The 72,089-nt window shown below is 37.4% G+C and overlaps 1 protein-coding gene across 1 annotated transcript; it reads left to right on the top strand.

Moving 5' to 3' along the window:
• Positions 1-35,500: 35,500 nt before the first annotated feature.
• On the top strand, positions 35,501-39,369 carry LOC145003214 (nucleobase-ascorbate transporter 12-like). Its single transcript, XM_078962341.1, has 10 exons — positions 35,501-36,262; positions 36,382-36,479; positions 36,566-36,736; positions 37,081-37,181; positions 37,299-37,434; positions 37,521-37,571; positions 37,665-37,943; positions 38,044-38,278; positions 38,561-38,772; positions 38,914-39,369. Exons 1-10 carry the CDS (start codon positions 35,743-35,745, stop codon positions 39,130-39,132), a joined length of 2,022 nt encoding a protein of 673 aa, XP_078818467.1. The 5' UTR covers positions 35,501-35,742; the 3' UTR covers positions 39,133-39,369.
• Positions 39,370-72,089: the final 32,720 nt, after the last annotated feature.

Below are 72,089 nucleotides of genomic sequence, written 5' to 3' on the forward strand. Positions count from 1 at the left end.
ATTTTATCACCAAGTTGGCAAGGACTGCTTAGGGAGTCGATGCAATTTGGGTGATTGTGGATAGGTTGACAAAGAGTGCCCACTTCCTTGCTATCAGTGAGAGCTCATCCACAGAGAAGTTGGCAGAGATGTATGTAAGGGAAGTGGTATCAAGGCATGGAGTGTCGATCTTGATTGTCTCAGACCGAGATGTGCGTTTCACTTCCAGATTCTGGAAAAAGTTTCACGAGGAGTTGGGTACTAGGCTGCATTTTAGTACCGCATATCACCTGCAGACTGACGGTCAGAGTGAACGGACAATTCAGACGCTCGAGGACATGCTCCGGGCATGTGTGCTGGATTTCGGGGGGAGTTGGGACACGTATTTTCCCTTGGCAGAGTTTTCCTACAACAACCATCATTCGAGCATTGGTATGCCGCCCTTTGAGCTGTTGTATGGAAGGAGGTGTCGGACCCCCATTTGCTGGGGAGAGGTCGGGCAGCGTGTTATGGGTAGTACAGAGATTGTGCTGCAGACGACTTAGCAGATACAACAGGTCAGGCAGAGGTTATTGACCGCTCAGAGTCGTCAGAAGAGTTATGCGGACAGGCTCCGGTCCGAGATCAAGTTCCAGGTTGGCGACTTTGTACTCCCGAAGCTCTCTCCTTGGAAAGGAGTGATCCCATTCAGGAAGAGGAGCAAGTTGGGGTCCCGTTATATCGGTCCTTTTCGGGTGATTGCAAGGGTAGGCAGGGTAGCCTACCGGTTGGAGCTACCTGCAGAGTTAGGTCAGATCCATGACACTTTCCACGTGTCGCAATTGCGGAAGTGTATAGCCGATGAGTCGGCAGTGGTACCATTGGTGGATATTGTGACATCCCCAAAATCTCGGCCAGAAAAGACCGATTTTCATTTATGCTTTTAAATATTTTCAGAGTAAATCCTTTTGATTTGTAAGAGTTGCGGAATTTGTTCCCAAAAACAAAACATGATAAAACAATGTTTACCGAAGCATTTCATAAACGAAATGCATTTTCATTATAATCAAAACTCGGGGTGTCATGTTCCGATATAGACCAATAAGCATAAACGAATACATTACAAGTCATATAACAAATATAAACATATGCAGACTTGTAAACAAAACAACTTGATGGTTCATCCATCTCATGCGCTTGCGCCACTTCCTGTAATACAATTTAAAACTGAGAGGGTCAGGCTTGGGAGCCTGGTGAGCATATAGGGTTTTCAACCCACAATAAATATCATATTTAATTTTCACCAACCAACAATAACCGAATTACCCATTCCCGTTATTCTCACTTTAATGTCCCTAATACAACTAATCATAAGGGATCTAGTCTAAGAATATTTCATTGGGGCGACAACACATGCTTCGGGGGTATCTCAGCAATATAAGTCAAATAAGGCAACCATGAGGGGGATGGAGTGCAGCGAATGAACACCCAAGTTCATTAACACCTACATGTGGCGAACCTGCTAATGTTTCCACAAGTCTATCTAGAAAAGTATGTGGTCATCATCTAAACTCCGCTAGATGACTAGATCAAACAACAACGAGGCCTCTCATCTGTTTATTACACACCAACTATCTACTCATGTTCTACCCAACATATTAGTAGATAAAAATATACATTTTATACATAGATAAAAACCTGTATAGCATGCTTTAATCAACACATATTTCACATAACAGATGAGGCACACACACATAACACATATCTCATAGAGAATAAATCATATCTATGAGTTAGAAGAAAGTGAATACACATTCACACATATAAACAACAATATACTTAATACACTCAAACCATACTTGTATTATTATCGTGTTTATGAAAGGTAGTATACACTCACTTGATCAGAAGATGATCGGACAGCACTACGACTTGCAGAAGTAGTAATCCTCAGCAGATCTGGAAGATCTCCTCAAAAATCGAACTTCTCGCGGGCAGAGCTTCGACTCGGAAACCGCACTTCTCGGGATCTTCGGGATCTCGGGACTTGCCTCGGGGATAGAGTATGATACCGGGGCTTCGGGATATTTCTGGCACGCAAAACGATGCAAAACGGGAGAGAGAAGAGAGAAAATAAGCAAAAGACTCGGCTGCCTTCGGATCTTATTTATAGGAGGCTGGAGCCTCGGAGTACGCGGGGCGTACGCCAGTACGCGGGGCGTACTGGTCCGAATACGTCACTGCTTACGTATCCGAAGACTCGAGTGCGAGTGTCGACATCCCTCGGAGTATGCAGGGCGTACTCGCTTACGCGAAGCGTAAGTCGGATCGGACCGGTGACTCGGCTTCGGATTAGGCTTCCGAATTTCTATTTAAATATAAATACAAAATATTTAATAAACTTCAGAAATTCATATCTTCTTCATACGAACTCCGTTTTCGACGTTCTTTATATCCACGGAAAGGTGAGACTACGCTCTACAACTTTCATTTAGACTTTGTCGGCTAATTTTGAATTTATTTTTATTATTTATTTTTAATAGTCCGCGACAGACAAACTTCGTTATAAATTCATAACTTCTTCGTTTGACGTCCGTTCTCGCCTAACTTTTTATCGCTTCGATACCCACAATGAAATCTTCGATTCTCATTTAGATTGCTTCGGCTAAAAACCCCTCGATCTCAAATCGGGTAAAACAGGCTGCATACTGCTAAGCTGAAACTTCGATAAATCATAACTTCCTCATACGAAGTCAGATTTGGGCATTCTATATATATTCGGAAACCTCGTTTCAATTACTACAACATAAATCAAAGATATTAAGTTTATTTTACACTTAAATTTTGACGCTTATTTTTATTCTTAATTAATCAAACCACATAATTAAGCAATTAAGCATAAAACACATAAGACTCAAATAATACAATCTTATTATTTCAAAACGGGTTACAAAGGTTAACCTAGACTATTACATTGCTAAAAGTGGCAAGCCCGTAAACATAGGCGTTACAGATATTCAGGTGGATGCGAGCCTGAATTATGCTGAGAGACCGGTGGCAATCAGAGATCGGAAGATCAAGGTTTTGAGGAACAAGGAGGTGCCTTTGGTTTTTGTTCAGTGGCAACATCGAAAGGGGTCTGAGATGACTTGGGAGTCAGATTCGGAGATGCGAGGGCAGCATCCAGAGTTGTTCGAGGAATGAGACTTCGAGGGTGAAGTCTAGTTCTAGTGGGGAAGAATTGTAACACCCCGAGATTCAGGTATATTCCTTTCATCCTTGTTATTTATTGATTGGGCATGTTTAGTCCTTGAGTGGAGGTTTTGTAGCAAGTGAGTACGCTGGGCGTACCAGAGGGGTACGCTGCGCGTACTCACGCGCTTAATTTGGATGCGGAGTCGCCAAGGTACGCTGGGCGTACCTAGAGTTACGCCGGGGGTACCCGGCCCAGGTGCAAAAACCCTAATCGTCCTTGTGCACTATTTAAAGGGTGTTATGGCTCATTCCTTAGCCTCCATACCAGTGAGTGAAACCCTAAAAGAGAGCCCCATCGTTCTTAGAGTGTGAGAGTGTTGATTTGTGCTTGTTGGTGCTTTAGTGGCTTAGTGAAGAAGAAGGAAGGGAGTTCTTGGAGGCTAAAGATTGAGGTGCCATTTTGGGTCTGAGATCTACAGAGGAAAGAGCTGCACTTGGAGGTATAAAGTTCAAAACTTACCTCTTCTTTTGGTTGTTGTTGTATGTGTCCTTTTTAGGGCTCAAAACCCCAAAGGTGGAGACTTTATGAGTGTAAAGTGCTCCATGGTCCGAGATCTGTCCCTTTTCAGTGTTACTAGTGATTTAGAGCCATAAAGTTCCCATCTTGAATGTTACTTTGGAGTCATGCATGTGTTTTAAGCCTTCTAGAGTTGAAGGTTGGATCATTTTGGGAGTTAGTGACTTGTTCAGTCGGGCTTAGAAGGGATCAGATCTAAAATATGGACGTAGGTCTTAACTGTTAAAGACCTCAAGAGCAAAAGGGCTGAAGCAGGGGAGTACGCCGAGCATAATTCCTAGTACGCGCCGCGTACTGGGAGGCGCTCCCCGATTCTGCGGTGCAGCCGGGTACGCTCAACGTACACATCTGAGCGTAACCCGGAGAGTTAACTTTTGGTTGACTTTTAGGGTATGGTCTATTGTAGGGCCTTTGAGCTATGAGAGGGGTAAAATGGTCTTTTACCCTTCTATGAGTGTCATAAGGGAGCATAGTCTAGCCTTTGAGAGTTATATTAAATAGAGTGTTATTTTCATATGATTAGGCGGAGGCTAGGCCAGCGTTACCGAGTCAAAGATTTACCGAGGTACCCGAGGTGAGTCTTCTCACTATACTTTACCTAGTGTGGTAACAGAGTTAAGAGACAGAGTATTATAGAGTTATATGCCAGTGTGATTGCATGTTAATATGTGTTGTGATTTATTGTGATATGTGATATGCATGATTCAGAGTTACAAAGTTGGGACTTTCGGGTCCCTAGAGTTAGGGCCAGAGGGCCCACAGAGAGTTGGGGCTGGAGGGCCCCACTGAGACACATTGACCAGAGGGTCAACAGAGTTACAGCCTTGAGTGGCTATTATGTGATTATTGTGGTATATTGGGGAACTCACTAAGCTTATGCTTACAGTGTTCAGTGTTATGTGTTTCAGGTACCAGTGATGACCGCGGGAAGGCGCCGGCTTGTAAGGGTGTTTAAGGTCCTAGAACACTAGTGTGTGTTCTTGGTGAAATGAAGAACACTTGAAAATCTATAAAATTGAAGAGATTTCATGGATGAAATCATGTACAATTACTAGATAAAGAGACGTAACAACAAATCAAAGGAAATAATTCATACATTTTTAGAAGATCAAGATGAAGATCTTATGATACTTGAGAGAGAAATCGGGTTTCTAGTCTTGAAAGGGAAGAGAAATGAGGAAAATGATGAAAAATCATGTATTTAACATGAGTTCATGGCCAAAACATGAGTTTACGGCCCAAACATGAAAGTTTGGCCGTAAACTCCTCATAATGGGTTTAAAGCTTGATTAAGGTACAATGGATTCAAGCAGATACTTCCTAACACCCGATTCTTGAATATACAAGGCTTAGAACACTCAAACAAACTATAAACAATGCTAAAAGATAGCAGAAACAAGTTTGACTTTGATTGAATTGGTTGAATGTACAAGATTGAAACTTCGGGTTGTCACATCTGCCACTGTGTGGTAGCGGATTTAGATCGAGACTAGATTGAGTGGCCACAACGTGGCTATGGGTTGGCCACGACGTGGGTGTTAACTGGATTCAATTTGACCGTTGACTTTTTGACAAGTTTGACTTTTGGTCAAACTTGAGTAGAATTAACATTTGGCTAAGGATTGATTCGGTTTGGCTTTAGGAAGCTTGGGTTGGCTGTTTTTTACTGAGCTGGCGATTGAGCTTCTGATGAGTCGTTCAGGTGCATTTGCTTAATAGACTGTAGGATACTAGAGTTATATGTGCTTGTGGTCTTTGTGACTCCTGTTGTATGTGTTGTATGACTGTGTGCATGTTATATATATATATATATATATATATATATATATATATATATATATATATATATATATATATATATATATATATATATTTGTGGTGTGAAATAGGCCCAAGGGCGAAATAGACCCGGTACAGCCTTGTTCTGACATATGAGTTGAAATAGACTCGGGGGTGAAATAGATCCGGTATAGCCTTGTGCTGACATATGAATTAAGATAGATTCGGGGATGAAATAGACCCAGTACAGCTTTGGGCTGATGTATATGTATGGCGTGCGGTATTTTGGAGAACTCACTAAGCTTTGTACATGTTTTACTCGGTATTTTTGGGACGTTACAATGATGTACATGTTCCAATCTTTACAAACTATGTTCTAGTGAAGGCTTCCATGACTTGTAGATAAATTATTATAACATCCTGAAACTCCAAGTTTCATGACGTTAAAATATTAAGAGGAATAATTTAAAATTTATGAAATTTCAAGGTTCTTATAAAAGATGAAATAGAAGTGCTATAAACTTAGCGTATAAGAATGGAAAATGAGTCTTTGTAAAATCCTTAATCTTAAGTACTTAGAATGTTAGAATATGTTATATATAATTATCATATTAAATTACAAGTCTTGAATATATGTAAGGAAGACTTTGATGAATATTTACGAAAATTGGTGAGATATATGTTACATACTAAACAAGTAGTTTAAAATGTACATACTATTTCCTGGAAGCATATGTAAGAAATAAGTGATTTTGGAAATTTTGAATTCCAAAAATGAAATACGACCTATTCTGGATCCATAAAAGCTAAGACCTAAATGTATGATGATTGCGATTTAAATACTTCAACATAAACTTGGGACACCAAAGATTACAATGCAAAAAAGAATCGAGCCAATCATAGTTCATATGAGAAAATTATGATTGTTTAAAGATGACGAAAAATAATTTCAAAGCATATTTTTACTCGACCTTCGATGACACATGGAGGCATATTAGAGCATGTGGTGGCACATATGAGGCGTGTGGGAAGGTTTCTAGGTCGGACCTTGGGTCAAATAAGGGGCCGTACGAGTTTTAGCATACCTTTTCTTGTTTGGAGTCATTTTTATCACAATTTCCAGTTATATTCTCTTATTTTTAATGCATAGAGCACCTAGAAACTAATGAAAGCTTTTTATATGTGTATTTTTGCTGACAATGGTGTGTGAAAACACAATTCAAGGATATTCAAGTGGAATATTAAATGGATTTTACAATCCAAACAATGATTAAAGGTAAGAATCAAATATATTTCTTTTACATATTTAATTTAAGGTTTATGGAGGATTTCATTAACCCTAGCTTTTGAAGGTTTGATTGCATGATTAAATTAACGCTATATAATCATGAAGAAAGTTGAGTAAACATTTTACTCACTAGAAATAACATGTATTGGACAAGTCTGGATGATTAAATACTCATGAATTGGATTGGAAACATGGTAGCTTAGATTAACGTATCGTAAGATGGTTTTTGTTATGGGTAGTGTTTTCGACTTTACTTTATTATGCCTAACATTTTGAACTTATATTAATACCTTGAATGACCCAAGATCTTAACTAGCAAACATCTTGGGACTTGATGTGTGTAAAACCAACTAGTTTTAATCCTACTAACTTAGACACAAAATAAACACATGAAAGGCAGTGTACCTATCGATTAGTAATATAGTTCAAGAAAGTAGGGTATCGAACACAGGGAACGGTAAACAATTAAAATAAATGCTAATATTATCTAAATAAAACAAATAACAAAAAGGGGGTTTTCTCTAGTTTTACAAGACTAGAAACTTAATTAGAATAACCAACACACAAATTAACTAACTAGCAACTAAAACAACTAATTACCAACTAAATTCAATACTAAAGAGGACTTCTGTTTAGGTACGACTCATTTGTTCCCATGGATGATTTTAATGTATCGGATTAATTCTTCATTGGCTACCGATTAAGATAATTAGGTTCACGTTCGTTATTCCTAATTCTTAGAAAACAAATTAACTCAAGCAATGACCAGTTGTCTAAATTAACGGGTTTCTTAGATTATTGATTCGGGTTAAGTAAGACTTGTAATGGTTAATTAAATTGACCCTTCAATTAACCTATTGCTGATGTTCATCAAACAATCTCACACATTAACTTACCTATCTTCTAGTTAATTCTAGTTTCACATTCGTTATTCCTAGACATACAACTATGTGGTCACAATAAATCATATGAAATTAATAACTAAGAGATGTTCATACAACTTAATTACTAATTTATTAACAAAAGAATAGTTATTGTCAACACATAAGGTTCTTTAACAAGCTTAACTAAACATAATTACCAGTTAAAATTAATCCTACTCAAATAATCAATCCATGTTCACAAAATTGTCTACCCTAACAGAAGAACAAGTTTTTAGCTCATGATTGCAGTAAACATAAACTCAAAAATGAAATCAAAGTATGTAAACATGATTCAAATCAAAAAGTTACTAAGAATAAACCAAAATTGTCTTGATTCTCTTCACAATTGAATGTAGGGTTGATTCTTTAGTCCCTCACGACCTAGCAGCATTTCCAATCGTTTCTCAGCCTCCTAGGGTTTCTCTCCATGCTATGATATCGATCTGAAAGTCCCTTTATATAGATTTTCAAAAAATAGAGACTACTCGGCGAGACCAGTGACCTACTCGGCGAGTCCGTCACTAAAAACCCGTGTACGGCAAGTCAGCGCGTCCAGAATCGCGAAAGTTCGATACAAATCGACGAGTAATCGACCCTACGCGCCGAGTACGTTTCGAATCAGCATTTTCTCAAAACACGAAAGTCGTCCAAAATTGTGTCTACTTTTCAGAACATTTTGAATCTCATCAATCGGAGTTACAGTTCATGAGATATGTCCAAAACACTGACGAGGGGTCAAGCTGTCCAGCAACGTCCTTCTTTCTTCAAAATCCAAGATCCAAGCGTCCAATCGCCAATTCCGCTTCATTTTCCACCCGAGCATGTCTTTGTTATAAAATGAAATATTTAAGCTAATTAAGCACCTTTGGTTCATTAAATGAGACAAAAACAACATAAAGTATTAAGATAATGCATGAATTATATGACTAAATATGCTCATATCACAATACCCCACACTTGACTTTTGCTTGCCCCCAAGCAAAACTGAATTTTAGCACACTAATATCACATAAAAGAATCCCAATTGAACCCAACCATTATTCCAAGACCGCAACGCATGCATTTGTGGCTAAAATTTTCCTAAGGAACCCCCATACTCTAAATACTCACAATACTCATAAAGATTCGCCCACTTTTTCCGAACAATGCTCATTATATGCATCCCTCCGAATCCGTCCTCAGAAAACCTTTTAACCTCAAGGTATTTTTGGTTGAGCAACCCAAGAATACATAATCTAGACAATTACAATTTATGATACCACATTGGAGCTTTTTTTTTTGAATTCTTCATTTCCTTGACATTTGATCTTTGATTTCTTTGAATTCACCACCTTTGTTGATTTGATTTCTGGTATCTTCAACTTTTTGGATTTCTTCAGAATTTTGATCTTTTGATCTTCACTTTATTTGCTCCAAAAGTCTTCAAACTTTACTTGTAATTCTCTCTCTCTCTCTCTCTCTCTCTCTCTCTCTCTCTCTTTTTTTACATGTACCTATTTTTTTTTCACTCAAAACCTACATGCTTAAGCAGAGGCGCTCAACCTCAACCTTTATTGGTTAATGATAGTAATTTTCCTGGATACATTTTAGGTTTAGGCTGCTAAACATATTGCATCCCTCAAACCAAGCGGGGTTGTGCTTTTGTTCCATGATTTCACTAAAATAAGGGAGGCCACAAATGCACTATAACGTATATTGGCTCAACTAAACATTTGAGTTCTCATCGGATCATTTCATACAATATTAGCAAAATTTAAATTATCACTAGATTTTTCTAAATTAAGCTATTATTTCAAGTTTTTAAAATTTTAAATTTCCTAAATCTAGCAATTTCCTAACTATTATTTTATTTTTTCTTATAATTTTAATTTACTTTTACCGACCCCCTACCCCACACTTATTTTATACAATGCCCTCATTGTATGCTAAAACGAATTAAGAACATAAAAAGGGAGAAAAAGGAACAGACACCCCTGGGTATGTAACATCCCGAAATAGCAAGAGTAGAGTTGAAGGACTAAAAGTGTTATTTGGGAAGAGTGACTCGGCGAGTCCATGGATGGACTCGGCGAGTAGAGTCGCGACTTGGTCGCGTGTTAAGTAGCCGAATCGGTGAGTCGATGAGATGGACTCGACGAGTAGGCGCTGGGTGGAGAAAACCCTAATTCTCGGGGTTGAGCCCTATATAAAGAACATAACAGCCCACTCTCAGACTCTTTATTCATCTCCAAGTCCAGAAACCCTTAGCCTTTGTGTGTGAGTGATCCTATCTCAATTGGGAGCTTGAAGGAGATGATTATTGAAGGAATTTTGGGAGATTGAAGGCTTGGAGCAAGGGGCTTTGCTTGGATTCGATTTCATTGTAGTTGGGGCGTCCATTGGAGGTATTATCTCGTTCTTGGTCTGTTGATATGTTGTTTCTTCATTTTGGGGTTTGTGGGTACTTGTCTATGGATGTAATTGGAAGTCTAGAGGTTAGATATGAGGTTTCTACCTCAGATCTGGAATGAAGAAGAATCAGAGAGCATGAAAGTCCCTGTGTTGGAGTGTTTAGTGAAGCTTGCATGTCCCAAACCCTAAACTAAAGTGAATAAGGCCTAGATCTCTTTGGATTCACGTAAAGTTTGCCACTTTACGTGATGGATGAGTTGTAGGAGGCTAGATCTATGTTTTGGATCAATTGCATGGTCTGGAATGCTTCTGTATGGATTCAGATTGGTGGTACTCGGCGAGTCACATGGGTGAACTCGACGAGTTGTTTGAAGATGAGCTGGGACTCGGCGAGTTGGAAGAACAACTCGGCGAGTTTGATGAAGATGGCCTTGGACTCGACGAGTTGTATGAACAACTCGGCGAGTAGGTTGAAGATAGCCATTGACTCGGCGAGTCTGTTCTTGGACTCGGCGAGTCTTGTCGAAGAGTTCCGATATTCTCTGGTTGAGTCGAGAATTGGTGAGTCAAGGGATGACTCGGTGAGTTGTGTGCGAGAGGTCTCAGAAGTTGTGGGACTCGGTGAGTCTCGGGGTGACTCGGCGAGTTAGGTCGCGAATTGAGTGAGCTCTGAGTATGGGAACTCGGCGAGTCATCGGGTTGACTCGGCGAGTAGGGTCAGTCAGGGGTTGACTTTGACCTTATCTTTGACCAAGGGTTGACCAGTGGTTTCCAGGGGTATTTTGGTAATTGTTGTTTATGGTTTTGAGTTCAGTGCATTGGTGGCTGTCCAACGGTGGAGATCGTATCAGTGATCGGAGCAGCTTGAGTTATCTGTTCTGTCGGCAGTTTCGAGGTGAGTTATCCTCACTATATCGACAGGGTCTACGACACCAAGGCCGACCCTTTATCGGATGGAAATCCGGGTAGTGTCTGTTGTTATGATATTGCGGAATATAGGCTGGAAGGTATTATATGTTGTGGGCCGGAAGGCATTACATGTTGTGGGCCGGAAGGCATTGCGATGTGGACCGGAAGGTCATGGCCTAGAAAGGTGTATGTGTGTAATTAGTATGTTGACTGATTTGTAGGGTGATGTTATGCTAGTGACCGGTTAGGCCGGTATCTTGGTTAGAGTAATGATATGTTATGTGATCTGTTGATCGATTTGCTGACTGTGATCTGTTATATGATTATATGTTATGTGCACGGTTGCTTGGTCTAGGGTTTGACCCGATATGTATGGCTGTTCTATGATCTGTTATGATAGGTGGGCATTTTATGCTATGGGCCGGAAGGCGATATGTTATGGGCTGGAAGGCAATATGTTATGGGCCGGAAGGCAACATGTTATGGGTCGGAAGGCGATATGTTTTGGACCGGAAGGTCGTGGCCTGGAAGGGCGTATATATGGTTGGTATATTGGGGGTATCTCACTAAGCTTTCGAGCTTACAGTTGTGGTTTTATGTTTTCAGGTTCTCAGGAGTCTATGGCAAGGCAAAGGCGTGATCGTACCGTTCCTTGCGTTGGTGTTTTATGATATGAACCTGGGAAAATACTCTGTTAAATAATGTATTGAAAAGATTTTGTAAAGATTTTATGGAATCGAGATGTTTTTGAAAAATTTAAAATTAGTTGTATTTTTCGGTCGTTACAAGTTGGTATCAGAGCCTTGGTTTGAGTGAATTGGAGGAACATTCGTGTGACTCCAGTCTCAAATCGAGGAGAGTTTTCAAAAGAGTAATTAAAAATGGTTTTCAAAAAAATGAGTAAGGGAGGACGCGGAGGTACGATCAACCGGAGCCAGTAAGTAACCCCCCAAAATACCATGCATGCTATTTGTTTTGAGCTTTGATAGAGCAGCATGCTAGTGATAGGCTAGGGATCTTCAGGAATTCATGATAATGTTGCCTGATTTGTGATGCCTGTAGCCTAGGGTCCCTTATGGGAGATTCTCAGTGTTCCTCTAGGGGTAAGGGTTGATCGTTGTTATGCATGTTCTCTAGGGTATTGTGGTAGTACTTCATACAAATATGGGTAGGTGTGTATGGTAGTATGGGCCCGTACTACTGAAAGCACAGGACCCATACGCGTATCAGGGAAACCATGATCTCTAGGGTTGGGTTGAGAGAGTTGGATCCCAGGCTTGTGGGAAGTGTCCGAGATTTGGTATGGTGTTTTTCAGTATGGTGATCCCGAGGCATGCTGGGAGTGGATCCGGGTCAGGATCGGGAGTAGGAGAAGGGGTTCAGGGCGGTTCTGTGCCGCCCGAGGTTATTGGTCAGATGAGCTCGTGCGAGTTGGATGCGATGATTCGCGAGATCCTGCATGATGAGGTTGCTGCTTTGTTCCAGGCTGAGTTGCCAGAACTATTTGGGTCGATCAAGACCGCCATGGTTGAGTGTTTGGATGAGCTCTATGCGGCTCTCGCGGAGACGGCTGCCGCAGCGGCTACAGTGGCTGTAGCAACGGCAGGGGGAGGAGCTGATAGGGATTTTCAGTATCAGGACTTCGATAATGCGGAGCCTCCCACCTTTGATGGAGTTCAGGACCCGATTGTTGCTATGAGATGGTTATCGGACGTGGAGGGGTGTTTCTTCACGTGGTCATGCCCTGCTGATTAGAGGGTGAGGTATGCTCTGAGCCTGTTGAGACACGGGGTGAAGGAGTGGTGGAGATTGACCACGAGGTCATACTCGGATGCGCAGAGGGCTGCGGTTTCATGGGATCAGTTCAGAGAGATGTTTAGCACTCGATATGATCCGCAAGTTGCGAGGGAGAGATTGGCTCAGGAGTTCCTTGAGCCGAAGCAGGATTCGGAGTCGGTGATTGAGATCGCCAGGATGTTCTTTGTGAGGGCGATGTTTTGCCCTGAGTTCGCTTTGAAGCAGGCTCAGATGTCCCGATATCTGAGTATGCTCAAAGGGGGGGGGGATATCAGACAGTTCGTGTTTGCGCAGAGGTGTGAGACTTTGTTGGAGTTCCAGGAGGCCGCTAGGAGGCGTGAGTTAGAGGTTGAGTTACAGTTGCGTGAGCTGAGGCAGGCTCCGATGCAGTCGCAACCGGCACCAAAACGGTCCAGGACCATTGATGTTAGAGTGGGGAATCTGAGCGGCCACACTTGTGGGAAGTGTGGGAGGGGTCATACCGGAATTTGTTGGTCCGGTGGTGCATGCCGCAAGTGCGGAAGGGAGGAGCACTATGCGCGGGATTCTCGGCAGTCAGTGCCGGTTCGGGATTTGAGGATTTGTTATCATTGTTGTCAGGTTGGACATTTGAGGGTCAACTGTCCACAACTTTCTGCAGGACCGGTGTAGGCTCCAGCACCGGCCACTTTGAGGATTCCAGGAGGAGGTCACAGCAGTGCCGGAGGCAGCTGCAGGTATGTTTCTTTCTTCATGTTTTGTTATCTTGCGATTATGGTGGTGTATTGTTTGTGCTGGTATCTTTGTGTGGATTTCGATGCGGTATTCGTCGTTGTGCGGGTTGAGGTTTGGCATGGTTATGGATTTATGTTTCGGGTTTTCATCTTGGTATCCGTTGTTCCTTGAGGGTTTGGCATGGTTTTGGATTTGTGTTTCGGGTTGGTATCCGTTGTTCCCTGAGGGTTTGGTATGAACATAGTTTGGTGTTTTGTGCTATCGTTGGCTATCGTTCGTGAGGGTTGTTAGTGGAGATGCGGCATTGGGTTGAATGTCGGGAAGCATCCACATTCGTGGAAGGGATAATTGGAGATCGAATTCTTTCGAGCGAATTGATCAGTGAGGAGATGTGTTTTGCTGAGGGTTGCTTATGCTTGTGGGAAGTAGTGAGTGTGTAAGTGTTCTCTTTGTGCGGGGTTGTTCTGGGAGGTCGTTAATGGCGACCGGTGGTTGTTAGTTAGTTCTTAAAGTGGGGGAGAATTGGGGAATTCTCCGGGAGATCGATGAGTATTTGAGGGTGCTTAGCTGTTGGGATTCAGCAGTGTTCTGTCAGCCTAGAGTATAGGCTGATAGGAGCGAGTTTCGGGCATGCGGGGCGAGATACAGACCTAGGGCATTTGATTGTGGACGCCTGGGAACAGGCCGGGATCAAGTTTGAGTAGGTAACCGGGGTTATGTGATCAGAGTCTTTATATGCTTTATGTATTTTATGTGTTGTACTGCATTATTTCTATGTGATTTATGATGTGCATGTTTACAGAGTTGGAACCGGAGGGTCCTAGAGTTAGAACTGGAAGGTTCACAGAGTTAGAACCGGAAGGTTCATAGAGTTAGAACTGGAAGGTTCGCAGAATTAGAACCTGAGGGTTCACGGAGTTTGGGTGTACGGACCCACAGAGTTATAGCCTCGAGTGGCTAATATGTGCTATGTGAGTTGGTCCAGTATGCTGGACACTCTGTTGGTATTGTCGGATCAGTTTGAGATTGCGGATTGTGTATGTTGCAGTGGGATTGCATTGGAAGGTCTGGCCCCGGGTAGTGATCTTGTTTAGTTGAGGTAGTGCAGGGGCTTGAGAGTCCCTGCGAGGAGAGTCAGAGTAAGTGTGTGGGATGGATAGCAGAGACGCTAAAGGGTGGTGTAGCGTTAGACGTGCACCGTGGCATTTGTCGGAGTGACATTGTGGCCGAGTGGATTCCTTGGTAAAGGAAGAGAAAGAGAGAGAGGTAAGAGGTGTGTAACTCCGAGAGGGAGTGCAAGTTCACAGAAGTGACAGCGGCAGAGCAGAGTTATGATTAGAGTAATTCGAGTATGGTTACTGAGCAACGTGTTTGCGGCAGTGGAGTAGAAGCTCATCCGGTTTGGAATGTCTGCTGAGGTCGCGGAGGGAAATCCGCAGGTGTAGAGCTAAGAGGCTCGGAAGGGATGCAGGGAGAGAGAGTCTTGGACTCTCAGTGTGATTCTGATCAGGGTATGGGGTGTATATTAGTGGTTCACCCTGGGGGATGTTCGAGGATATTATCAGTGTATCAGGTTTTCCCAACCTGAGGGTGTTAGAGCTGGATCAGCTTGTGTGTGCGGTTGCAAGGGGAGAACTCGTGAGAGTTGCTCTGAGATTGAGAATGGGTCTCTCAGTCGTCCCGGAATGGATAGAGTGGGATTCGGATCGGGGATCCGATGGTTCATGGTTTTCTAACCCTTATAGGTCAAGGGATTATTGAGATTTGGGGCAGTGATGCATCTTGGGTAATTCTTGGTTATTGAGAGTGATGATCAGGGGGTACAGTTGGTGCCCGGTTCGAGACGGTGGTCAGGACACCATGAAGGAAGGGAAAGTGTGTTCGAGTTTCGATAAGTATGCCTTGAGGGACCTGGCCTGGTTAAGGCCAGGTGGCGCGTTGCGGGAGTATCTTTGGAGTTGAGCTGCTGTAGGCTTCGAGGACGAAGCCTAATCTAAGTGGGGGAGAATTGTAACATCCCGAAATAGCAAGAGTAGAGTTGAAGGACTAAAAGTGTTATTTGGGAAGAGTGACTCGGCGAGTCCATGGATGGACTCGGCGAGTAGAGTCGCGACTTGGTCGCGTGTTAAGTAGCCGACTCAGCGAGTCGATGAGATGGACTCGGCGAGTAGGCGCTGGGTGGAGAAAACCCTAATTCTCGAGGTTGAGCCCTATATAAAGAACATAACAGTCCACTCTCAGCCTCTTTATTCATCTCCAAGTCCAGAAACCCTTAGCCTTCGTGTGTGAGTGATCCTATCTCAATTGGGAGCTTGAAGGAGATGATTATTGAAGGAATTTTGGGAGATTGAAGGCTTGGAGCAAGGGGCTTTGCTTGGATTCGAATTTCATTGTAGTTGGGGCGTCCATTGGAGGTATTATCTCATTCTTGGTCTGTTGATATGTTGTTTCTTCATTTTGGGGTTTGTGGGTACTTGTCTATGGATGTAATTGGAAGTCTAGAGGTTAGATCTGAGGTTGCTACCTCAGATCTGGAATGAAGAAGAATCAGAGAGCATGAAAGTCCCTGTGTTGGAGTGTTTAGTGAAGCTTGCATGTCCCAAACCCTAAACTAAAGTGAATAAGGCCTAGATCTCTTTGGATTCACGTAAAGTTTGCCACTTTACGTGATGGATGAGTTGTAGGAGGCTAGATCTATGTTTTGGATCAATTGCATGGTCTGGAATGCTTCTGTATCGATTCAGATCGGTGGTACTCGGCGAGTCACATGGGTGAACTCGACGAGTTGTTTGAAGATGAGCTGGGACTCGGCGAGTTGGAAGAACAACTCGGCGAGTCTGATGAAGATGGCCTTGGACTCGACGAGTTGTATGAACAACTCGGCGAGTAGGTTGAAGATAGCCATTGACTCGGCGAGTCTGTTCTTGGACTCGGCGAGTCTTGTCGAAGAGTTCCGATATTCTCTGGTTGAGTTGAGAATCGGTGAGTCAAGGGATGACTCGGTGAGTTGTGTGCGAGAGGTCTCAGAAGTTGTGGGACTTGGCGAGTCTCGGGGTGACTCGGCGAGTTAGGTCGCGAATTGAGTGACCTCTGAGTATGGGAACTCGGCGAGTCATCGGGTTGACTCGGCGAGTAGGGTCAATCAGGGGTTGACTTTGACCTTGTCTTTGACCAAGGGTTGACCAGTGGTTTCCAGGGGTATTTTGGAAATTGTTGTTTATGGTTTTGAGTTCAGTGCATTGGTGGCTGTCCAGCGGTGGAGATCGTATTAGTGATCGGAGCAGCTTGAGTTATCTGTTCTGTCGGCAGTTTCGAGGTGAGTTATCCTCACTATATTGACAGGGTCTACGGCACCAAGGCCGACCCTTTATCGGATGGAAATCCGGGTAGTGTCTGTTGTTATGATATTGCGGAATATGGGCCGGAAGGCATTATATGTTGTGGGCCGGAAGGCATTATATGTTGTGGGCCGGAAGGCATTATATGTTGTGGGCCGAAAGGCATTGCGATGTGGACCGGAAGGTCATGGCCTAGAAAGGCGTATGTGTGTAATTAGTATGTTGACTGATTCGTAGGGTGATGTTATGCTAGTGACCAGTTAGGCCGGTATCTTGGTTAGAGTAATGATATGTTATGTGATCTGTTGATCGATTTGCTGACTGTGATCTGTTATATGATTATATGTTATGTGCACGGTTGCTTGGTCTGGGGTTTGACCCGATATGTATGGCTATTCTATGATCTGTTATGATAGGTGGGCATTTTATGCTATGGGCCGGAAGGCGATATGTTATGGGCCGGAAGGCAATATGTTATGGGCCGGAAGGCAACATGTTATGGGCTGGAAGGCGATATGTTTTGGATCGGAAGGTCGTGGCCTGGAAGGGCGTATATGTGGTTGGTATATTGGGGGTATCTCACTAAGCTTTCGGGCTTACAGTTGTGGTTTTATGTTTTCAGGTTCTCAGGAGTCTGTGGCAAGGCAAAGGCGTGATCGTACCGTTCCTCGCATTGGTGTTTTATGATATGAACCTGGGAAAATACTCTGTTAAATAATGTATTGAAAACCTTTTGTATAGATTTTATGGAATCGAGATGTTTTTGAAAAATTTTAAATTGGTTGTATTTTTCGGTCGTTACAGGGTAGTTGTGGCGAGATCGAATGGGGCTGCTACAAGCTGCTCTGAAAATTGCTGGAAGACTGGAAACTGGAACTGCTGCATCTGAATGTGCCGGAAAATACAAAAGAACATTGACTTCTGAAATGTGGTGCAAACGATTGCAAGCTAAAGTAATATATAGCAACCATGACGTGGGAAAGTGTCAACCACGTCGTGTCGTCGAGTGAGGAAAAATCCATATCGTGAATAATAGCATGGCCACGACATAGTAAGTGGTGGTCACGTCGTGGTATGTAGAATAGCAGCCTCCTCTCGTGATGAAAAACTCCCCCATGACATAGGAAAGTGTCAACCATGTCATGGCAGCCGGGATGATACTTCTACATTGCGTCAAAATAAAACTCCATGGTGTGGGAACAGCTCATCCATGCCATGGGAATGTATAGTTAGAAACGCCACTCTTCGAAATAATAATCCCTCCAAATACCGACGCGCACCCAACACTTATTGAAATTCATGGCTCTCAAGTGTCAACTTCAAACTCTCACATGGTTTTTTCTCTCGTGACAAATCAACATTCGACCTTAATTATTGAAATTTCTGAAAGCATCTGAAGGGTAAAAGTTTTGCAAAGATCTGAAACATCAAGTGCATCAACATGGAAAACAAAATTTAAACAAACTAAAAATAAAAATAAAAACTCACTAAAATAACTAAAAAAACAAAATAACTAAAAAGGATATCACAATCACTCGTCTTCGTCGAAATCAAGCTACAATTGTTGATTAAATCCCTTGCATGCAAGAGGTGGTTTGTGAAAACAAAAACTTTCGGGACCTGTCAGACTATTTCCTTTGTTTTCTTTGCACCATTAACCAAAAAGTAGAACAAAAGTCGACCCAACTAGTCAAGAGTAGCAAGAGTTCGGTCTTCCACTTAACCACCTCGATACGCCTTGCTATACTACACCTCTTGGATTGAGTTGGACAAATCACCCAAAGTAGTAAACTAAACAAGTCAAGAATTCCCTAATCGCTTGCAATCTCGAAACCCATGCAAAAAGTAAAACCAAACAATGTGTATGATCACGAATTCCTGCACATAGCAACAAAAACCTTCCCGACAAGTGAAATGATATCAACGAAAATAAAACTAAAAAAAATAAAATAAAAAACTAACTAAAAACAAATAACCAATAATCAAATAAACTAAATTAATTGAAAGTCGTTCCCCAGCAACGGCGCCAAAAACTTGATGTGTGTAAAACCAACTAGTTTTAATCCTACTAACTTAGACACAAAATAAACACACGAAAGGCAGTGTACCTATCGATTAGTAATATAGTTCAAGAAAGTAGGGTATCGAACACAGGGAACGATAAACAATTAAAATAAATGCTAATATTATCTAAATAAAACAAATAACAAAAGGGGGTTTTCTCTAGTTTTAAAAGACTAGAAACTTAATTAGAATAACCAACACACAAGTTAACTAACTAGCAACTAAAACAATTAATTACCAACTAAATTCAATAGTAAAGAGGACTTCTGTTTGGGTACGACTCATTTGTTCCCATGGATGATTTTAATGTATCGGATTAATTCTTCATTGGCTACCGATTAAGATAATTAGGTTCACGTTCGTTATTCCTAATTCTTAGAAAACAAATTAACTCAAGCAATGGCCAGTTGTCCAAATTAACGGGTTTCCTAGATTATTGATTCGGGTTAAGTAAGACTTGTAATGGTTAATTAAATTGACCCTTCAATTAACCTATTGCTGATGTTCATCAAACAATCTCACACATTAACTTACCTATCTTCTAGTTAATTCTAGTTTCACATTCGTTATTCCTAGACATACAACTATGTGGTCACAATAAATCATATGAAATTAATAACTAAGAGATGTTCATACAACTTAATTACTAATTTATTAACAAAAGAATAGTTATTGTCAACACATAAGGTTCTTTAACAAGCTTAACTAAACATAATTCCCAATTAAAATTAATCCTACTCAAATAATCAATCCATGTTCACAAAATTGTCTACCCTAATAGAAGAATAAGTTTTTAGCTCATGATTGCAGTAAACATAAACTCAAAAACGAAATCAAAGTATGTAAACATGATTCAAATCAAAAAGTTACTAAGAATAAACCAAAATTGTCTTGATTCTCTTCACAATTGAATGTAGGGTTGATTCTTCAGTCCCTCACGACCTAGCAGCACTTCCAATCGTTTCTCAGCCTCCTAGGGTTTCTCTCCATGCTATGATATTGATCTGAAAGTCCCTTTATATAGATTTTCACAAAATAGAGGCTACTCGGCGAGTCCAGTGACCTACTCGGCGAGTCCGTCACTTAAAACCCGTGTACGGCAAGTCAGCGCGTCCAGAATCGCGAAAGTTCGATACAACTCGACGAGTAATCGACCCTACGCGCCGAGTACGTTTCGAATCAGCATTTTCTCAAAACACGAAAGTCGTCCAAAATTGTGTCTACTTTTCAGAACATTTTGAATCTCGTCAATCGGAGTTACGGTTCATGAGATATGGCCAAAACACTGACGAGGGGTCAAGCTGTCCAGCAACGTCCTTCTTTCTTCAAAATCCAAGATCCAAGCGTCCAATCGCCAATTCCGCTTCATTTTCCACCCGAGCATGTCTTTGTTACTGAAAATGAAATATTTAAGCTAATTAAGCACCTTTGGTTCATTAAATGAGACAAAAACAACATAAAGTATTAAGATAATGCATGAATTATATGACTAAATATGCTCATATCAAAATTGCCATCAAATTTCTTGTATTTTTCTATGTATGGTCAAAGACTTTTTAAAAAGGGCGTGGACTAAGTAAAAAAACACAAGGTCAATAAAGAAAGACGTTGAGTCCTTCCAAAAAAACCGAGTCAATCAAGAATCATGTAACATCCCAAAAATTAAGACCAAAAATTCCATTTTTAAATAAGTATTAAAGAAACCATTAGTGTTAAAAACATTCATCGTATCGTCTCATAACAAAACCAAATGTCAATAAACAAAACGTGTCACCAGAAAACATCATCAGAGTATATCTCCCAAGAATCTCATGTGTGGAATAATAGTGTGATCACTGCAATCATGCCGACTCCTTTCCCTTCGAAGAAGAGGTACCTTAAACCAAAACTGAAAACTGTAAGCGCAAAGCTTAGTGAGTTCCCCCATCATACAACATATTTAGGTATCTGACCTACCCTGTCAAGCATATCTGGGTGCTCGACCTATTCTGTCAGGCATATTTAGGTGCCCGACCTACCCTTCAGTTTATTTCAACCGGTTACGAGGACTATTTTACCCCTACCACTACCACATAGTAACATAGAAATAAGCACATAAATCATAATAGGCATTGGCATACCATACAATTATCACTGAGACAATCGTCTCTACCATAAACAACTACTAGTGGGTCGACATTGGTGCCTTCGACCCACTCTTACTGGAGGGTAACACACCTCGTGAAGCTGAATGTAGAATCTCATGGTAATAAATCTCTAGCGGTAGTTTCGACGACTCCTCGAGCTATCATTACCACAATAATACTTAATAAAAACTAATAATCCTTCTTAGGGTAAAATGACCATTTACCCCTTATCTAATTGGGCCAATGCCTAGGGCCCAACACCATAACATAAAGGCCCCAAATCTAAATAGTCATCCCAACCCTTAAGTGGCCTACCAATGGCCTAATTTTCTGAATTGGGCCCAACTCCTCAAATGGGCCTTATCAAAAGCCCAGTAAATCCTTAGCCTAAAATAACTAATTTCGAGTGGCCCATTATGGCCCAGGAGGCCCAATACTTTAAATATCAATCCTAGGCCCAGAGACTCTACTCCACAGTGAGCCATGAGGCTCAAACTTCTAAGGCCCAAAAACCCATGTTCATCACTCTGCATGCGTACGCGCGGCGTACCTGGCACGTACGCCCATCATACGTTGGCCTTTACCAAAAGTAGGAAGTTGACCCAGTGCGCGTAGCGTACCAAGGTGTACGCTCGGTGTACTGGCCAGCTTCATTGGGACTCCATTTGTGACTTAATCCATTAAGTCCCTACATCCAGAACATAGATCCAAGTCCTTTAAGACATCCTAATCCATAAAGTCACAAGCTTTATGTCTTTTTATGCATGGATGGGGGGTCAAAACATGATTTTAGTCCTTAAACAAACTTTATGACCATCAAACACTTGCATGGTTGTGGATTAACCATCAAGGTCCGATTTTTATGACTCTAAATGCTTCCAAGAGCTCAAAAGGATAGTTCTTATGGTCTGGAACTATCAAGATACAAGAAATCTCAACAATGGAGTCAAAATAACCCATAAAACACCCCAACACTACAACTAAGCATGTAATAGTCAAGTTTCAAGCTTGATACCTCAAATAAGTCAGAAATGGTGCTAATCCTATGGATCTATAAGCTATCTTCAAGTCCTTGCTCCTTCTTCAAACTTCTTTCTCTTCCAAAATATCAAAACAACACCAAAATGCTCTCAAATGGATACCAAATCACAAGAACACACAAATATGGGTTTGGGTTTTCGTGGGAGCTACCTAAAGGTGAAAGGGGGGCTGGAGTAAGGGCATAAAGTTCTTTATATGGGGATCAAGCCCTAAATTTTAGGGTTTTAGAGTCTGCATGTGTAAGTCCCTAATTTGCCTGTGTATCAATCAGATCCGTTTGATGGTGCAGAATCCCGATCAAATGGATGATGTCAGATCAAATAGAAGAGAAGTAGAAGAAGAAGATGATGAATCTTGTATTATTTGATGATTAGAATGTAGATCCAAATACAAGATTCACACACACTCGTTTTTCTCTCTCTAGGCCATAAACTCTCTACTGTTCATCAATCTCTACTCCTCACCCTAACACCTATATATATACAAGGGAAACATGGGCCGGAGAACATGGGCCGTAAATGGGTTTTCGGTCGTAAACCCGTTTACGGCCGTAAACACTGACCGTAAACACCCCACCTGGACGTAAAGTAGACTGTAAGCTCATAAAATATTACATAAAAATATAATTGCCCAGAAAAGCAAAGTATAAACCATATTTTGACCCAACAATCTCCCCCTTGGTTTATAACTTTCTTTTCTTAATTGACCCAACAAGCTCCCCCTAAAACGTAGCTGGATTTTCTTGTCAATCTTCATCGAGAGCTTGGCTTCAACATTTATCTTCAATGAATTACTTCATCTTGAGCACTTGGACAATTCTTCAAGATTTGGAATTGAACGCACATTGGGTGAGGATGCTTGATGTACTGATTCTTGAAAGATGACACTTTCAGCTTGAGAATCTTCAGAGAGAACAAATCTTCTAGATCGCTTTAGCAGGTACAACGATAGCAACAGACTGATTGAGGAGGCTTCAATGCAATCCGTCACATAACCTTCAATTTCTTCTTCACCTTGCTTCTGGGGTTGAAGGATTGAATGTTGGAAGAATAATCTTCATTTCTTGCTCCTTCGAATGAGAATTCTTCGATGCTCGCGGATGAAGCCTTGGCTCAGAAATCTTCAACACAAACTCCATGAGTCTTATCTATACCTGAAATCACTTTTCAAGACAAAACAAAACTAAACGAAAAGTTAAAACAGAAACAAAACAGAAATAACAGTATTTTTGGATTTTTAATTTTCAAAAAATTTTCTTTGATTTTTGAATTTTTCTGATTTTTTTATTTTTTTCTGATTTTTTTTAATTCTCCCCCTAATATTTAAATTAGAAGAAACTATGAACAAATTTAACAAAAACAAAAATAATAGCTAACTTTAAGAGTGATTTGGGATCAAAGTTGTTGGACAGTCTTATTCCACTTGTCGGTACCCTTATCTTCACATCTTCGTCTGATCGATCGCCAGTATTGTGGTCCACTTAAACACGAAAAATTTGTGACAATATTTTGGACAATTTACCAATGACATGATACACATACATATAGATGATTATAATTTTATTATCATGATTGGCCCTAATTCTTAAATAAAATTTTCTTATGACCATTTAACTGACTACGACCAAGGATATTGTTGTCCACCTAAATTGAGCAGTGAGATCTATAGACAACCTATATGTGTTCAAATTTAATTGTACTAGAACGTGTTTCCCGCTTCCTGATATGCTCCAGCCATCAAGGACTTCCAGAATACTCCTTACACCGGGTGAGCAGACAATTATTAAGAGAAAAGATAGAGTTAGAATGCATATGTTGTACATCCAGGTCGGATCTCTTCCAATCATGCAAAGGATGAAACATATGACTAACTGGAGTTATAGAGGGATTGAGAAGAGAATGGTGCATATACTGTGTACCAAGTCGGATTTTGAGTCACGCAGAGGAGACAGTATATGGCCAACAGATAGAAAGAATTGCATAGATAGAAGATGCAGAGAAATAGAGTTGCATATGTTACAGTCCAGGTCAGATCTCCCGATCACGCGGAGGAGGCAACATATGACTAACAGACAGAAAGAAAGAAAATAACCTTCTACATACCTAGTTTATCGGAATTCCCCAGTCACCCCCATCCAACCGGAATTAAGGACAGAATCCGCACATCGAGGAAAAGTGAATCCACAGTTCTAGATACGGGTTCATTAGTGTGACCGGTAGATTCTCATGTATATCTCCCTGCTCAACCTATCCGAGTGTCGTATTGTCAGGCTAAACGGATCTAACTAGGTCAATGTTTGTCAAGTCCTTGAATTTCTTAAGTTTTAACTCCTCCTATCCATTTAAAATCTTTCATGCCTACCAGCGCATCGAACACAGAGCCTAGAAAATTCAGATTCAATCCCTTACACAGATTCAGATTGCCTGTTATCACATGATTATATCACTTCCCAAAACATCTCCTGCAAGCACATTTCATTAACACCATATTTTGATTTTCTGATTTTCTAGTGGTTTTGGATTTTTTTAAAAATTTTCTAATTTTGTTTTGTTTTTATTTCTCCCCCTAGATTTGTGCATAGGAGAGAAACGAAAATAAATGCGCAAATTTAAACTATCATAAAACAAAAATTAGTCTTTAAAGCGAATCAGCTTAAGAAAAACCTAGGAGTATAGAGAAGAAAACACAAACCATAATTCACCGACTGAATCTGCATTCATAAGGTCTGAGAACAGCAAGCATAATCTTAGAACATATCCGAAAATTCTTCACATCGTTAAGTACTAACCCCATTTGTGATCTCTTCCTTTCTTCCTTTCCTGCAAAAGGACACATCCTCTCAAACAAAGTTCTGAATGGTGTACAGTAGAGAGATGCCTCCTATCATGTGCCTAGAACATCCACTACCAACAAACCGAAGTCTGATGATATGCCTCCATAGCTGCTCCAACACAGAGCGGGATCAATTGGTCTTTGGAACCCAGTCTATTTTGAAACTAGGTTGACCGTTGTCGTCTACGCAAGATACTTTCTCCCATGACATATCCTGTTTATCACAAACAGAAGATGATGAAATATTAGAGTCATTAGAAGATTTGGGAGTTTTCACCTTTGGTACCCATTTGTAGTAAGGTTTAACCCATTTCATGTTGGATCGGATGGGTGCCTCGGCACTTGCTTTTGATCTGGATGTCGGCTGCCGAGATGACTGTGACCTAACCGGTCTTGGCTTCACAGGAGCATCTCCTGGATTTGTCTTCTTGGCCGGCATTCCCTTCTTGCCCTTGGGATTCAGATTCTTTGCCTTGTGGGTTTGATTCTTGGCCTTCTGCGTGTTCCAGTCACCATTATCTGAACGTGAACTGGAAGGATTTCTTTTGAAGTATCTCCTACTTGGCGCGTTTTACCATCCTTGTGTGCAATAGGGAACGTATGCGTGATTTGGATAGTTTCGGGCAATGTGTCCAAGTGTTCCACAGTGAAAACATGTCTTTTTCTTCACTGTGAAGTTGTTTCTTCCTGCCCCTAGTGGCGTATCCTTGCCTCGTTTCTTGTTGTTCCCACATGCACACTTGCAACAAGCACTCTGTTGCGCTGGAATTGGAGGCCTATATTTCTCAACGGCAGGTTCGTTAGGAGTAACAAAATTCGAAGCAACAGATTCCGAGTTCAAAGAGTCATTGGTTTGTTCAGTAGTGCTCTCCTTGTTCTCATCTTCTGCTACTTTACCTGCACATGAAGTAGAAACATTAGTATATTCACCATGAATACATCCTGACACAAATCCAACTGGTTTGCCATATTGAAGATGTGCCTCCCTGTCAATTTCTTCATGTGTCATAGGGATGGATGTGTACTTATGATTGAAAGGTGGAGGAACACTATCATACCCTAGACTCTTGTTTTGATTATCTTTGAATTTTAATTGGGTTTCAAATAATGACTTGACTGTCTGACTTGATGCAGTATAATTTTTAAAACTAACGTCTGTTTTTCCACACTTAATTTTCAAAGTGTCAAGCTCTTCAGTTAAAGCAACAAGTTGTCTCATAATATAGTCATAATTTTCACACTTGTTGCTATACTCTTCCTGAAGTTTCCTAAAGTCCTTGGTTTTTGCTTCTAATTCAGCCTTCACGGGTTTCTGTCATTTCCTAAGTTGATATCCTTCATATCTCAGGTCCTCAACTTCTCTTTTTAATAAATCAATTTGTTCCCAAAGAAATTTAATCATATCTTCACTAGATAGCGTACATGAAACTTCACATGATTGAGAACATGAAACTTCATTGACCGGAAGGTTTACAGAACTCATTATATTTCCACACTTCAAAGCATCAAGTTCTTCAATTACATTAGCAAGACTAAGATGATTGAGATCTTTTGTCTTCTTGATGATAGCCACGTTCATATCCTACGATTTCGGAAGTGAATTTAGTAGCTTTTTGTTTATCTCAAACTTAGACAAGAAGATCCCAGTTATATTCATCTCAGTAGTAAGTGTAATAAATCGCTGCAACCGAGTTTCGAGGGTTTCTCTAGGAATATAATCGAAAATGTTGAAATTTTGTCTTAACATATCCTCATGACTCTCTTTCATGTTTTCAACTCCCTCGTAAACCTTAAAAGCCATTAAAAAGCACAACTAGAAGCCAAAATCAAACTTAAAAATCAAACCCTTTGACTACAAACCTCGAAAGTCAACCTTAGAAGTCAAATTTAAAAAGTCAAACTCAAAAGTCAAACTTGAAAAGTCAAACCGAAAAGCTAAATTTGAAATTTTAAAAGTCAAACGATAAAGTCAAAGTCAATTTTTGAAGACAAAAGTCGAAAATAAAAGTCAAAAATTAAAAACTATTTTTTTAGTATTATTATTATTATTATTATTATTTTATTATTATTATTTATTTTTTTTTAGATGAAAAAGTAATTTAAAAATAAAAGAAATTTAATTTTTGGGCTAAAAATGACAATTTTGCGAAACTTGGAACCGAAAAGGAGTGTTTTTGTAGAAATAATGCGGACGAAAGGAACAAAGGTGATACTAGAGGGGTTGGTTAAGGCACTGGTCGATGAATTAGACGTCTCGAGTTCGATTCTCGGCAGCCTCCATACTTGTTTCCTACTTTTTATATATGTGAAGCCAGGCGACGAAGCAGCTACGAAGCGAAGACGATGAACTAGCTGCTGCGAGGACCTTGTGCGAGGTGCGAGGCCGAGGCCGCAAACCTCGGTCCATGAACTCCGAAACCATAGCCGTCGGCCGCAAACTCCGCCACACCCTTGCAGGTTTCGACCAAAAACACCGATTTTTCGACTTTGAAGCTCCAAAACTCGATCAAAAACCTTTTTTTATGAAAAACACGAAGAACAAACCCCCCTTATTTTTCAGAGATCTTTAAAAAAACGCAAATATCTTTCGAAAATAAGATCAAATAATGTTTCAAATCTGACAAAATTGACTGATACAACCAAGTTCTGATAACAATTGTAAGTCCCTAATTTGCCTATGTATCAATCAGATCTATTTAATGGTGATGAATCCCGATCAAACGGATGATGTCAGATCAAATAGAAGAGAAGGAGAAGAAGAAGATGATGAATCTTGTATTATTTGATGATTAGAATGTAGATCCAAATACAAGATTCACACACACTCGTTTTTCTCTCTCTAGGCCGTAAACTCTCTACTAATCATCAATCTCTACTCCTCACCCTAACACCTATATATATACAAGGGAAACTTGGGCAGGAGAAGATGGACCGTAAATGGGTTTACGGTCATAAACCCGTTTACGGGCGTAAACACTGACCGTAAACACCCCACCTGGCCGTAAAGTAGATTGTAAGCTCATAAAATATTACATAAAAATATAATTGCCAAGAAAAGCAAAGTATAAACCATATTTTGACTCAACAGCATGTATACGCTGCGCGTACCCTTTGGTACGCTGGGCGTACGTGCATGTCATCCGCGCCTTCATCTCATGATTACGCTGAACGTGCATGGCATAGTATGCCCTGTGTACGACACTTCTCAGCCCAATCACAAGGATCCAATGGTCCAAGCCCAAACCAATTCAATTCATTAATCTTATAATAATATAATTAATACCTTATAAATCCCGGAAGTTACAAATCGAGCAAGATCTCAAGATTATAAGAGAGTTTGTTGTATCATTTTTTATAAAAAAGACAAGCTGATCACTACACATTCACATTCACTCTATCATTCTTACCTACTCTTTAGAAACTCGTAAGCATAAAATTACTCTATACTCGATCGACTTGCACTTTAACATTACTTTTATTAATTTATAATCACTAAGGCAGCATGACATTGTCACCTCCTAAGGTTTTATGTCGTATATCCTAAAAGATTAAGGGTTTTAGTCGTATATTACCGTGTGATTGCATTCATTTTTATTTATTATTTATGTCTTGATCCATTTCTATGCGTACAAACCTTTTTTTAAAAGTTTATTCAACTGCAATCATTTATTTGTTTAATTAGAGTCCCAAGATACTCTTTGGTATCTTAACATTTTTTTTTGAATATCTTAAGAGTTATTGCTATACTCAGCGAATTCACAACTTAAACATTATTTTTATCCCATCTCAAATCATATATGTACTTATATGTCATATCTTGTTTAAAATCAACATTCTAAACTTTCTTTAGTTTATTTTCTTTGTAACTAATCTTAACATTATTGTCTTATTCTCAAGATTTTCGGCCTATTCCAAGATCTTCAACAATTTACAATTTACGTTCTTAAAATCTTTACCTAAAACATCATACCACACGTACTAATTTCATTATAAAATTACTTAAGCAATTTTTGACAAGAACACTTTTATTATTCATCAACAAGAGGATTAATAAAAATTACTTGAACACACTTTATAAGTATTAGAATTTGATGTATATTTTGAGTTATTACATTGTTTAAGGGTTGTTATTTTGGTTGAGAAGAATCTAATAACCAATTTAAATATAAAGGAATCATATCTCTAACAGAAACATTGACTAGTTTATTAATCATTTAATGAGATATTTCTATAGGTTTTGAAAAAGTGGGAACAAGAACAAATGTAAAGCTCAAGGACAACAATTCATAGTTAGATGACCCAACTACCAATGTGAGTACATAGAAAATTTTACCATTTTGGGGTAAATGTTGTAACATCAAATTTTTTGGATGTTACAATCAACTTGTAACACGCCATTTTCGCAAATCTTTTTATGCTATGGTTTTAAATCATTTCATGGCATATACTAATGTTTTGCAAAAAATACGGTCTAATAAAAACCATTTGTTAAAATATTTACATCCCGAGTGTTAACATATTCATATCAAGCATAAACCATAACATCCATGTAAGATTTACAAAAGATCATACTAAGGAGTTAAATCAAACTCCACTTAAACTATGTTCCAAGTACTTCTAGCATATCAACAAACATCTTCTGATTTCTTGAGTACAATCCCGAGATACATGACATAATCAAAAATACATATGACAAAAATGTCTTGCGAGTTAATGAGTTTAGACACAAAATACTTTAAAAGCTTTTATAAATATATTGTCTTTACTTTCTAAAGTTTTTTTATAAGTCCTACCTTTACTTTCAGAAGCTTTTATATAACTATTTGCTTTACTTTCATTTTTTTATATAACTCTTTACTTTACTTTCAAAATCTTTACTTTACATTTTATTGCTTTTAATATTTATTTACTTTATTCTCAAAAATCATGTAAAGATTTGCTTGGACTTGGTTGATATTTGTTGGTTTTAAGTCCCTACGTGGAAATATGATAGGGTGCGAGAATAAGTTTTTGGTTTCTAGAGGAGTTCAGAGAATACTCAAGTCAAGGTGGAGATTGTTAAATGTGACTTGAGAATTTGGATTATTCTCAATGGAGCCCTTAGAAGAAAGTGTGAGCACCAAGTATTAATGGAGCACTTGGAAGTAAGTGTGAGCATCATGGTATAATGGATTACTTGGAAGAAAGTATGGACATCAAGGATCAATGGAGCACTTAGAAGCACATGTGAGCATCATGGATCATACTGGAGCATTTGGAGTTAGACTGAAGCATCTTGGTGTAATTTTAAGGAGGAAGATGCACTATTAGAAGGATAATGCGCCACCTTTAGGAAAAGGTGTGCCACCCTGTTGCAAGGTGCACCACTCTTGAGTGTCATGATGTGCTCCGAAGTAATGATGTTTTACTGAAGCAAGGATGCACCCTTAATGAGCATGATATGCTACTTGAGCATCATAATGCGCCATTTAGGGGCATGATGTGCCACACATGATCATGATTCACTATTGTGGCTCATGATGCACCAATCAAGTTACAAGGTACGTTAAAATGCTCAAGGTAGTCCAAGGATGCTCAGAAGTTAAAGATGCTCATACTGGATGCCCCAAATGACATGATGCGATATCATGATGGAGGATGTGCCATGATGGCTCATGATGCTCCATCACATGTGTAGCTGATGTTCATGCAATTTCTCTCAAGGGTGAAGGCTTAGAAGCAATTCCATGGAAAATTGTGATCGCTTGAAAACTTTTATGGGCCAACAGATTGATGGTCTTAACACATTAGGGTTTTAGGTATTATCCATAGTCTATAAATAAGGATGTTGCTAGTCATTTTTATAAGGTCTTGAATTTTAGTGAGTAGGCGAAAATTTATGAAATTATACTTGTAATCTCTGTTTTAGAATTCGCGAATAATAATACTGTCCTCCTACTTGTAGACGTGAACCACCTTGACCGAACCACATAAAAACTATGTGTTTGTGTGTGTGGTTTCATGCATTACCCGCTTTACTATCTAACAAGTGCTATTAGAGCTTGACAAGTGGCATCAGATCTATTATGATTCTTGACAAGTGACATACAATTTCTTAACAAATTGTTTATATAAACTAAAAACTAGTCCAACACACTGCCAAATGTAACTCTGCAACCATAACTATCTACCAAATTTTCATCTCTAAACCATAACTATAAACCTTTAAATGGTGTAATCATGGGGTTAAGAATCGAAAAGAAATACCATAAAAGAAGATGCATCAACAAAGAGCCATGACAATAACAAAGTCTAAATCATAACTATAAACCTTTAAATGATGCAATAATGAGGCTGAGAACCGAAAAAAGTACCATTGAAGAAAATGCATTGAAAAAGAATCGTGGCGATAACAAAGAAAAATACTCGATGAGACATGTCAGACATAAAACTTGAACAACAAAACAATGATATGATAAAGATTCAAGAAAATGAAGCGATGAAATATAGAGATCTAAGAAGATGTATAATAGAGAGGAATAAATTTTGTGTGGTACTGTACATGGAGAAAAATAAAGAAATATTTTAGTAAATGAGTAAAAAGGTAAAATAGAGATGTTCAAATGTACTAATGCACATTTCTTTTAACTCACACTATTAAGACTTATCGTATATATGAAGTTCGAAAGAAATGTTATGATATATGTTTTGAATAAGTTTTGTGTGAATTAAACCATTAAATGAAAAACTAGGCACTAATTATAAGGTATCAAAATAAAGGGACTAAAATATCATTAAAGGAATTTATAGGTACTAATGGTACATTATGTAACGCCCGTGTTTCTAGACTTGCCATTTTTAGCAATGTAATAGTCTAGGTTAAACTTTGTAACTAAATTTGAAATAATAAAAATGTATTATTTGTGAATTAATTGAATTATGTGATTTATGTGTGTGTTTTCTTAATTTTTATAATTTAATGAATTAAGAATAAAATAAGCGTCAAAATTAAAGTGTGAGATAAGCCCGATATCTTTGCATAAAGTTGTAGTGGTTGAAACAAGGATTCCGGAGATATAAGGAATGCCAAAATCCGAGTTATAACGAAGAAGCTATGACATGTCGAAGTTTCGAGACAGAACCGGCACGACGCCGAGTGACGTAAAATATGAATTTAAGATAGAGCGATATTTAGCCTTAGCGATCTAAACGAAAGTCGTAGATTTCGTTAAACCGAGAGCGTGCATAAAAGGAACGCCCAAATCTGACTTCGTATGAGGAAGTTATGATTTTTCTAAGTTTCGACTTAGCAGTATGCAGCCCGAATACTCGATTTGAGATTGAGCGGTTTTTAGCCGAAACAATCTAAATGATAATCGAAGATCTTGTTGTTAGTAGCGAAACAATGAAAAGTTAGGCGAAAACGGACGTCAGACGAAGAAGTTATGAATTTATAACGAAGTTTTTCTGTCCCGGCCTTCTAAAAATGAATAATAAAAATAAAAGTCAAAATTAACCGACGGAGTCTAAATGAAAGTTGTATAGTATGGTCTGACCTTCGCGTGGATATAAAGAACGTCGAAAACGGAGCTCGTATGTGAAAGTTACGCAATTTAGAAGTTCAACGAGTCAATTACGCCCAGCGTAATTTGAGTACGCCCAGCGTACTCAGTCGGATGCAACTTGTCTGACCAATACTCGAGTGCCACCAGTCGACGCACGCAGTGACGTCAAAGTACGCCCCGCGTAACGCGAGTACGCCCCGCGTACTGAGTACGCCCTGCGTAATCCCAGACCCAACAGCCTATAAATAGAACTCGAATTCAACCATTTTCTCTTGTTCAAACTCTTCCCTCTCTCTAAGTTTTGCCTCGTTTTGCGTGCCGTTTATACCCCAAAGCCCCGGTATCATTCCCGAGCCCCGAAGCAAGATCCGAAGCCCCGAGGATCCCGAAGAGCATTATTCCCGAGCCGAAACGCTGCCCGCGAGGAGCCCGGTTTTGTGAAGATCTTCCAGATCGACGGAGAAACACCTCTTCTGCAAGACGTAGTGCTGCCCGATCATCTTCTGATCAAGTGAGTGTGTAGTTATTTTCATTCCAACGCAATATTATGAAATATTTCATATAAAATACGTGTTATGTGTATATATTTGGTTGTTATACGTGTGAGTGTATATTCACTCTCTTCTATCTTATAGATCTGATGTATTCTCTATGAAATACGTGTTATGTGTGTATGCCTCATCTGTTATGTGGAATATGTATTGCTTAAAGCATGTTATACAGGTTTTTAAACAATGTATAAAAATGTATATTTTTATCTACTAATATGTTGGGTAGAACATCGGTAGGTAATTGGTGTGTAATAAACAGATGAGAGGCCTCGGTGTTATTGGTGTTATTCTAGTCATTCAGCATAGTATGGATGACGACCACAGACTATTCTACACTGTCATGTGGAACACTAGCAGGCTCATTACCTGTAGGTGTTGTGAACGACGTGTTCACCGGTGTACTCTATCCCCCACATGGTTGCCTTTAGGACACTTAATGTTGAGGAAGCCCCTCTGCAGTAATGTCCGTCCCGATGAAAAATCCTGAAATAGGTTCCTTATAATAGACGTTATTTTTAGGAACGTAAGGTGAGGATAACGGGAATGGGTAATCGGGTTTATTGTTGATTGTTGAAATTAAATATAATTATTGTGGGTTGAAAACCCTATATGCTCACCAGGCTCCCAAGCCTGACCCACTCAGTTGATTTATTTTACAGGAAGTGGCGCAAGAGCTTAAGATGGGCGAACATCAAGTTGTTTTGTTTACAAGTCTGTATATGTATATATTTGTTGAATGACTTGTAATGCTATCGTTTATGCTTTATGATCTGTATCGGAACATGACATCCCGACTTTTGATTATGAAATGAAATCATATTTCTTTATGAAATGTTTTGATAAATATCTATTTCATCATGTTTTGTTTTTGGGAACAAATTCCGCATCTCTTTTAAAATTAAAAGGATTTACTCTGAAAATTATTTTAAAAAGCATAAATGAAATCGGTCTTTTCTGGCCGAGATTTTGGGGATGTCACACATTATACCAAAAAAAGTGAGACCAAGTCACCAAACGCCGTTTTTCCTTCCCTTAATGAGCATGATATGCTACTTGAGCATCATAATGCGCCATTTAGGGGCATGATGTGCCACACAGGATCATGATTCACTATTGTGGCTCATGATGCACCAATCAAGTTACAAGGTACGTTAAAATGCTCAAGGTAGTCCAAGGATGCTCAGAAGTTGAAGATGCTCATACTGGATGCCCCAAATGACATGATGCGATATCATGATGGAGGATGTGTCATGATGGCTCATGATGCTCCATCACATGTGTAGCTGATGTTCATGCAATTTCTCTCAAGGGTGAAGGCTTAGAAGCAGTTGCATGGAAAATTGTGATCGGTTGAAAACTTTTATGGGCCAACAGATTGATGGTCTTAACACATTAGGGTTTTAGGTATTATCCATAGTCTATATAATAAGGATGCTGCTAGTCATTTTTATAAGGTCTTGAATTTTAGTAAGTAGGCGAAAATTTATGAAATTATACTTGTAATCTCTGTTCTAGAATTCGCGAATAAAAATATTGTCCTCCTGCCTGTAGACGTAAACCACCTTGACCGAACCACATAAAAACTATGTGTTTGTGTGTGTGGTTTCGTGCATTACCCGCTTTACTGTGCTATTAGAGCTTTACAAGTGGCATCAGATCTATTCTGATTCTTGACAAGTGACATACAATTTCTTAACAAATTGTTTATATAAACTCAAAACTAGTCCAACACACTGCCAAATGTAACTCTGCAACCATAACTCTCTACCAAATTTTCATCTCTAAACCATAACTATAAACCTTTAAATGGTGTAATCATGGGGTTAAGAATCGAAAAGAAGTACCATCAAAGAAGATGCATCAACAAAGAACCATGACAATAACAAAGTCTAAATCACAACTATAAACCTTTAAATGATGCAATAATGAGGCTGAGAACCGAAAAAAGTACCATCGAAGAAAATGCATTGAAAAAGAATCGTGGCGATAACAAAGAAAAATACTCGATGAGACATGTCAGACATAAAACTTGAACAACAAAACAATGAGATGATAAAGATTCAAGAAGATGAAGCGATGAAATATAGAGATCTAAGAAGATGTATAATAGAGAGGAATAAATGTTGTGTGGTACGGTGCATGGAGAAAAATAAAGAAATATTTTAGTAAATGAGTAAAAAGGTAAAATAGAGATGTTTAAATGTACTAATGCACATTTCTTTTAACTCACACTATTAAGACTTATCGTATATATGAAGTTCGAAAGAAATGTTATGATATATGTTTTGAATAAGTTTTGTGTGAATTAAACCATTAAATGAAAAACTAGGCACTAATTATAAGGTATCAAAATAAAGGGACTAAAATATCATTAAAGGAATTTATAGGTACTAATGGTACATTATACCAAAAAAAGTGAGACCAAGTCACCAAACGCCGTTTTTCCTTCCCTCCTTACTAGTTACTACACAACACTCCATTAACTGTATGTCTCTCTCCCCCTTCACCCAAAAACACACACTACTTCACACTTTTGCTCACACACATCACACGTCTCACTTTCTCTCTCTAGAGCTATGTGATCTTCAACTTCAACAACCATGGCAGCAATATCTCATACTGTTCATTAATGGGCTCCATTCCTACACCGTAGATCCTTTCCCCGTTTCTTAAAACCCTAACCCCTGATACATGCATTAAAGACGGAAGCAGAACATGGCACAGAACTCCGACCCCAAATCACCAGCTATAGGTTCTGATGCTGACTCCTCACCTGTAATGCATCCTTCCTCTTGGGCCAAACACACCGGCTTCCGCCCTAGGTTTTCCGGCGAGAGCAATGCAAGCGACTCTGGTCAGTCTACCAGGCCCAATAATCCCTCTCCTCCTGCTTCGCTTGATCTTGAAACTAGTCGTGTACGCCCAATTCCGACTGTGAACGCCACGGCGCCAGCGCCGCAGCCGGCTAATGCTCAGGCGCACCCGCAATCGGATAATGATCAGTCGGCAACGAAAAGGAGAGACGCGCAGGGTGGTTCTGCACCGTTGCCGCCGAAGCGAGGTGCTAATGGACACGCTAGAATTGCTGCTGCGGTTGAGACGCCAACGTCGACGCCTCCTCAGCCGAGTCGGAGGGCAGCGAGGAACGGCGACATCGAAAGTACATTGCCACAGGTTTTTGATGATTCTCGTCGTTCACATATGAAGTATGAGCTTAGAGACACTCCTGGTCTTGGTAAATATCTCTACATTCCTAATTGTCGCCATTTTCGTTCAAAATGTTGTGGTTTTCAATTAAAATCCCGATTCCATGAACACAATTTCATATCCCCTATTTCTATGGATTGTTTTCAGTTCCTATTGGGTTGTATGGATTCCAACACTATCTTTCAATGTTGGGTTCACTAGTTCTGGTTCCGCTTGTGATTGTTACAGCCATGGGTGGCGACCATGTAAGCACTTGCAAATTGCAATAGATTTCATGTTAAATTCATCTGAAGTTTTCTATAATTAGTCTCATGGACATTAGTGTGTGTAGGAGGATATGTCAATGGTGGTTTCGACTGTGCTATTTGTGTCAGGAATCACGACACTTTTACAATCTAACTTTGGATCAAGATTGCCCCTTATACAAGGTCCATCTTTTGTCTTTCTTGCTCCTGCTCTTGCAATCATAAAATCCCCTCAGTTCTTGGGTCTCCATGAAAATGTAAGCTCTATCTCCATTTTGTTTCATGAAGATTTCATTCTTTCTTTATCACACTAGTTAACAACTTAACATTGTGTTTATTCTCCCTCAAACTCTTTGAAGGATTTAAGCACAAAGCAATATTGTTAAAGTAACTAATCGTATTAAATTCAATGATCATTAGGACACACAAAACATCCAACAAATCTTTGGTTTCTAAGAAGTGAAAAGACAAGATTTTTATAGGAGGGAACTTGTTTTGGACCTTAGTAACTAATTTATTGAGTGTTTCTCCATGCATTCTTCGTTAAAAAAAAGTTATTTTTTAAAATTCTAAAAGATTTGTTAATAATTTTTTGTACTAGAGTTTCAAGCATATAATGAAGGAGCTACAAGGAGCCATTATTATTGCATCAGCTTTTCAAGCATTACTTGGATACACTGGCCTCATGACTCTACTCTTGAGGTCAACCACTTCACTTCATCTTCACCTTCACCTTTTCCATAAACTTTATATAATAATATATAATATTATACTCCATAAATTTAATAAAAAGACAATTTTAACCTCAACCCTTTTCAGATTGATCAATCCAGTGGTTGTTTCCCCAACTATTGCAGCTGTTGGACTCTCTTTCTACACTTATGGTTTCCCACACCTTGGTGAATGTCTCGAAATTGGCATTTTACAGATCTTAATCGTTATTATATTTTTTCTCGTAAGTTTATTTATTTATTTATTTTTCATATTTCATTTTCAAAATTACACAAAGTTAATAAATATTCCTTCTTTCTTCTCTTTCAGTACCTTCGTAAGGTTTCCTTATTCGGGCATCGTGTATTCCTAATATACGCTGTAAGCGAACAACTTTGCGTCATTCTCTTTAAATTTCACATCTTGAAATCATCAATTTTGAATTTTTTTTATTATATATTTTTTATTTAAAAGGTACCATTGGGAATGGCTATAACATGGGGAATCACATACATTCTGACAGAAACAGGGGCATACAAATATAAAGATTGTGATGTCAATATAATATCTGATCACTGCAAAAAACATATTTCCAGGATGAAAAGTTGTCGGGCAGGGGCAAATACGTCAATTGCATTAAAATCTTCACCATGGTTTAGATTCCCTTACCCTTTACAATTTGGTACCCCTGTTTTCAACTGGAAGTTGGCAATTGTTATGTCTGTGGTGTCCATTATTTCTTCGGTGGATTCAGTAAGCCTAATCATTAATCCCCTTGTTTTGATTTTTGTTCTACATACAAGGGTATTTTGGTAATTTTGTCAATTTTTTTTTTTTTTTTTTTTTTGAATAGGTTGGGTCGTATCATGCATCGTCATTGTTGGTGGCATCTAAGCCACCTACACCGGGTGTTGTGAGCCGTGGGATTTGTGTTGAGGGTATTTCTGGCATTTTGGCTGGTTTATGGGGGACAGGAATAGGGTCAACTACTTTGACCGAAAATGTGCATACAATCGCTGTTACAAAAATGGGTAGCAGAAGAACAGTTGAGTTAGGGGCGTGTGTTTTGATCATATTATCCCTCGTGGGTAAGTAAATTTTACATTTTTGGTCCCAAGAACTTTTCTCTTTCAATTTTGGTCCTTATTTGAGGTTTTTGTAATGTTTTTGGTCCCTATTCAAGTAAAATGTTAATTTTGCAAATTTTGTTCCAAAATTTACTCATTTTACATGGAACATAGACAAAATTTGTGACAAAAACCTCAAATAATGACTAAAATTGCAAAAGAAAACATTTTGATAAAAAAAAAAAGCTATAGCAATTATCATTTATATAATATAATTTTTATTAAGCGAATCTTTTGTGTCAGGTAAAGTAGGAGGGTTAATAGCGTCAACTCCACAAGTTATGGTTGCGGGCTTGCTATGCATAATGTGGGCCATGCTTACAGCATTCGGGTTATCCAATTTACGTTACAGTGAGTCCGGAAGCTCCCGGAACATCATAATCATCGGACTTTCTTTATTTTTTTCCCTTTCTACCCCTGCCTATTTTCACCAATACAATTCCAACCACAAAGGGGTAAGTAATTAAGTAAAGCATATTTATTATTATTTAAACAATTCTTGATATATATATATATATATATATATATATATATATATATATATATATATATATATATATATATATATATATATATTCATGTTAAATTATTTACAGCTAAATTATGTGATGAACACGTTGTTGTCACTTCACATGGTGATAGCTTTCCTAGTAGCGATGGTTTTGGACAATACTGTCCCTGGAAGTAAGCAAGAACGAGGGGTATACGTGTGGGCCCCACCAGAGGCTGTACGTGAACCCGCTTTTATTAAAGACTACGGGCTTCCATTTAGACTTGGGAAATTTTTTAGATGGGTCAGATGGGTTGGGCTTTAGGTAGGAGAATTGAATTAGTGTACATGAGCATTTTGCCACGTGGGCCATGTTGATGGGCCTGACCCGATCCGTTTTTGATGTTTGGGGTTTTGGTAGCTATTTTATTTATTTGAGGATTTTGTTTTGTTTGCTATGGGAATTATTAGTGGAGACTGTAAAGTGGTATGAATAAATATTTTTTTGAGATGTAAATTTTAGGTTTGTGAAAATGAGAGGTTAACTAAAGCATATTTCATATATTTTGATCAAATACAAACAAACGCTTACAACATATATATATATATACACATATATAGCATACCATAAGGTCCATAACCATGACATTTGGCAATACATTAACCATAATCATGGTAAATAGCAATACATTAACCATAACCATGCATTGTTAATTTTAATTGCATAACCATTGTCAACTTAATTTATATATTAAAAAGGCATTAATAAGGGATATTATTGAACTAACCACTATGAACAAGGTTGTTAACCAAAATGACTCATTGGTTAGGTTGGATTGTTAATGAGAATAGTCTAACCAAAACAAAATATAATATAACCGAAACATTCCTTAAAGCTAAAACGTAATACTTGGTATACATGTATTTGATTACTTGTTGCCAAAATAGTGGGAATGATATGCTTTTTGCAGAAGATGTCTGGATTGATTAATATGCAACTTTGATAAACGTATTAGGCGCCTAAAACCAAGTTTAAAGATAGAAAAAATTGTATTTTGTAAGAGACCTTAAAGTCGATTACGTATTGTTCTTCCTTGGCACACTTGGTGCCTTCATAATATACTAGGAATAAAAAGCTACCTTTGATATGGTAAGTTCTTTAGCTTTCTTCTGGTTAATCAATGATTTTTTTTAGATATTCATATCTTATTTTAACACAAAAAACAATCATATTATGTTAATTTTGTGTATGATACTAAAAAAAATGCTTAATAAACAAAACACGCAGTCTGGTCCAAAATACAATGAATCGGTTTGAAATACGACAAACTCTTCTTAAACGGTGTTTGTGATGTTTTGGTTCGAGCTTATATAGACAAAACTCAAAAATTTACCAATAATAAAGTAAATTATGATATAAGACCATTATACACTATATGAATAGACAATGAATCCACACATATCTAACGTAGAATTGATAAAAATTTTGTGAAAGGGGATTGTGTTGATTAAAATAAAACCGATATGAAATAAATTATGAATGAATTGTTCCGGAGTAACTTTATGTCAACTCAGGTACTTTATGTTATGTCTCAAAAGTCCAAAACAACCAGAAATAAATCTAATTTTTGGTATGTTAGATTCCAGATTACCTTTATATTAAATCTCTGAAAGTCTAGAACATACATTATTATTTTTGATTGTACATTCTTTTTTGGCAATAATACAGGTTAAATTGTATACAAACACATATATCTAATAAAATATGTCACCTTAGTTACTTACCTCCTTCAGGGCCGACCTTATGTTTAATTGTGTAAAGGTAGGGCTTAGGGCCCCAAATTTTAAGGGGCCCCATTTAGTTTCAATCCATCCATGTCCGATACTCAATACCCCCATTCACCCAAAAAAATTACGCTGCGATTCATTCAATCTTTCTACTACAATCACGCCACAAACATCGAACGATTAAACTTCCTTTCTTATCTCCAATTCTCCATAGTCGGACTCGATTATGCCATTCTTCAATTCTTCTCTGATCGTTTCTTCCATCTGATCCACAGTCTCGCATTCTCGGCTTCTCATCTCTCGTTGTCTCGCGTTCTTGGCTTCTCATCCTATTGTCTTTGAGCCTGTGACTAATTAACAATTTGAAGGTACAATCTATCTCTTGTTTGCTAATCTAGTCTATCGTTTATTTGGGTTGCTGATTTAATATACTCAACCATATCAATATATCACTAGTAAAATACATGTACATACAAACAAGGTTTTTATTTAATATCCTATTTTAAAAAACAGAGCAATGAATCTCCGACAATTGTACAATTGTGCTCAAGAAGAATATTGAGTGGGGTTGAAAAGATTTTGATTTTTAAGTTATGGAAAGGTTACATTGATAGAAAAAATCAGTGTTGATTGGCCCAACGCTTTGTCCCAGTGCTTTAATTTAAATTGTTTGGTGAAGCATTCCTAAAAAATGTTGCTTTTTGGCTTTTGGTTCGGTTGATTGACCCTAAACTCCCTCAAAACCAAATTATGATGGAATTTACCCATATTTAAGAATGATAGAATAATTTTTTTGTTAATCTTTTCAGCTTTTTGAATTATGATTTGTAATGGCCCAATTTTCACGACTAATTTTAAACATAACTTATTATCAGAGTAAAACATCCTAGGCTAACTGATTATGGTGTGTGCACTGCAACCTCTCCGAGCTCCTCTTTTGAAAACTGAGTACCTGAAACCAAAAACTGAAACCGTAAGCACGAAGCTTTGTGAGCTCCACTAAACTACCACATACCATAAAATCATATAACATACAACACAATCATATAATATACCATACTCGTCAGGCATTTCTGGGGTGCCCGACCTACCCGGTACGGCCATTCTGGGGTGCCGACCTACCCGTGTGGCCATTCTGGGGTGTCGTCCTACCCGTACGGCCATTCTGGGGTGCCGACCACCCTTCGGTCCTAACAACCGAACCTCAGGGACTATTTCACCCCTACCACTACTACTATCACATATCATAACATAACATACTATCAAACATATCTAGGGTATCTGACTACCCTTCGATCCTAACAACCGAACTCGGGGACTATTCCCCTCCTACTACCCCTAACACATATCTCAGATCATGCTAGCATATAATCATGATTCATGACATCACCTACTGTCAGACGTATCTGGGGTGTCTGACTACCCTTCGGTCCTAACAACCGAACTCTACTACTATAACACATCAAGCTAGCATATAACATATCAGGTAGTAGCAAACCTAGATGATATCACAAAGACAATTATCTAACACATAACTCCTACTGGTGGGCCAACATTATGGTCGTAGACCCACCGCTACTGGAAGATAACTCACCTGCACTGCTGGAGTTTTTGCTGATACCCTTTTGACTGCTATCAGACACTCTCGAATTGCTGCTCCAAAAACTCCCTGATCTACGAATACCAAATATAACACTTAGTCTGACAGTCCTCCAAAAGCCAACTAAGTCAACTCCTGTCAAAGTCAAAAACTGGTCAAAGTCAACCTTCCAGGTTGACCCTACTCGCCGAGTCAGCCTACTGACTCGCCGAGTTCATAAGCTCAGAAACCCCTTTCATTCGCGACTCGACTCGCTGAGTCAGATCATGACTCGCCAAGTCTACTGATTTTTGAGTCCTAACTTGTCCAACTCACTGATCCGAGTCTTAACTCGAAAGGTTTAGGGTTTCGCAACTTGACCCGCTGAGTCCAAGGCAATCTTCAACAGACTTGCCGAGTTGTTCTTCCAACTCGTCGAGTTCTTGCCCATCTTCATACAACTCGCCGAGTTACTATGCGACTCAAGTCTGATATCTAGCCCGACTCACCGAGTCATCTCCTAGACTCGCTGAGTCCATACGTGCATTCCTATAATCTCTAGTTACAGAGCTACTCCTTTGCTCCAAACCATAGATCTGGGTTTCTAGAGTCCATTAGCAACATACAGTTGCTACCTTTACGTGCTTATTGTCCCCTAATGCCAAAAACCAAGATAGAAAGGAACTTAACTCATGGGGAATGGCTTTTGCATAGCAACTAACAGGGCTTTCTGCATCTTGGATCCAAATAGAGCTCTGATATGGAGTTTCAACTCCAGATCTAACTTGTGCACCAATTTCTCATCACATACTCTTCAAAGAAACCCTAAAACTCCATGAAAGATGGATCTAGAAAGGGGAAAGCCAAGGATAACAATTCATTACCTCCAAAACGTCCTCCTACTGAAAAAGGAATCCGAATCTCCACGAACCTCCTTGATCCAAGCTTCTTGATCTTCAAGTTTTCTTCACAAAACACTTAACAATGCCCCAATTTACTTCAAATGGCTTTCACTCACGATTCTAGGGCTTCTGGATCTCAAAGAGGAGTAAAGAGGTTAGGGAATGGGTGTAATGTTCCTTAAATAGGGTGCAAACCCCTGAATTAGGGTTTTATTTCTTGTTCAAACCAGACTCGCCGAGTCGGTCACTTATTTTACACCCAGATCCCGCTCTGACTCGTCGAGTTCCTCTGTGGACTCGACGAGTTGACCCTTTGACTTAGGGTTTTCTTTCCTTTCTTGGCCTTTCTGATTTTGAGTGTTACATGATTATTGTTTGACATCTAGTTATATAATCTTTTAAACACAATGTTTTATTATTAAATTATGTAATTATGTAATTTGTATTATAGTTATTGTTAATCTTTTCAATTTTTTGATTTTTGATTTTAGATTTGCAGATTCCATTGTTTTTGAGCATTCCATTATCTTAGGGGCGGTATAATCCTTATCCATATCTTTTATACTTACACTTATTATTAGCAAATTGTGACAACCATCAAATATTGGTCAAGTCAAAGTCAAAAAAGTCAACAAGTCAAACTGGTCAACTCAGTAACCCTTGTATACTAGGATTTACGCTATGTAATTACTATACAACTCATTATTCTAATGAGAAATCATCAATTGAAAAGTTCGTATATCTAGATTTCCTTAACCTAAAACTGTGGTAAGTAACGAACCAAACCGATAAAACCATGTTGCATACTCATCGGGAGTGTGTAGGACCCTTAAACATGGCTTAACGGGGTTTACGGACCTTGCGTTGCGAAGCCGGACACTAAAAAATGTAACAAACAAAACCTCTCTCTCAATCGTTTTCACTCTATCTCTCTCTATTTTAAATCTCTCCCAAATCTCTCTCAAAAGTTCCCGTAACTTTTTATAATCATTTGGGTCATCCTGACCTTTAACTGGGTCAAAAACAGCTCAAAAACGAAAGTCTACGCGAAAAACATCCTTAAGGAGCCGAAACCCCTCTTAGGAGCCGAACCCTAGGAGGACCGAACCTTCCTCTGAACCGAGGACCGAACCTCGCCTTCAGCTGAGGACCGAACCTTGCCTCCATCTGAGACCGAGCCTCGCCTCCTGCTCCTTTCCCTCCCCTCTCACCTTCGGTCCTCCCTTCTCTACTCTCGGTTCTCACTCCCTTAGGGCACAACCTTGCAGGTTCGGTCCAGATTTCTGGTTTTTGACCCAAACTTCGTTTTAAGCTCGTTTATTTAATGTGGGATTTTCACCCAAAACTTTATTTTAACAGATCAGGTCCCATATTTATTAATTAATCACGTTTTTGGTGATAAACCTTATCCAAGAGGAGTGGGTGAAGTACAAAGGGTGGAGTGTTGACTTTCCTTTAGCTTATGACACAAGCAACCACCCACACCCACTCCATGACCAGCCACACTCCTTCCTCCATGCCTACGTCATGTCAATGTACTTTCTCATCATTTCCAGCCATTTCCCACGTTCTTAGAGCTTGAACATCCATCCTCTCTCCTCACACTTCATTCATTCTCTCATTTTCCACCAAGAATCACACTCCGAACTCTCTCATCTTTCTCCCTCAATTTCGAGCACTTCAAGGCATACTCTAGGCTTTTCTCCTTCATTTGGTAAGTATCATCATCTTTCCTATGATTATTACACATCCTCCTACTTAAAAATCATAGATTGCTTACACAAATTCCATCATATTTGTGTTAGATTCTTGAATCTTCCAGACAATCTTCTAAGTGTTCTTGAGTTGAACACTCCTTTTCCTTAACATCCAACCACTAAAATCACACAAGGTGAGTTCATACCCTAAAATTATCATGTTTTCTTAAGTTTTAAAAGAGGGGGAGGGGGTGGATACAAGTTAAAACACCAAGAACATAACTAAATTTATCCAACAACTTTCATCAGAAAAGTTTAACTCCATTCACGAACTGTTTTGGTCAACTTAAACATTTTAGTTTTCAAAACTGTATAATATGCAAATAGTTCAGGTTTATACCTTTAAAATGACTACTTGTACATGTTCATACGATTTTTCTACAATTTTTGGCCATTTTTACAAAACTGCCTATCACTGTAGCTACGAATCCGGACCAGTCTGTGAATATGGAAATTTTCACACAAGTTAGAGACTTCTAAAATCATGATAAAATTTTATGAACAAACTAGACAAAATTTATAAACTCTTAGAGTTTACAGATTCAGTTTTCGACGCCGTACGAATTTTCTATGATTTTCTCCAAAACAGCGCATAATTGTTAAAAACAAGTTGACAGCTTACAACTTTCATCACACTTTGTAACATGTTGAGCAAAGTGTTAATCTTTGATGGTTTCATATTTTACCTATGTTTTCTGTTGTGGAATATTTATATAAAAGGAAATACTCACTGATTTGTAAGAGTCCTTTGTCATTACAATTTATACAAGATAAGGCGTGATAGACATAGTTATGTTTTGTTATACATTCAACTCACATAAAATGGGGGCATTACAAATGTTATGGATGAACTATAATAAGTATGGTTTATGTTTCAAATACGTTACAAACAGTTATGATAAACTATAATAGATATAGTTTATGTTACGTTTACATAACAAACCCACTACTAAAGAGTATATTTTTACAAAAAGGGGTTTTCATTTTGTTACATGTAAATTCGTTAATTAATTTTGTGAGACATTCGCTTCACTTTACAAATAAGTCTTGTATTGTAACCAGAGTCTCCTAGAAGGAGAGTGTGATAGTTGTATATAGATCTATATTGGGTCTGACAAACCCACACCTTAGCTGCATGCAACAGCCAGACCGACAGGTCTGGGGTGACAAATGTCATAACATTTCCGACGCCTGAAGAACGTCGTTTCAGGCCATCTAGATCATAGCATGGTTATAATAACTCACATTAAGAATTAACAAACATAGGATTTACGGGGATTTCATTGAAATCAAATGAGTTTATGTCAATTTCAACTTGCATTAATTATTATAAGTAAGGAACGTTACCTATATATTTTGGTCTTGGGTTTTAAGACTACATTTTTACGTATTAAGGAAAATATTGGATTTTCTCGAATGAACACTACTTTTACAAGAAAAGGTTTTCATAACTAGACACTAATGCTTATGAACTCAACAACCTTTGTGTTGACACTTTTTCAAACAACTTGTATTCTCAGGAAATCACTAAATAGGTAACCAGGTGCTTTTGAGGATGGGACGTTAAGGCGTCAAAACATTTCATTTTGTCAACATAATGTAATTGATTTGGAAACATGTAAATTCATACAATGATGTAACTCTTTCAAATATATTTATGTTGGTTGTGTTTACTTTAATCACTATTGCAAATGTTGTTATGATACTATACATGAAGTCCTCCACCCCCGAACGTTTCTGCCATCCTAGGTTTGGGGGTGTGACACAAATAATTATTAAAAATGTCAAAAAGAAAATATGAAGGGATAATGACTTGATAGGGTAAGATACTTTTTGAAATGTACACATTTAGTCCTTATTCTTTTTTTCTTGTAAAATAAACCCTTATACTTTATTAATATGTACACATTAGGTCCTTTTCACCGGATTCTATAGGTTTTTCTGACATGGAAGGGTTTATTTTATAAAAAAAAAAAATAAGGACTAAATGTGTACATTTCAAAAAGTATATTACCCTATCAAGTCATTTTCCCTTTCTTTTATTTAGTTGAAATGAAATACCTAGGTGGCATCTACATATCCACAACGAGATTTTTCCAACTTTTATTCATCATGAAAAAGAGGGAGAACCCTGATCTCCAGCGACTCCTTGTGTGTTCCTACACATCACTGGTAGAAAGGAGGAATGATGGCAAAAACAACAAGGTCGAAGGGGGAGGCAGGAGGAAGTAGAAACGGTAGTTGGCTGCGAGGAGCTGCTCTGGTAGCCCCCTCGTCGATTCTTTCTTCTTTTTCTGGTAACATATCTCACAGATGGAGGCAAAGAGAGACAGATCTGAGAAACACAACAGGTAAAGGGTGTTTGGCTATTGTTGTTCGACCGGAAGGAAGAGAGACGAGAAAGAGAAAGGTCGTCACCCTTTTCTTGTTGCTGGAGGATCACCCACCTCCAGTGACTAAGCTAATTAATTGCTATTTAGTGCCACTTGTGCTTCCACATCAGCAAAACCTGTAGAATCCGATGAAAATGACCTAATGTGTACATATTAATAAAGTATAAGTGTTTATTTTACAAAAAAAAAAAAGAATAAGGACTAAATGTGTACATTTCAAAAAGTATCTTACCCTATCAAGTCATTTTCCCTAAAAGAAATTTTGTATATGATCGGTATACCGGGTATAGCCGGTCACAAGGACTGCATTGTTACAAAAAATAAAGTATAAGGGTTTATTTTACAAAAAAAAAAAAGAATAAGGACTAAATATGTATATTTCAAAAAATATCTTACCCTATCAAGTCATTATCCCAAATATGAATCAGGTGCTTCAAAAAGGAAATGAAAAATACAAGAAGAAGCTTTTATAGATAAATAAAAAGGGTCATTTTTAAAATATTTAACTACAAACAAAAATGTTGATAATGAACAAGAACAAATTAATGTTGATAATGAACCATAACAAGCAAATGTGGATAATAATATTGAACATACTAATATTGAAATTGATAATGAACAAACGAATAGTGAAAATGATAACAAACAAACTAATATTGGAATTGATAACGAACAAACTAATATTGAAAATGATAACGAACAAATTAATAGTGAAATTGATAACGAACATACTAATAATGAAAATAATAACACGCCTTTAAACATATATGATCCAAGTAGATGGAATAATATTAGTACTAGTTTAAGAGATTTAATTGTAGAAAAAGATCCTATTAAAATTTATGATTTTAAATTTCCAAAAGATCAACATTTAAGAAGCTTTATTACATCTCTTTATATATAAAAAATACCAAATGGAGAAAAATATGAACGAACATGGTTGGTTTATTCCACAGATGTAAATAAAGTTTTTGTTTTTGTTGTAAATTATTTAATGTGAATACATCTACATGTTCATTAGCACATAAAGGTAACAATGATTGAAATAATATTTCTAGTATACTAAAAAGACATGAAGCAAGTAACGGACACATTCTTAATATGAGGTCATGGATTGACTTAGAAACTAGATTAGCAAATAATAAAACAATTGACAAGCAAATCCAAGAACAAATAAATAAAGAAAAAGAACATTGGAAAAATGTGTTAATACGAATCATTGTTGTAGTAAAAACTTTAAGAAAAAATAATTTAGCATTTCATGGAACAAATGAAAAAATTTATGAAGAAAATAATGATAATTTTTTAACTATAATTGAAATGATTGCGGAATTTGATCTTATTATGAAAGAATATATTAGGAGAATTAATGACAAAGAAATTCATAATCATTATCTTGAACATAATATGCAAAACGAACCTATTAGTTTATCAGGAGAAGAAGTTAAAACTAAAATTATTAAAAAAGTAAAAGATGCTAAATACTTTTCAATAATACTTGATTGTACTCCTGATACAAGTCATAAGGAACAAATGTCAATTATCTTACGATGTTACATCTTTCAACAACTCCAACAGAAGTTAAGAAGTACTTTCTAGGATTTTTAATTGTAGATAATACAACCGGTAAAGGCTTATATGATGCTATAGTTGATGAAATTAAAAATATAGGACTAGATATAAATGATGTTAGGGGTCAAGGTTACGATAATGGTTCAAATATGAAAGGAAAACATCAAGGTGTACAAAAATGATTATTAGATATTAATCCTAGAGCATTCTACACTCATTGTGGTTGTTATAGTTTAAATTTAGTAATTTGTGATACGGCTAATTCGTGTGATAAAGCTAGTGAATTTTTTGGAGTTATACAACATATATATTCGATATTTGCTTCATCAACTCAAAGGTGGAAAATATTACAAGATAATATATCAAGCCTTACACTTAAATCATTATCGCAAACTCGTTGGGAAAGTAGGGTAGAAAGTGTGAAAGCAGTTAGATTTCAAGCACCACAATTAAGAAAAACACTTTTAGAATTATCCAAAAACTGTGGAGATCCAAAAATTAAAAGTGAGGCTAAATGTTTAGCTACATATGAACTTGAAAACTATAAATTTTTATTAGGAATTATTATTTGGTATGATGTTTTGTTTGTTATTAACACTGTTAGTAAAAGCTTGCAATCAAATGATATGTGTATCAATGATGCTATAGATCAACTAAATGGACTTTTGTGTTTCTTTGAAGAATATGGAGAAAACGGATTTGAAAAAGCTTTAGATTATGCAAAAGAATTGGCTTTAGAAATGAACGTAAAATCTGAATTTCGTGAAAAAACGTATTATTCAAAGCAATAGACGATATGATGAAAATGTTGCTAATGAAACTATTAAAACTCCTTTTCAGTTATTTAAAATTGATTACTTTTTATAAATAGTAGATAAATCCATTACTTCACTTAAAAGTAGATTTGAACAATTTAACAAGTTCAAAAATATTTTTGGTTTTCTATTTAGTATAGAAAAATTAAAATCATTTGATGAAAATACTTTAAAAAAACATTGTTTAAATCTTGAAAAATCTTTAAAGCATGATGATAGCTTAGATATTGATGGTTTAGATTTATTTCATGAATTAAAACTTTTAAGACATATTATACATTTAGAACGTGATACAATTATTAATATACTTAACTACATTAAAAAATTTAGTTCTTTTCCAAATGCATATGTTGCCTATAGGATTATGTTAATTATTTCTGTAACCGCTGCCTCTGTAGAAATGAGTTTTTCTAAATTAAATATGTTAAAAAATTATTTTAGATCTACAATGTTACACAAAAGATTAAATGAATTAGTTATTTTGTCAATTGAAAACACTTGGTAAAAAAAATGATTATGAAAATTTCATTAAATAATTTGCATCTAAAAAAGCTAGAAAATAACTTTATGTCATAAAATATATTCACAACAAACATACACACACACACACACACACACACACATATATATATATATATATATATATATATATATATATATATATATATATATATTTAACTCCGCCATTTATAAATTTTTAAGTTTATTATTACCGGTCCCAAGCCCGGATAAAGAAGGAGATTTTATAATATTAAATATAGTTAAAGTTAATGTCAAAGAGCCCCAAATTTTTAATTCGCTTAGAACCCCAAACTTGTTGAACCCCTGACCTCCTTTATCATGGTTTAATAAAGTACAATATTCATCCTTTCTCAACTTTCCTTACGTCTTCATTCCTTTCAAAATCACGTCATCAACAAAATTATCAAACTCAATACCATAAGTACTAATGCCTTCACGACTAAAATAATTGTAGAGAGTAATAGCTTCGGAGTTGTGACATGCTTAAGGAACCTCTAATCAATTACACACTTAGAAAAAGGTATTCAATCATATAATGTGTAATTACGTCGATATTTCCTAGGGCTAAAAGGCCAAAGTCTGAACATCCATGGGGAATCAAGAAGTGAAAGTAAATATGGGTACTTTTATCATGATTTGAAGGTCACACATTGAAAAGTCATCAATGTCGATGGAATCAAAATAATTTACATGATTGTTAATAAAACATAATGAGCATCTCACCATGATGCATCTTTATGTTGAAGATGTTATCATATCCTCTTTTAAAAACCAAAAATAAATATACAAAAAGTTGTGTGCAAACAAAGATTAGTGGTTAGAGGAAAGAATATAAATCATAAAAACCATCGACATCTATGGAATTTACTATGCAAAGGAAAACGAGAAAACATGATTTACTTATGTCTATGTGATGTAATATGTCTACTAAAAGCTTCAAACATATCTAGCTAAAATTAACAAAAGAGAAGTGTTTTAGAGAAATCTACACAAAAGTCCCAATATTTTGATCAAGTTTATGAAAAAGTCTCAAATTTATTTTGTTAACAAAAAAGTCCTAATTATCGGATAAAATATTCATATTAGCCATTTTTACTCGATTATCTCCGAAAAATCTCATTATTTTGGCCTAGTGTATGAAAAAGTCTCATTTATTTTTACTTCAACTATTTTATTATTTTACTAAAATTTTGAAATTTTTTTAGTTCAAATTATGAATAAAAATAAATATCATTAAGCTCCATAAAATTAAGAAATAAATCCTTTTATAACCAATTATTTACCACAAAACAATGATGTTAGCAATATTTTAAAATCATCATCGTCCATATATTTCAGTCAAATTTATATTACAAGTATTATAAGATATTCAAATTATGTGTTCAACTCCTTATTACTATCCAACTAAAAATAGGTTAAAGAAAAATCAACTATTATGCTCATATATAACATATATGAATAATTCCTTCATGGATCATTTACTTCACATATCAATCAATTTAAATTTTGGAGCTACAAAACACAACATACCATAAGAAACATAGTGTTTTCTCTTCTCTATATTTACTTTTATGATCACTTTTGGTTTGAAACATAAATGTTTAAATGAAGCTATATTTTAGATGACATACCAATTTATAAAATTGTGATTTTATACTATGCCAAGTGATGCATTGATGGACTTGCTTTAGAACTAGATAACATAAAAATATATAACATTGTAATTTTATACTATGCCAAGTGACGCTTTCGTAAACTAGGTCGGAAGCAAGTCCATCATTGCATTAATTAACATAATATAAAATCACAAGGTTATATATTGGTATGCCATCTAAAACATAACTTCATTTTAAACATTCATGTGTCAAACCAAAAATGACCCTAAAAGTAAATCCAAAGTAGAACAAACATCACGGTTTTACGGTCTTGATATTTTAGAGCTCCGGAATTTAAATTTATTGACATATGAAGTAATTGATCTATGAAGGATTTGTTCATATATGCTAAAGATTTAGGGATAAAACTCATGCTCTTCTTTATAATCCGTATAACCACACCAAACATACTATTGTATTGATTAATTTGTTATCAGTCAATGATTTTTTATATGAACATAACAATTGGTTTTTCTTTATTGTATTAAGGTGTTCAATACATAATTTGAATATCTTATAATATTTGTACATAAATTTGTGTGGGGAATGGATTATATTGAAGATGATCCGTTCAAAATGATGATAACATCATTGTTTTGTGGCAAATAATTGGTTATAAATGACTTTGATAATTGGTTTTATATATAGAGCTTAATGACGTTTATTCTTATTCGAATAAAAAAATTTCTAGATTTTTAACGAAAGAGTAAACAAGTTGAAGTAAAATAAATTATGGGCATTTTTATAAACTGAACCAAAATAATGAGATTTTTCTGAAGATAACCACATAAAAAAGGTTGTTTTGAATTTTTTTTATCTAGTAATCAAATTTTTTTTGTTAAAAAAAAATTGGAAACATTTTTATAAGTTAGAACAAAATATTAAGACTTTTTTAGAAATTTCTTTTTTTCTTATGCCAATTTCGTTAGAAATATTTCTTTTTATCCTATTATCATTTATAGGCATAAGTAATAAGTAATGGTAATAAACCTTACAAAGTGGTAATTGTTAATTAATTAATTATTATATAAATAGAAAATTGTCTAAAAGAAATAAATGATGCCTTAAACTTTCTAAAAGTAAAGATACATTAAACATTAATAATAATTTTTGAGAAATTAAATGTTTTTATATCTTTTTCTCGTATCTTTTCTTTATATTTATATTTCTATATATATGAAATGGTGATAAATGTTATACTTTAATAAGAAATTAAATTATCTTCTATCTTTTATGTTTATAATTATTTCTACCTACTAAATTATAACACATGACCACTCAATTTAATTTTATTTGATATATTCTTAATATAACCTTAATGAGTTAGTTAAAAAAAATATAAAATGATAACACATGTCATAATTTTATTGGGTATGAACATTTATATGTATGAAAAGTAGAAAACAATTTAATTTTTCTATTTTATATGAATATTAAGTAGAAAGACAAATCAAGAGAAAAATAAAAGAATATTTAATTTCTTTTTTATATTTGCGTATCTCTACATATAATTTAATGAAAAATTAAATATCCTCCTTCTTATATCCTTGTCACTATAAATTTGTTTGTTTAGACGAAATTAGAAGGATACTTGTCTGCCTATCTAACTTAGCGTCATTTGGTTAACCACGTCAATTGGTTTTCGTCTGCTAGCTATTTTATGACTTGTACATGAACTTTTATTATTTTAGATCTTTCAAAAAGAAAAACTTTTCTAGGTTGTGATGAGCACGACACTTACCTTTTCACTTGGGATTCGTTTATCTTTACGAGATATTCATGGATTTGAGTATTTTTACTAATTCTCGGCTAAAATTAGCAATATTCTTTTTTAATAGAGTATAAAAAGTAACTTCACGAATTTATAAGTCTTTTTATTAGCAATTTTGATGGTTGTTTTGTGATAATAAAAGAAAACAGTTATATATTTAGATATTGACAAATATATAATCATTTTAGTAAAATAACTCCTAAGAATAGCATATAACTTAATTTAGCGAAATAACTCCTAACTTAATGTAACTTAAACTTTTATATAGATTGAAATCATGTCGATTAATCACATCCTTTGCATTTGGATTTCTTTATGCATAATGGAATGGATAGGAAAACATGTCATTTACAAGATGTGGAAAATTGGGGAACTGTAAGATCCAGATGAAATTTCACCAAAAAGAATTCTTTGTCGGATTGTAAACAGGACACGTATATACTCGTTTCGAATATAATATTAACACCTCATCATTTCCCACAAACTTAAATACAAGGTGTCAGGACACGTAAATAAGAAACAAGGGATATTACTGTAATTCACACCAGGAAAAGCAACAACAAAATAGATAAAATGATTATAGATATAATTAAAAATGATTATTTATTGTTTGAAATTAATTTCATTCGACTTAAATTAAGTAATTAGCATTACAATATTTTGGTGGTTCTCCTTTAGCCCCGTGAAGGAGGCCTTGCTCACCTAACTAGTGTCCGCGCTCAATCTTCACTTCATGGATTATGGTGCGGGTTTTGTACAAATGATCATATTTGTTTCATTTTTTAAAAGTTTTAAAAAATTATTTATTATGTAAAGACATATAAAACTTAATAACTTTTATTGTCGATAATTAACTGTCAATAACGTTATATAGTTTTTAGACAAAAAAAAAAAAGGAAAAAGAAAAAAGATTCAAATTCCAGTACGAAATTGTTATCATTCAATCAATTAAGAATATATATATATATATATATATATATATATATATATATATATATATATATATATATATATATATATAAAAAGGCTTAGGTTATCGTGTTCTAACTAATTATTGTATGGATATAGGAATGATTGTGAGTTAATCATTTTAATTATTTTAAAAAAATGATTAATACATATTATTAAATTAAAAATAATTGAAAAATATCATTTAATTTCATTATAAGGATAGTTTAATCAATTGAGATAAATTTAAAAAAAAAATCCATATTTTTAGGGATAACTAATTCTCTTGATTTAAAAATTCTGATTTTTTAAATTAATTCTATTTTAATTCTAACGTAATTTTTAGTTATATATCCGATTTTATTCTGTCAGAATGATATTATGTTAAAATGATATTCTACAACAATGTCAGAATACATATTTTTGACAAAATACATATTTTGATTAAATTAACTTCTTGAAGAAAAACAACATTTTTGAACAATTATATGAAAAATAACAATATCTTAATATATTCATGGGCAGCCGAATGAAGATTTATACACATTCTTACATAATACTAGTCTTATACATTTTAATATAATTATATATATTTTAACAAAATGTCAGAAAAATGAAATAAATTCTCAAAAAACATAACATGCTTGAATATACAATTCTTGAATAAATGTACTTGATCTATTTAATGTTCGATTCAAAGTCTTTCTCTTGTATGTGTTTACATGGGAAGAATATCATCATTCTTTATTCTAAAAGAATATTGGTCTTCTTCATTCTAAAAGAATATGCTAAAAATTCAATTCTAAAAGAATATTGACCATATTTGATCTACATGTGCTCCTTTAGAAAGCTTGCTTCATACCTCCTTTCATGTTAATTTTGTACACCTAAATATTACATCAAATGATAAAAATATCAAAGTAACACAAGAAAACAACAGAGAAAGAAAGGGAAAAAGGAACTGAGATTAACATGGTGTGACAACCGTCAAATTCTGGTCAAGTCAAAGTCAAACAAAGTCAACAAGTCAAATCGGTCAACTAAGTTAACCCTTGTATAGTAGGGTTTATGTTACGTAATTACTGTACAACTCGCTATTTTAAAGATAAATCATCAATTGAAAAGTTCATGTATCTAGATTTCCTTAGCCTAAAACTATGGTAAGTAATGAACCAAACCGATAAAACAATATTGCACACTCATCGGGAGGGTGTAGGACCCTTAAACATGGCTTAACGGGGCTTACGGACCTTGCGTTGTGGAGCCAAGCACTCAAAAAGGTCACAAAAGAAGCCTCTCCCAATCTCTTTCACTCTATCTCTCTCTATTAAAAATCTCTCCCAAATCTCTCTCAAAAGTTCCTATAACTTTTTGAAATCATTTGTGTCATCCCGACCCTTAACCGGGTCAAAAATCGCTTAAAACGGGGTAAAAACGGGTAAAACAGCCTAAAGGAACCGAAACCACCCCTTAGGGAGCGAACCCTCTTAGGGCCGAAGGTCCGCTATAGGGACCGAACTGCTGAAGAACCGAGACCCAAGGACCAAACCGAACTTGCTGTGAACCGAAACTACCAAGACCTGAACCTCACACGGACCGAACCCGAAGGTCCTCTCGGACCCGAACCTCGCACGGAACTTTGCTTCTTACCCTTTCGCTTCTAAGTCCTTTCGGACCATTTCGCCTTCGGTCCATGACCAGAAGGGACCAAACCTCGGCCCAGGACCGAGAGGTCTCGCAGGAAGCCCAATTTCACCCGGTTTTCGACTACGACTTCGTTTTAGGCCCGTTTTTAATTATTTTAACGCGATATTTTCACCCAAAACTTTATTTTAACATATAAGGCCCTATATTTATTAATTAATCACGTTTTTGGGGATAAATCTTATCCAAGAAGAGTGGGTGAAGTACAAGAGGTGGAGTGTTGACTTTTCTTTAGTTTATGACACAAGCAACCACCCATACCCATTCCATAACCAACCCACACCCCTCCCCACCATCCCTAGTCACTTCATAGTCCTTTCCTACTCATTTCCCAGCCATACTCACGTTCTAAGAGATGGAAAACTCACCCTCTCTCCTCACTTCACTCATTTTCCCTCATTTCCACCAAAGATCAAACACATCTTTTCTCTCAACTTCTCTCTTTCAATTCCGATTTTTACAAGGATTTTTCCAAGACTTTTCTTCTTTATTTGGTAAGTATCATCATATTTCATATGATTATTACACTTCCTTTTAACTCAAATCATAGATTCCTTACACAAACTCCATCATATTTGTGTTAGATTCTCAAATCTTCAAGACATCCTCCTAAGTGTTCTTGGGTAGAACACTCCTTTTCTTCAACATCCATCCACTAAGAACACATAAGGTGAGTTCATACCCCTACATTTTCATGTTTTCTTAACTTTTAAGGGGGGGGGGGGGGGGATACAAGTTAAAACACCAAGAACATAACTAAACTTACCCAACAACTTTCATCAGAAACGTTTAACTCCATTCACGGACTGTTTTGGTTAACTTAAACATTTTAGTTTTCAAAACTGTATTAGATTCAAATAGTTCAAGTTTATACCTTTAAAATGACTACTTACACATGTTCATATGATTTTTCTACAATTTATGGCGATTTTTACAAAACTACCTATCATTGTAGCTACAAATCCGGACCAGTCTGTGAATATGGACATTTTCACACAAGTTAGAGACATCTAAAAATCATGATAAAATTTATGAATAAACTAGACACGTTTTTTAAACCCCCAGATTTTACGGATTCTGTTTTTGACTTCGTATGATTTTTCTGTGATTTTTCCAAAACAGTGCAGAAATGTTAAAAACAAGTTGACAGCTTACAACTTTCATTACACTTTGTAACATGTTGAGCAAAGTGTTAATCTTTGATGGTTTCATATTTTCTCTATGTTTTCCGTTGTGGTATAATTATATAAAGGAAAATACACGCTGATTTGTAAGAGTCCATTGTCGTTAGAAATAATACAAGATAAGACATGATAAACATAGTTATGTTTTTGCTATACATTCGACTCACATAAAATGAAGTTCACCTGCATTACAAACGTATTGGATAAACTATAATAGGTATAGTTTATGTTTCATATACATTAAAAACAGTCATGATAAACTATAATAGGTATAGTTTATGTTTCAAGTACATTTCAAACTCATTACCCAAGATTTTCGGATAAACTATAATAAGTATGGGTTTATACACAAAGGGGTTTTCAGTTCATATAAATGGGGTACAAATACAAAATACCGGGTTTATACAAAAAGGGGTTTTCAATTCAGTTCACGTAAATTTGTTAATGAATAAATTTGTGAGACATTTCGCTTCGCGTTACCTCCAATGTAACAAAGTCAAAAGTCCTGTAAATTATAACCAGAGTCTCATATAGGGAGAACGTGATAGTTGTGTATAGATCTATATTGGGTCTAACAAACCCGCACCTGAGCTGCATGCAACAGCTAGACCGGCAGCTCTGTGGTGACAAGCGTCATTTAACTGGCGACGCCTGAAGAACGTCGTATTACGAGGCCGACAGGTCATAGTATGGTTATAACAACTCACATGGGGTATTAACAAAATATAATATTTACGGGTTCTTACTTTTAAATTTAATGAGTTCAGGTCGATTTAAATTTATATAAAAGTTATTTAAGTATGGGAAAAATACTTGCACATTTCGATCTTGAATTTTAAGACTACAATACATTTTATAAGGGAAATATTAGATTTTTCTTGAACAAACATCATTTTTACAAAGAAAAGGATTTTAGCATAACAGTTAAAAGCTTATGAACTCACCAACTTATTTGTTGACACTTTTCTTTCAAACATACTTGTATTCTCAGGAAATCAACGAAATCAAGTAACCACAAGCTTTTGAGGATGGAACTTTACGGCGTTGAACAACTATTATATTATCATGTAACACTTGCAACCATATAATATCTTTTTCAATTATATTTATGATTGGTTGTATTGCTTTGATCACTATTATACCTGTTGTTATGATACTATACATGAAGTCCGCCACACCGGACATTTCCGTCATCCTTGGTTTGGGGGTGTGACACATGGTATAAAAAATATAAGGTTGTTGCCCATATGATTATATGCTCTGTAACATCTCGGAATCGCAAGAGTAGAGTTGAAGGGCTAAAAGTGTAAGTTTTAGAGGGTGTCTCGGCGAGTCCATGGATAGACTCGGCGATTCAGGTCGCGACTATCGTCGCGTATCAAGTAGCCTACTCAGCGAGTCCAAAGATGAACTCGGCGAGTAGGTGCTGTATGGAGAAAACCCTAATTTTCGGGGTTGAGCCCTATATAAAGAGCATTACACCCCTCCATAGCCTCCCTTATTCCCCCCTTGAGTTCCAGAAACCCTAAATTCGTGGAGAGTCCATTTGTGGAGCAAATTAGAGCTTGGAGAGGTGTTGATTGAAGAAATCTTGAAAGAGAAGTGGCTTCGATCAAAGGGCTTTGCTTGGATTCGAGTTTGGTTGCTATTGAGGCATCTTTTGGAGGTAATACTTTCGTTCTTGGGCTGTATCTTCCTAGTTTCTCATTTTGGGGTTGTGTGGGGTGCTTGGTTGTGTGACATTTTGATGTTGGAGGATGGATCTGAGGTTGCTACCTCAGATCTGGAGTGGAGAAGACCTTAAGAGCATTAAAGCCCCTGTTCTTGTGTTGTTAATGAAGCTACCATGTCCCAAACCTTGGTTTTAAGGTGAATATGGCTTAGATCTCGTTAGATTCACGTAAAGTTTGCCACTTTACGTGATGGATGGATTTTAGGAGGTTGGATCTATGTTTTGGATCAATTGCATGGCCTGAGATGCTTCTGTATGGATTCAGACCGGTGGTACTCGACGAGTCACATGGGTGGACTCGACGAGTTGCTTGAAGATGGCCTGGAACTCAACGAGTTGGAAGAACAACTCGGTGAGTAGGTTGAAGATAGCCTTGGACCCGACGCGTCCATTTGGACTCGGCGAGTCTTGTCGAGGAAGTCCCAATATTTCTGGTTGAGTCGATGAATCGGTGAGTCAAGGGATGACTCGGTGAGTTGGGTGCGAGTGGACTCAGAGTTGTTGGACTCGACGAGTCTTGGGGTGACTCGGCGAGTTGGGTCGTTGATTGAAGGAAGTTCTGAGCATATGGACTCGGCGAGTCATCGGGTTGACTCGGCGAGTAGGGTCAGTCAGGGGTTGACTTTGACTTGTCCAAGGTTGACCAGTTGTCTTCCAGGGGTATTTTGGTAATTAAGGGTATTTATTGAGTTGTATGTTTTGATGTTCAGTGGAGGAGTTCGTGTCAGAGTTCGGAGCAGCGGGATCTTATCCTTTCAGCCGACAGTTTCGAGGTGAGTTATCCTCACTATATCAACAGGGTCTAAGGCACCAATGCCGACCCTTTATTAGATTGAGATTCAGATATGGTTATTATGTTATTGTTTGATGTGTCTGCATCCTGGTAGTTAGGATGGTACATGCTAGGAGACCTTGTTTAGGTCAGTTTCCCGGTATACAGAGTGATGCTATGCTAGTGACCAGTTAGGTCGGTAACCCGATTAGGGTAATGATATGCTATGTGATCTGCTTGCTCAGTTTTGTTGACTATGTCTGTTATGTGAATGTATGTTTTGTGCACATGGTTGTTGGACTGGAGATGGGTTGAGGCGGGTCCTGCTTTGAGCTGTAGGCCAAGATACCCAGGGCGGACCGGTTGTTCCGAAGGCCCAACGAGAGGTCCGGATAGGCTGTAGGCCCCACGACGGCAGACCAGATGTGCCGAGGCTCGGAGAGTGGACCAGGCCGACTGAAGGCCCGATGCGGGCGGACCAGTCACACTGTAGACTCGGAGAGTGGACCAGGTGGGTTGAAGGCCCGATGCGGGCGGACCAACCCCACTGCAGACTCGAAGGACATGACTAGACCTGGAGGATGGATCCGATGGACTAAAGGCCCGATACGGCGGACCAGTCACACAGCAGACCTGATATGCATGGCTGTTCTATGTTCTGTTATGTTATGTATGTTTTATATGTTTTGGACCGGAAGGTCGCAGCCTGGAAGGGCGTATACGTGGTTGGTATTTTGGGGGTATCTCACTAAGCTTTCGGGCTTACAGTTGTGGTTTAATGTTTTTCAGGTTCTTCAGGAGACTGTGGCAAGGCGAAGGCGCGATCGTACCGCTCCTCATGATTTTGTAGCAATGTGATTCTGGGAATACTCTAATGATTTGTATTGAAAACCTTTTATAAACATTTTAATGAAAATCGGGTTGTTTTAAAAAATTTAAATTGGTTGTATTTTTCGGATGTTACAAGTGGGTATCAGAGCCTTGGTTTGAGTGAATTGGAGGAACACTTGTGTGACTCCAGTCTCAAATCGAGGAGGGTTTTTAAAAAGAGAATTTAAAATGGTTTTCAAAATAAGTAAAGGAGGACGCAGAGGTACGATCAGTCGGAGCCAGTAAGTAACCCCAAAATACCATACATGACAATTGTTTTATTGAGCTTTGATAGAACAGCATGCTAGAGTTAGGCTAGGGATCTTCAGGATTCATTGATGAGTTGCCTGATTTATGATGCCTGCTAGCCTAGGGTTCCTTGTGAGAGATTTCTAGTGTTCCTCTAGTTGTGAGGATAGAGCGTTGTTATGTATGTCGCTAGGGTGTTGTGGGAGTACTTCATACAAATATGGGTAGGTGTGGAAGGTAGTATGGGCCCGTACTACTGAAAGCACGGACTCATACGCGTATCAGGGAAACCATGACCTCTAGGGTTGGGATGAGAGCTGGTTCCCGGGATAGTGGAATATGTCTGAGATTTGGTGTTTTATTTTCAGTATGGAGATTTCAGGGCACGCTGGGAGTGGATCTGGGTCAGGATCAGGAGCAGGAGAGGGAGTTCCGGGTGGGTCTGTACAACTAGAGGTTGTCAGTCAGATGAGTACGCACGAGTTGGATGCGAGGATTCGTGAGATCCTGCATGATGAGGTTGCTGCATTGTTTCGAGCTGAGCTGTCGGAGTTGTTTGGGTCGATCAAGACCGCCATGGTGGAGTATTTTGATGAGCGCTATGCGGCTCTCACGGAGACGGCTGCCGCCGCGGCTATAGCAGCTGTAGCAGCGGCAGGGGGAGGAGCTAGTAGAGGTTTTCAGTATCGGGACTTCGATAATACGAAGCCTCCCACTTTTGATGGAGTTCAGGATCCGATCGTTGCTATGAGATGGTTATCAGATGTGGAGGGATGTTTCTTCACGTGTTCATGCCCTGCTGATCAGAGGGTGAGGTGTGCTCTGAACCTGTTAAGGCTCGGGGCAAAGGATTGGTGGAGATTGACCACGGGGTCGTACTCGGATGCGCAGAGAGCTGCGATTTCATGGGATCGGTTCAGAGAGATGTTCAACACTCGTTATGTTCCGCAGGTCGAGAGGGAGAGGTTGGCTCAGGAGTTCTTGGAGATGAAACAGGATTCGGAGTCGGTGACGGAAATCACCAGGATGTTTACTGAGCGGGCGATGTTTTGCCCTGAGTTCGCTTCAGAGCAGGCTCAGATGTCCCGATATCTGAGTATGCTAAAGAGAGACATCAAACAGTTTGTGTCTGCGCAGAGGTGCGAGACATTGTTGGAGTTGCAGGAGGCCGCCAAGCGGCGTGAGTTAGAGATTGAGTTGCAGATGCGTGAGCTGAGGCAAGCTCCGGTTCAGTCGCAGCCGGCGACGAAACGGTCTAAGACCGTTGATTCCAGGATGGGAGATCAGGGTAGCCACATCTGTGGAAACTGTGGAAAGGGTCACGCCAGGGTTTGTCGGTCCGGTGGAGCATGCCGCAAGTGCGGAAAGGAGGGACACTATGCGAGGGATTGTCGGCAGTCAGTGCCGGTTCGAGATTTGAGGATATGCTATCATTGTCATCAGGTTGTACATTTGAAGGTCAACTGTCCACGGCTTGCTGCAGGACCGGTGCAGGCTCCAGCACTGGCTACGTTGAGGATCACAGGTGGAGGTCAGGGTGGAGCGGAGCCCCCAAGGGCTTAGGGTCGTGTTTTACAGCTTGCTGCTACGGGTATGTTCTTTCTGCTGTTTTTGATTATTTATGATTGTTGTGGAGTATTGTTATCTGTTGGTTTCGTTGGTTGGTTATGGAATTGCGTATCGGGTTTTCGTGTGGTATCCGTTGTTCCCTGAGGGTTTGGCAAGTTGCGATCGAGATTTCATTTTGGTATCCTTTGTTCCCTGAAGGATCGATATGGTTATGGATTAGTACGTGGAGCTATCGTTGATTATCTTTGTGAGGGTTGGTGGCGGATGCGGCGTTGGTTTGAAGGCCGGGTAGAATCTGCAGTCGGAGGAATGGATAGTTGAAGATTGGGTTCCTTTCGAGCGGGTTGTGCAGCATGGAAACATGATTTGTATGAAAGTTGTTAGTGCTGGTGAGAAACATTTTGCGTGTAAGTGTTGATTTTCTGCAAGGTCGCTTTGGGAGATCGGTGATGGCGACCGGTGACTAATTGTCAGTGTCTTAAGTGGGGGAGAATTGGAAATTCTCTGGATGATCGTTGGGCCTGAGAAGTTGTTTAGCTGCTTGGGGAATTCAGCGGTATTTCTATCAGTTGAGAGCAGGCTCGTATGGGTGAGTATCAGGCGTGTGGGGCGGAATACAGACCTAGAGCAGTTGATTGTGGAAGGCATGGGAGTAGGCCGGGATCGAGTATGTATGATGGAGATAGAGTTCGGAATCCCTAGAGGGCTAGAACGGTATGCGCGGGAGGATTTCCCGAAGGGATAGTTCGGAATGATGAATGTTAGTTGAGCAGTCTGGATAGACTGAAGGCCGGTAGGCGTACCAGTCAGGCCAAAGGCTTGGAGGACGGTCCAGTCAGATTGGCTGAAGGTTCTGAGAGTGGTCCAGATTGGCTGAAGGCATGGGGAGGCGGTCCAGTCATGCTGAAGACTCTGCGAGTATTGTTGGATCGGTTCGAGGTTACAGGTTGCGTATGTTGCAGTGGGATTACATTGGGAGGTCTGGCCCCGGGTAACAATTTTGAGCAGTGAAGGTAGTGCATGGGCTTGAAAGTCCCTGCGATGAGAGTCAGCGTAGTGGTGATGCATGGATGTCGGGTACGCTTAAAAGAGGTAGTGTAGCGTGGGATGAGCACCTTAGTGCCTGTCATGGTGATTGGGCGGACGAGTGGTTTCCTTGGTAAGGGAAGAGGGAGGAATGAAATTCCAAAAGGGAGTGCGAATTCACGGAAGTGAAAGCAGCAGTGTAGAGTTATGATTGGAGTGGTCCGTCGATGGTCTTTGAGTAGTGTGTTGCAGCGGTAGAATAAAAGCTCATTCGACTTGATATGTTGCTCAGGGCGCGGAGGGAATACCGCGGCGTAGAGCCAGGGAGAGGGGTTCGGAAGGGATACAGAGAAAGAGTCTTTGACTCTCAGTGAGATTCTGATCAGGATCTTGGGTATGTATCAGCGGTTCATCCTGGAAGGATGTTTAAGGATATCATCAGTGTATCAGGTTATCTAGACCTGGGGGTACTAGAGCCAGATCAGCATGTGTGTGTGATTGCGAGAGGAGAACTCGAGGGAGTTGCTCCGAAATGGATGAATGGGTCTTTCGGTCGACATGGGATGGATAGAGTGGAATTCGGATCGGGGATCCGATGGTTCGTGGCTTTATAGCCATATGAGTCAAGTGAAAGATGAGAATTGGAGCAGTAAGGCATCGTGGGTAATTCTCGGTTGTTGAGTGTGGTTATCGGAGGGTACAACTGGTGCCGGTTTGAGTAGGTGGTGGGGACACCGTATGGAAGGAGAAAGTGAGCTTCTGGTTTCTATGATTGTACCTTGAGGGACTTGGTTCGGTCAAGGTCAGGTGGCGCGTCGTGGGAAGTAATTTGAAGATGAGATGTCGTAGGCTTCGAGGATGAAGCCTAATCTAAGTGGGGAAGAATTGTAACATCCCGGAATCGCAAGAGTAGAGTTGAAGGGCTAAAAGTGTAAGTTTTAGAGGGTGACTCGGCGAGTCCATGGATAGACTCGGTGAGTCAGGTCGCGACTATGGTCGCGTATCAAGTGGCCTACTCGGCGAGTCCAAAGATGGACTCGGCGAGTAGGTGTTGTATGGAGAAAACCCTAATTTTTGGGGTTGAGCCCTATATAAAGAGAATTACACCCCTCCACAACCTCCCTTATTCCCCCCTTGAGTTCCAGAAACCCTAAATTCGTGGAGAGTCCATTTGTGGAGCAAATTAGAGCTTGGAGAGGTGTTGATTGAAGAAATCTTGAAGGAGAAGTGGCTTGGATCAAAGGGCTTTGCTTGGATTCGAGTTTGGTTGCTATTGAGGCATCTTTTGGAGGTAATACTTTCGTTCTTGGGCTGTATCTTCCTAGTTTCTCATTTTGGGGTTGTGTGGGGTGCTTGGTTGTGTGACATTTTGATGTTGGAGGATGGATCTGAGGTTGCTACCTCAGATCTGGAGTGGAGAAGACCTTAAGAGCATTAAAGCCCCTGTTCTTGTGTTGTTAATGAAGCTACCATGTCCCAAACCTTGGTTTTAAGGTGAATATGGCTTAGATCTCGTTAGATTCACGTAAAGTTTGCCACTTTATGTGATGGATGGATTGTAGGAGGTTGGATCTATGTTTTGGATCAATTGCATGGCCTGAGATGCTTCTGTATGGATTCAGACCGGTGGTACTCGACGAGTCACATGGGTGGACTCGACGAGTTGCTTGAAGATGGCCTGGAACTCAACGAGTTGGAAGAACAACTCGGTGAGTAGGTTGAAGATAGCCTTGGACCCGACGCGTCCATTTGGACTCGGCGAGTCTTGTCGAGGAAGTCCCAATATTTCTGGTTGAGTCGATGAATCGGTGAGTCAAGGGATGACTCGGTGAGTTGGGTGCGAGTGGACTCAGAGTTGTTGGACTCGACGAGTCTTGGGGTGACTCGGCGAGTTGGGTCGTTGATTGAAGGAAGTTCTGAGCATATGGACTCGGCGAGTCATCGGGTTGACTCGGCGAGTAGGGTCAGTCAGGGGTTGACTTTGACTTGTCCAAGGTTGACCAGTTGTCTTCCAGGGGTATTTTGGTAATTAAGGGTATTTATTGAGTTGTATGTTTTGATGTTCAGTGGAGGAGTTCGTGTCAGAGTTCGGAGCAGCGGGATCTTATCCTTTCAGCCGACAGTTTCGAGGTGAGTTATCCTCACTATATCAACAGGGTCTAAGGCACCAATGCCGACCCTTTATTAGATTGAGATTCAGATATGGTTATTATGTTATTGTTTGATGTGTCTGCATCCTGGTAGTTAGGATGGTACATGCTAGGAGACCTTGTTTAGGTTAGTTTCCCGGTATACAGAGTGATGCTATGCTAGTGACCGGTTAGGTCGGTAACCCTATTAGGGTAATGATATGCTATGTGATTTGCTTGCTCGATTTGTTAACTATGACTGTTATATGAATGTATGTTTTGTGCACATGGTTGTTGGACTGGAGATGGGTTGAGGCGGGTCCTGCTTTGTGCTGTAGGCCAAGATACCCAGGGCGGACCGGTTGTTCCGAAGGCCCAGCGAGCGGTCCGGATAGGCTGTAGGCCCCACGAGGGCGGACCAGATGTGCCGAGGCTCGGAGAGTGGACCAGGCCGACTGAAGGCCCGATGCGGGCGGACCAGTCACACTGTAGACTCAGAGAGTGGACCAGGTGGGTTGAAGGCCCGATGCGGGCGGACCAACCCCACTGCAGACTCGAAGGACATGACTAGACCTGGAGGATGGATCCGATGGACTGAAGGCCCGATACGGCGGACCAGTCACACAGTAGACCCGATATGCATGGCTGTTCTATGTTCTGTTATGTTATGTATGATTTATATGTTTTGGACCGGAAGGTCGCAGCCTGGAAGGGCGTATACGTGGTTGGTATTTTGGGGGTATCTCACTAAGCTTTCGGGCTTACAGTTGTGGTTTAATGTTTTTCAGGTTCTTCAGGAGACTGTGACAAGGCGAAGGCGCGATCGTACCGCTCCTCATGATTTTGTAGCAATGTGATTCTGGGAATACTCTAATGATTTGTATTGAAAACCTTTTGTAAACATTTTAATGAAAATCGGGTTGTTTTGAAAAATTTAAATTGGTTGTATTTTTCGGATGTTACATGCTCCTATGTCAATTCTTGGCAAAATTACAAACATATATTCACCATATTCATTCAATATACGTTTAACACGAAGGTCCCACACACACAAAAAAAAATTAGTTAAAAAACCCAATTGTAACATTAAGATGTTAATTCGTTGATTTTGGAAAAAAGAATGAATATTAAAAATGAAAATAACAAAACAGTAGCCGAGAATCAGGAGTACAGAGCTGGTGAAGCCAAATTTGACGCTGAAGAGGAAACCAAACAAACCGGTAGCTACATGACGGAGAAGGCCGTAGAGTCAAAATAGAATGCGTCGCAGAATCAAATTAGAAGGCGTCGCATATGGGACAATCTTCAAAAGAGATGACGGGGCGAGGAAAGAGAAGACCAGAGGGTTGATCTCCGACACTGCTTCCCCACACACATCATATACACATCGCGTTCCTTTTAGACTTCCTGATTCTCGGCTTTACTTTCACGAGCCCAGTTCTTGACTTCAATTTCACGAGTACATAGATCGATTCATCTGAATGATTGACCTATATATATATATATATATATATATATATATATATATATATATATATATATATATATATATATATATGTATGTATACACACACACACACACAAGGTGTGCACCTGCCCAAAGCGGCGGCGACAATTATTACTTTTTCGACGAATGGTTTTTTTTCCAGAAAATATTATTTGACTGATTCAATGGCTACAAATTTTCTAGGTGATATGTTAGAAAAGTTTCATGTCTAACATTTGGACAAACATCATGCCAACATTAAAAAAGAAACAAAATTTAATTGATGTTTCTTCCTTAGATATTTTCTGTTGATTATTCTTTACCATAATTAGTTTTTGTTTATGAAAAGATCAACGATTTATGCATAATAGATTTGTACATTAAATTATCAAACATGTACCTCTTAAATTTCAAGAAAAATTCAATATGTTTTAATATATATATATATATATATATATATATATATATATATATATATATATATATATATATATATATATATATATATATATATATATATATATATATATATATATATATATATATATGAAATATTCAAGTTTTACAACACCTATTCAAATGCATGTCATATTTTACTTCCTTGTTTGAATATCAAAGTTCTCTTATTTTCTACTCAAATGTGGGGTATTGTTGGAACTTTGTTCTACAAAAATACAATATTGAACTTGTCCCACATAAAAGGAAGATAAAATATTTTTCTACCATATAAGTTTTGTCCCACTCATTTAATCAAATAGACAAACTAATGGATTATGGTGTTGGACTAGTCAACAATGGGCTAGTAGAAGGTTTGAATGTATTATATATTAATGGCCAAGATAGGGCTTTGGGCCATGGGGTTTTTAAGCTCTCCTTGGATAATTAATATATTTCTAGCTTCTATAAATCCAAAATTAATTTTAATTAATTAATTTTTGATTTACTAAATTTCTGTTAATTAGAGATTTAACTGCTTGACAGAATTTGAAGCCTATAAATATATGGAATCAGACAAAATTTAACGGTTAATGAAACACACACTTTCTCTCAAAGATTCGTTCTTCATATTACAAGCGATCATGATGATTTTCGATATATTCAACATTTGTTCTTGAATTGATTGTTGTATCTTTAACACATACTTATTCCACAGTAATTTCTATCTTAGGACATTGCAACTTTTTAGGCCTCAATCTACACATTTCTATATTTGTGATTCTGTTGTAAACATCAACATTCAATTATGTTTTCAGATTATGAATCTTGGATATAAATTTGATTTATTTGTGTTTCTATTTGTTATATTTCGTGTTTTGATCACTTTTGTCATAATAAAAGATCCAATTAGCAATTTCACAAAATTTTGAGTCCAAGCCAATGTGATGAGATTCTTTTTATAAATAATACCAAATCGTCGTGGTCAATTGGTCTATAGAAACAAATTAACCACAAGATATGTAAAGGTTTTCTTATAATTAGTATACTTTAAAATTTAAAACATTATATGCTTTGGTACTAGACAGTAGACAATTAAATTTTGAACATGAAACTGAAATTGATATAAAAATAGTAAGTTATATATCAACAAATTAGACATTGAATGTTCGACTTATGTAACAACTCACAACAAACCAATTATTTACATCGAACATGGCTATTATATACTTGTCATGATAAAAACGTGGTGTTGGCCGTTGGGTTACAAAACCAGTTAATTATGGAAAAGAATCAAACGTGGTTAATATATGTCCAAATTTCAAATGTGAAACTATTAGTCAATCTTATGTTAAAAAACAGTTAACATGATAAAAAAATGATAACCAATAATATTTAATTTATTTTTTTATATCATTTATATTTTAATCGTATTCAATAAACCAATCAACCAAAAGACATTTTCTTTTATATATTTATTTTACAATTATAATAGATTTTAACCAAATAAACCGATATAAAATCATAAATACTGTATCATCTACATAACCATGATTAAAGGTCCATTATAACATTCAATATCACATAATTATCCGGTCGACATCCATTATAATAATACAATAAGAACCAAAAAAATAATTATTAACCTATTAAATAAAATAATACATGTATAATTATATCAAACAAACGAAAGATGGAGAGGTTGGAGGAAAATGGGTAAATTCAATTGTTTGATATTTTCAATTTATTGACTCACATGTTGTATTACGCATTAAGCTGGTCCATGACTCCACGTGACCAACTTGCCTCCTTTCTACACCGCCTGCCAGAGCCAGACTGTGGTTTTAAGATCTACAAGTATAATATTTATCCTCTTTTTAAAAAAACGTGAAATTTAACTTATATATAATTTAATAATCATTTTTTTAATAATTAAACTATTATTTAACAACATAAAATTCTAAAAAGAAAACTTATGAAACGGTTCAACGGAATTCTTGTAAAGTTTGATCTTATAGAGTTATCAAGTTGTTTAACGCATATTAGGTCCAAGCTCCTAAAATTATTTACTTATTTTCTTGGAATTTTCTTATGAATAATGTCATTATTTTTGTGGATTCTTCATATATTTTGTTAATAATGTTGTAATTAACGAATAAATAAGGTAAACCCACACTCTAAATAATTTACTTTGTAAACAATACAATATTTTATTGATTATAATTATTTTAACTGTTTAAAATAAAACAGCTGTACACGATGTGATACTAGTACGAATAGGAAAGTAAGGTTTATATTTATAAGTAGTTTCATAATATTACTAATTAAAACGTGAAGCAACATATAGATGAAATCTCATGTTTCGTATCGAAGTATAAACACATCCTTATCAACCAACCCATACATTTCAATAGCTTGGCTCTCAACCACACAATCCTTCTTTGTATTTTTTTTTTTCGTAAAGCTATTTATATATATATATATATATATATATATATATATATATATATATATATATATATATATATATATATATATATATATATATATATATATATATATATATATATATATATATATATAGAGGCTTAGGTTATTTTTGTTTTTTACTAATTATTATGTGTCAGAATACATACCAACGGATTAAATTAATCAATGGACATGATTTGAGAGTGTATGATATTACAATGTGATAGCATTTATCATATAATCACACAAATTTAAGCAAAATGGTATTTTGGACAATTAACTACAATTATAAAAAGAGATTTTCAGATTTTTAGGGATAATTACTTCTCCTAGTTTTAAAAATCTGAATTTTTTAATTAATTCAATTTTAATTCTAACATAATTTGTAAACATAACCGATTTTATTCTATCAGAATATTTGTTTTGTTAGAATGATGTTATTTCAGAATTTTCTTCTATTAAAATATTATTGAAGAATAACAAAATTTTTGAATCCAATGTTGAAAAATAACAACATTCTAATATATTCTAATATATCCGAACTCAAATACAAATTCATACATATTCTTACAGACTAAAAATCTTATACATTTTGATATAATTATACATATTCTAAAAGAATATCAACAAAAATGAATAAAATTCTTAAAAAATATAACAACATTATTAAAATGTGAGTATGATCAAACTTTATTCATTATTCAAGTTATTCCTATTAGCTCTTCAACGCATTCTTCCAGCCATTCCTATCATAAATACAACAAAAACTAATAATGGTTAAAAACATGTTACTTGCAATTAGTTATCATTTTATATATTCTGGAAGAAAATACATAGAATATATTATGGTAGAATACATAGATTTTATTCTGACATAATATATTCTTACAAAATACATAGAATACATTCAAAAGTATCGTATTTATTGCTAATATAATTTTAGATTCCAAATACACAATAACGAGCGACAATTAGAATTGGAGTTCAAAATCACAAATTGAACCAAAATAATACACAAATAAATTAATTACCTTTTTGAACAAATTTTCTAGAACAAGATGAGTAGCTTTCACTAATCTATGTTGGCATATGAAATCAAACCTTTAGTATGTTGGTATATGAAATCAAACAAAATTAATTGAGTGTGTTGGCATATGAAATCAACCCTATCAGTATATACACAATATGATATGAATTAGTGATGTAAACAAATCTAAGTTGTGAGAATAATTAAATTTGAAACCTTAGATTTACCTACACTCGTTGGCGAAAATATTTGCATTCTTTTGTAGATTATTCTACCATAATATAACATTATTTGTTGAATATTCTAACAGAATAATATACTTGCTGCATAATATTCTTAAGGAATGAATCATCTGTCTTTCGGTGCCATATTTTTTTTACTCTTTACATTTTAATGTGTGTGTTTGTGTGTGATAAAGAAAGATTATTACAGAGAGAAAGAGAGAGACCTCGGGGATCTTGTAAGCAGATAATTGTTGGAGTAAGAGGAAAACGGAAAGGGTGAGACTGATAAAAACAAATACAACAACTACTCTGGTTGTCCATGGGAATTGGGAGTATTTGAGAATCAGGGTCAAATTAACAAAAGCCTCTCGTCCAATCTTCTTCATCAGTATTAATGCTTTAGAATTCCTAAATGCATCATCGAAAGATCAACTGGCTGATGGATTTGGTTTTCTGCATCCAAATACAAAAATCATACAAAAGCCATAAATTTTTCGTCGAGTCCTTGAATCAGACACTGAGTTAGCAAATACAAAAATCATACAAAAAAGTCGGATATAAAAAAGCAGATCCATATGGAATTACGATGGACCAATTGCAATTTAAGACTTCATCAAGGTAACAGACGAATTCGATGTTAAATATTGCATTGGAACCGGTGGCTATGGTAGTGTTTATGACTTCATCAAGGAAAGCAAACTTGA

The sequence above is a fragment of the Lactuca saligna genome, chromosome 6 (assembly GCF_052625555.1).
Source record: "Lactuca saligna cultivar CGN05327 chromosome 6, ASM5262555v1, whole genome shotgun sequence".
Taxonomy (NCBI): domain Eukaryota; kingdom Viridiplantae; phylum Streptophyta; class Magnoliopsida; order Asterales; family Asteraceae; genus Lactuca; species Lactuca saligna.

What these genes read in the sequence shown, in the direction of transcription:
- LOC145003214 (XM_078962341.1), top strand. Translation starts at nt 35,743, where the DNA reads ATGGCACAGAACTCCGACCCCAAATCACCAGCTATAGGTTCTGATGCT. An exon ending in CTCATGACTCTACTCTTGAG is followed by an intron (nt 37,182 to 37,298) that starts GTCAACCACTTC and finishes AACCCTTTTCAG; the next exon opens with ATTGATCAATCCAGTGGTTG. An exon ending in GATCATATTATCCCTCGTGG is followed by an intron (nt 38,279 to 38,560) that starts GTAAGTAAATTT and finishes CTTTTGTGTCAG; the next exon opens with GTAAAGTAGGAGGGTTAATA.